General features: G+C 35.5%; 3 protein-coding genes across 6 annotated transcripts; all 3 read right to left on the reverse strand.

The window, feature by feature from the left end:
- Positions 1–279: 279 nt before the first annotated feature.
- tdrd3 (tudor domain containing 3) lies at positions 280–31,633 on the reverse strand. Of its 2 annotated transcripts, none has more exons than XM_048172070.1 (13): positions 31,440–31,633; positions 27,896–27,986; positions 27,640–27,705; positions 26,543–26,703; positions 20,597–20,738; positions 19,814–19,885; positions 19,585–19,734; positions 18,162–18,311; positions 15,500–15,671; positions 13,983–14,105; positions 8,211–9,076; positions 8,000–8,125; positions 280–1,694 (listed from the first exon to the last, which is right to left on the reverse strand). In XM_048172070.1, exons 1-13 carry the CDS (start codon positions 31,475–31,477, stop codon positions 1,662–1,664), a joined length of 2,190 nt encoding a protein of 729 aa, XP_048028027.1. In that variant the 5' UTR covers positions 31,478–31,633; the 3' UTR covers positions 280–1,661. The 2 variants fall into 2 exon arrangements, with proteins under 2 accessions (XP_048028027.1, XP_048028026.1); XM_048172069.1 differs by lacking the exon at positions 280–1,694 and adding an exon at positions 4,877–6,016.
- A 2,357-nt stretch (positions 31,634–33,990) lies between these two features.
- On the reverse strand, positions 33,991–38,607 carry LOC125256246 (GTPase IMAP family member 8-like). Of its 2 annotated transcripts, none has more exons than XM_048172072.1 (6): positions 38,427–38,607; positions 38,284–38,334; positions 37,035–37,703; positions 34,559–35,329; positions 34,360–34,464; positions 33,991–34,269 (listed from the first exon to the last, which is right to left on the reverse strand). In XM_048172072.1, exons 2-6 carry the CDS (start codon positions 38,300–38,302, stop codon positions 34,133–34,135), a joined length of 1,701 nt encoding a protein of 566 aa, XP_048028029.1. In that variant the 5' UTR covers positions 38,303–38,334; positions 38,427–38,607; the 3' UTR covers positions 33,991–34,132. The 2 variants fall into 2 exon arrangements, with proteins under 2 accessions (XP_048028029.1, XP_048028028.1); XM_048172071.1 differs by having other exon boundaries at positions 34,559–35,332; positions 38,427–38,605.
- Positions 38,608–44,277: 5,670 nt separating this feature from the next.
- Positions 44,278–54,969, reverse strand: LOC125256808 (GTPase IMAP family member 8-like). Of its 2 annotated transcripts, none has more exons than XM_048173030.1 (6): positions 54,837–54,969; positions 50,906–50,956; positions 49,617–50,279; positions 46,813–47,811; positions 46,517–46,615; positions 44,278–45,254 (listed from the first exon to the last, which is right to left on the reverse strand). In XM_048173030.1, the coding sequence occupies exons 2-6, from the start codon at positions 50,913–50,915 to the stop codon at positions 45,151–45,153; spliced, it is 1,875 nt and encodes a 624-aa protein (XP_048028987.1). In that variant the 5' UTR covers positions 50,916–50,956; positions 54,837–54,969; the 3' UTR covers positions 44,278–45,150. The 2 variants fall into 2 exon arrangements, with proteins under 2 accessions (XP_048028987.1, XP_048028986.1); XM_048173029.1 differs by having other exon boundaries at positions 46,813–47,814; positions 54,837–54,968.
- Between the last annotated feature and the right edge of the window lie 7,655 nt (positions 54,970–62,624).

The raw sequence follows: 62,624 nt of genomic DNA on the forward strand, positions 1-62,624 counted from the left end.
TACTATATTTTAGTTAGATAATGTTTTTTTAATTTAATATTTAGTATTTTTAGGGGATTTTATGGTACTAAATTATATTTATGCAGTAGTTATAATCCATTTATTTACTTTTTTTTTTTTTTTTTTTTTTTTTTTTTAATTTCCAACTTAAACTGTCATAAATCTAAAATGTTTTGGAGAACAGACTTAAGTTTGGTGTATTTTTACATAAAACACTTTATTGCTGAAGTGAAAAAACGCGGAAAAAGCGAACTTGATGAAATGAAAAATGCACCAAAATACTATTTTCAATTTTTATATGAAATATATATTTTCCAAAACATGTTTTACTCAAAATCAAAGCCATACGTCTAAACAAGTTGTGCTCCAAATTTGAGGCTGATATCTCAAAAAATGAGCTTTCAGTAAGATTTTGTTTGGCTGCAGTACCAAGCGTTTCCACAGCTCCTTATTAATTTCCAATGCACTTATTTTTGATTTCACTTATTTTTGTGACTATTATTTATTTATTCATTTATTTTTGTTCACATAGCAAAACCTTTACCAAGTTTTGTACCATTCCGATGGTACAAAATAAAAAAAAATTGAAAAAACAAAACATAATTCCAGAGGAAAAGACAAACATTTGAACAGCAGTGTAAACCAACCGTACTTTACCAGTCAGAAACAACTGCTGCGTCCCATCAGTGATGTACAAGGAAACAAAATGGCAACAACTGTTAACTTTGTGTGAATGTCAATAAAGTCTTCTAGTAAACAAACTGCAGAGTTTAAACAATTCAACAACGACTAACAGGATCATTTACCCCGTTTTACACCCCTGACTCATTGATGCGTGTCTTTTGCTAACATCTCAGTGTTTATTCCGAACAGTCATACAATGTTTGCGTGATGTCGCACACCCACAACCCAACATTCCCCAAGGTGAAAGGAAAACAGTATATAATGAATTTACTTAAGAAAAGTCTGCACTGCACGTCTAATAACTGCTGATGTCATAATGCTAACCTGTCCTATAACAAAACAGGCTAATCTATTGAGGAATTTGAACATTTCCATGCCTTCACAGCCTATAATTACATAGGCAACACGAGTCGTGCTAGTTCTTTAGTTTGTGTTTTCTAGGCCAGTTCTCATCACACGTCTAACCTAATTTGTCTGCACTAATCAGTAAAAGTGTAGAAGTACAAGCGCTCTGTCAGGCCGAGACTTCCAGCTATTCAGAGATGGTCTCTATATCACATGCTATGAATTATTTATATATGCAAATGCAGAACTTCAACATGCATATGATAAATCCCTCCCCATACTCGCTGCCATTTACAATAACAGCAAACATCAGTTTTCTTAAGCAGCGAGTCCTTTTTTCATCATTCCGGATCAGATGTTCACAGATCCGAATGTTTTCGTCGTTGTTATTCCGAGCGAGTCTTTGGCTACGGGTGAAATGTTGTTCATAGTGTCTTTTGTAATGTGAAAAATGATAGCGGCCCACCGCCGAGATCTTGGTTTCAGGCGGATGCTATCGACTTACTGTGTGTTCGCTTCGCTGGCTACAACAAATGAAGCTGGAGGGATGGCACACCGGTCCGATGTTTGCTGATAAGGGAAGACACGAGACACAATATCACTGACTTCGGTCCGCACGAACCTTCAGTGTCTTAACTCTGAGCTACTCCTGTCCTGTCTTTCCCCTATGAAATAAAAAACACACACTTCAAAATAGGTGAGCGACAGATGGCAGACGGCACATTTAAACCCTGCTAAATATTAACTAGAAGCTACTGTTTGGTGTTCGAACTGTATGCAAACTGCAGCATGTCAGATCTGATGTTTGATTAACTATCAGGCGTTTACAGTTTCATATACTTAATTGGATAGTTCACTCGAAAATAAAAGTTCACCCTCATGTCGTTCCAAACCTGTATGACTTACTTTATTCTGCGGACCACACAAGAAGTTATTCTGAAATAAGTCTCGGTGTTTTTTCCATCCATACCATGAAAGTCAATGTTTGTACAAAACCAGCTGAAATATTATTTAACATCTTTCGTTTGCATTTTGCAAAAGTCAATCAGGTTTGGAACGACATCAATTAACGATGATGAAATTTTCATTTGTGGGTGCACGGTCCCTTTAAAGCTGCTGCATACACACTTTTCAATGGTAAAATTGTTACTCATATTCCAATTAAACAGTAAATGATGACCAAGCAATTTGTAGTGGAATCAAACTTTGGGTCATTTTCACGAAACATGAAAGAACATATTTGTGAAAAGCATACGCATACGTACAGCAATACGGATGCAAGTTGTATCACTAAATTGAATATAAGAATTAATTTAGGAACAATTCACGTGGATATTTGTTACGTTTGTTTCATTAGAGAGGTCGCATGACGCAAACGCTCATTAATTACAGACGTCAATGTTGTCAAAACAATCCCTGTTCACACGGATCTGCGAAAAACAACTAAAATAGCCATATTCTGCAGCCAGGCCAGTAGATGGCGATATCACTTTGTAAAGAAACACTATAGACTAAACACATAATATGCATGACGTCACTGTTTTCACAAGTTCGCGGTTTTATAGTTTACACAGAGATGATAGTGATATAGTTTTTAAAAGCCTGCACTCTGAAACACATTTTCAGGCCCCCAAAACGCTGTTGTCGTGTAAATGAACGGCTAAAATGCATAAAATGTTTTCCATTTTTAGTTGTTGTGTAAACAGCCCCTCAAGGTGGCAGCTCATATCCAGGTCACATTTCACCCCAAGATCAAGTGAAAAAACTTTTAAAGAAAGAAAATGATGCCTATTTAAGATCATATGTATAGCAATTCATACGTAAATGGTCTCATTCACACAGATCCGCGAAGATGACTAAAATCACTGTATTCTGCTGCCAGGCCAGTAGATGGCGATGTCACTTAATATGCATGTGTATGATGTCATTGTTTTTATAGTTTACGCAGAGACGGTATCATTTTCAAACACTTGCACTTTGAAACTCCTTTTCAGGCCCCCAAAACACTGTTGTCGTTTAAATAAAAATGCATAAAAAGTTTTCCGTTTTTAGTTGTGTAAACGGCACCTCAATGTGACAGCTCATATCCAAGTCACATTTCACCCCAAGACTGAGTGAAAAAAAGTTTTAAATAAACAAAATAAAGCCTATTTAAGGATCATTAAGATCATATGTACAGCAATTCATACGTAAATTGTCGCATTGAATTGAATGTGGCAACAAATTAATTTAGGAACAATTCACACAGATATTTGATACGTTTGTGTTTTATTGCAGTGTCATTACAGACGCCGCATTGAGTGAATCTCAGGGTACGTTTACACGACAACGATGTAATAAAAACGGAAACGTTTTTTCTTTACATTTTTCGTGTACATATGACAACGTGATCTAGTAAATGTTCACATGGATCTGCGAAAATGACAAAAAAAACCCCGCTGTATTATGCTGCCCGACCAGTAGATGGCGATGTCACATTGTAAAGAAACACTACGTGCCTATAGACTGAACTCGTAATACGCATGACGTCTCCGTTTTTATAGGTTTACAAAGAGATGATAACTTCGTTTTTAAACACTTGCACTTTGAAACTCATTTTCAGGCCCCCAAAACGCCGTTGTTGTGTAAATGAACAGCCAAAATGCATAAAAAGTTCTCTTTTAGTTGTGTAAATGTCCCCTCAATGTGGCAGCTCATTCAGGTGAAATTTCACCCCAAGATCAAGTGAAAAAAGCCTATTTAAGGATCATAAAGATCAAATGTACAGCAATTCATACGTAAATTGTCACATTGAATTGAAACGTGGCAACAAATTAATTTAGGCACAATTCACGCTTGTTACATGTGTGTTTCATTACAAAAAACGAAACAGTTTTTCCTTCCGCATTTTATCTCTGACAACGTTATCTGGTAAATGTTCACACGGATACGCGAAAACGACTAAAATCGCAGTATTCTGCGGTCAGGCCAGTAGATGGCGATGTCACTTTGTAAGGGAACTATGTAATATGCATGCGCATGACGTCACCATTTTAGGTGATAACGGTATCGTTTTCAAACACTTGTACTTTGAAACTCATTTTCAGGCCCCCAAAATGCCGTTGTCATGTAAATGAATGGCCAAAATGCATAAAAAGTTTACAGTTTTTAGTTGAAAACCATTTCACCCCAAGATCAAGTGGAAAAAGTTTTAAATGAAGAAAATGAGATCATATTGAGATCATATGTACAGCAATTCATATGTAAATTGTCCCATTGAATTAAATGTGGCAAGAAATTAATTCACGCAGACATTTGTGGTTCATTACAGTGTCATTACAGACGCCGGATCGAGCGAATCTCAGGGTACGTTTACACGACAATGATGTACTAAAAATGGAAAATTTTTCCTTCGCGTTTTTCGCGTACATACATCAATGTTATTTGGTAAATGTTCACATGGATCCGCGAAAACTACTAAAAACGCTGTATTCTGCTGCCAGGCCAGTAGATGGCGATGTCACGCGTGTAAAGAAACCATGTAATACACATTCGCATGACGTCAATGTTTTTAATGGTATAATTTTCAAAAGCTTGCACTTTGAAACACGTTTTCAGGCCCCCAAAACGCTGTTGTCGTGTAAATGAACAGCCAAAATGCATAAAAAGTTTTCTGTTTTTAGCTGTGTAAACGGCCTCTCAATGTGACAGCTCATATCCAGGTCACATTTCACCCCAAGATCAAGTGAAAAAAGTTTTAATTAAAGAAAATAAAGCCTATTTAAGGATCATTAAGATCAAATGTACAACAGTTCATAACAAATAAACAAATAGCCAACAAATAAAAAAACAAAAACAAATGACGCACTTTGAACAAAAGAGCATAGCGCTTTTATAATTATTAATATCAAGTCCTTTACAAATAGTCACCGTGTACAGCAGCCGTTTGCATGGCAAGGTTCACAGAATTCATCATACATGTGCTGCAAGCCCTTACGGATCCGTCTCCCATGCCGAGACAGATCAGATATTTGAGATATGTTCTTCCGTCTCTTCCGCCAGAGATCAGATCAGTCTTAGAATTTAAAAAAACATCTTTGAGACAAAACACAAATGTATCAGTTACGGATTAGTTTCCTTTTAACTCGCATGAAGTAGTGCATATCGAGCGCAGTAATGACCTCGCACAGGCATGTAACCAAAACATTACAGATGATGAATCTTTTTTTTTTGCCAATGCTCATTGAGTGAATCTCACGACAGCGTCACATTCCACCCCAAAATCGAAGGAAAAAAAAATTTAAATGCATTGAAACCTATTAAACATTGTGACATTATCATGATGATTATGCACACAAATTCTCACCGACGAAACTTTTACTTTTGATTTTTCATTGATTCGAATTACGGTAATACAGTCACAATTATTTTATTTAAATCAAAATAAAAATTCTTAACACTGTTAATTAATTTTCATGCAAATAATGTTAATGCAAAATATGATTTCTTATTTTGGGGTGAAATATTCTGAGATTCACTCTATTAGCATTTCCTATGTATTTAGCTGTTAATATTGATGCTTCTGAAAAGGTACTACAAACCACATGTCATTTTTTTTTCCAATTAAACTTGTTTACTTGTGGATAACGAGATGATAATGACCTGCATAGGGAGAGAACATCATGTTGCATTTATACTGTTCTACAGAATCTACACAATGCTAGAAGTGTCTATTAGCAGAAGAGTAACAGCCTGTTTAAGTCCTGACCTAAATGTGTTGGTTTACCAAAAAAAAAGAGCACTAATTGTTTTTTCCAGGAGTAATGAGCAATTCAAGTGAGTTGCCTTGCTAGGGAAAGACTGTGAGGATGGGTTTGCGTGCGAGTGTGTGTCAGTCTCTTGCACGGGGCGGTTGATAATATTGTTGCGTCGGTCGAGAGCGTCGAGGTTGTCCGTCTCCTCCTCTTCGAAATTCAAGGGAATTCTCATAGTAAATGTCTTCGTCATCCTGTAAAGAAGTTACCAGGACATGAGTGACTAATGTTACTAATAAACGCAAGTGTACTGCATCAGTCATGGCAAACAGAAGACAGACTGGTCTTTAAATAAATACAACACAGCCAAAACGTAAATTTGGGAATTTGGAACATGCGTGTCTTTAATGCACAGGACTCAACATTAACTTGTCCAGGACAAGTGGGTTTTCTGAAGAGGCAAATGAAAGAGAATTTGTAGCCCGATTAAAATGTCAATAACAAAAAATAACTAGGGAATCACCAAAAAGGGAGAATGAGATTTAGTGTAAGTGGCGATCTATAGAGAATAATAATATAATGTACTGACGGTAGCAAGATTGCGCTGTTGAGGCTCGCGCAGCCTCTCGAGGAGAAATCGAAACAAATGAGCGCAGCACACACAATGAAGCTCAGTTAACGTACTAAAAATTCAAAATGTGGAGTTTTTATATTTATAACATATGATACAGGTTAAGCAACATCACACGACTTCCTGAATACCATCACGACTGAAAATGTAACACTGATTTCATAGACAGTTCAATAAACAAGTAATTAAATCACTTACATTTTAGACGCAATATTGAATGTTTTTATTCTATTTTAGCAGCGAAAATAGTTCTAAACAAAGAACCACAGCGCATCTCACAGCAACAATCAACCGTGTTTCATCAATGAATAATTCAGCGGTTGAGTGAAAGATTCAATGACCCATTCATAAACAACTGCCTCATTCTTGAATGAATGAGCCATTTGAATGAATCGTTTGAATGAATGACTCAGTCATTTAAAAAATGTAAAGGCACACTATGTAAATTTTCGCCGCTAGAGGTCGCCAATTCATAACAAAGCCGTAGCTTGATAACACTAAGACTGGGCACAGAATCACGGGAGATGTCGTCCTCACCTCACAGCTGGTGGAAAAGAATCGGGATAGGACTCCGGCAGAAATCATGGTGAAAACATGACTGAACATGTTAGATTTCTGTCTTTAAATGTATCCAAACATTTTTTCCCTTGTCTAATAAAAAATGTAATATAGTAAAGTGTCTTTGGTGTTTCCATGGTTTCTACAAAATAAAACCGGAAACTGAGGGTAATGCGGGTATGATGTCATTGATAGGCAACGCACGGACATGGTCCGAGTCCTGGTTAAAATTGCTTATTTCTCTGGATTTAAACATTCTTGGAAACATCTGGGATAATGTAAGTACACAAGTCAACAAAATATATAACACTGTTCTAGTGGTTTGTGGATATTTTAATCCAAAAATCTTACATATTGTGCCTTTAAGTCACTTACATTTTAGACGCAATATTGAATGTTCTTGTTCCATTTCAGCAGCAAAAATAGTTCCAAACAAATAACCGTAGCGCATCTCACAGCAACACTCAACCGTGTTTCATTAATGAAAGATTCAGCGTTTTGAACAAATTGGTTGAGTCAAAGACTCAATGACTCATTCATAAATAACTGCCTCATTTTTGAATGAATCGTTTGAATGAATGACTCAATGACTCACTACTTAAGACGGTCACTTGTTTAATGTTTATTTTCTTGTTTGGAAGCATAATTTTTCCCCCCCAACATTTCTTATTTGTATTTTCAATAATATTTAAAACAATTTCATAACATTATTTAATGCAGTTGTAATTTTTCAGTTTCAGGGGTTTATAAATAAAAAAACATTCCCTCAGGGTAAATATCACAAATATGCAGATTTAAATGCACAGTACATCACAACTGTGCATATTGCCACCTAGTGGACACTTCTGTCTCAACATTCACCTTGCCCATGCGCTGTTGTACACGCACCGCCCGCGCGGACACACAAATTAGGCTGCACGCGGACTGTGTGCTCGGACCGTCCCGATGACGAAAATTATGTCATGTGGACAGTGTGCAAACTGTCGCAGAACGCAGACGGCCGAATAATAATTTGGGTTTAAAGGATCTCAGGTGGTCTGATTCTTACCCAAACATCCATGTGCAGTGGTTTGATATTGTGAAGCAGAACTTCTTCGCAGTTGCCGTAGTCACTGAACACGACCACAGCCGTCGAGCCCGAGGGGTGGACGGCATCGATGCTCGCCCGATAAAACTGCCACAAATAAGCAAGATATTTCACAAAATGGAAAATGCAACAAAAGCGTATAATAATAATAATAATAATGGAAATTACTGACCTTATTGTCTTCCCAGTACAGTGCGAGACATTGGTCACCTGCTTTCCAGTTTACGTAATTATTTGTGTCGGCTGGCTCTCTCTGACCTTTGATTGGGCCGGATCTCTTTTTGGGGGCGGAGTTACGCGTGTTGGTTTGCTTTTGAGGCGGGCCTGAAGACTGCGGCTTGATTGGACCGGTCCGCCTGTGTTCTAAATCTCCATTAGGGAGCTGCGTGTTTGAAACCCCACCCACTTTGATGAACTGGCCTGATCCCACATCCTGCGAAAAGTCTTTTTTCATTGCATCTTGGGAACGCTCAAAGTAGCCCGAATTGGGTCTTTCTGGCCTGCCTTTCCTTCTGTTGTTCGCCTCATATCTTCCTTTAGGATCTGAGCCTGACGCAGCAGGATTTGAGGATTTGGGTGCCGCGGATCCGTTTGATTGGTTTTTCCTAAATGAAGCAGGATCGGACCGTCCAGTCCCATTCTGCTCTTTCCATCCACCATTGTGGGGTTCCTGCTGGAAGCCCTTTGATCCACTATGTTCCTTTCCTTGCTGTTCCCTGGACTTCCCTGTCGAGGAAGAGGAGTACGAGGAAGATGCAATTCTAGCATCTTGACTTTCATTCTTCCATCGCTCTGATCCTCCTCTTCCTGGTCGCTCTCCGTCCCTCCATTTCTGTGGCTGGGAGAAGGTGGAAGAGGCTGGGATAGGTTTAGGGAAGTCTCCGTCCTTCTGGAAACGGGGAGGCCTGTCGTTTCTCTGCGGCCTTCCCTCATTTCGTGGAGGGTGTTTGGACGGGGCGCCATCTCTGGATATTTGATCGGTGTTGGGGAAAGTCATCTTAGTTTGGTGGTCTTGTAGTGAAGACTGGTTCTTTGACTCTAGCGGGTTAATTATAAGAAAAACTTGTCAATTGCTGCACAATTTGGGGGAAAAAAAATAATTCCAAGACTTGTTTAAATGATATAAATGCATGTTTGCTGTATGCTGACAGCAGATTTAAAAGAATGGCCGCATTTACATCAGATGGTTTAAATGACCTAATTCTGATTTTTCCTCCATGTGGCACAGATCAGATATGATGCACAAATGTTTAAGCAGAAAATACACAAGGATTCTGATATTCTCAGATCAGTTTCATATGAAAGCTTGTTGCGTGAGAATTGCATGATATAAAATCGCAATTGAAAGTTATAAAGTCAGAATTGCGAGATATAAACTGACAATTCAGTAACACTTTACAATAAGGTTCATTAGTTAAACTAAACTAACATGAATTAACCATGAGCAATACAGTTGTTACTGTATTTACTAATCTTTTTTAATGTTAATGAAAATGAAAATACAGTTGTTCATTGTTTGTTCATGTTAGTTCACAGTGCATTAACTACTGTTAACAAGATTTTAATAATGTATTAATAAATGCTGAAATTAACATTAACAAAGATTAATAAATGCTGTATTAGTGCAGTTCATTATTAGTGCATGTTAACTAATGTAGTTAACTAAAAAACCTTTTTGTAAAGCGTTTCTGACAATTCTGACTTTTATTTTCTCAGAATTGTACACAAACTCGCAATTTGGAGTTTCTCGCAATTCTTTTTTTCCTTCATAATTGGACTTTATAACTCGCAATTGCGAGTTTATATGTCACAATTCTGAGAAAAGAAGTCAGAACTGTGAGAAAAAAAATCAGAATTGTGAGTTTATATCTCGCAATTCTGAATTTATATCACTCAATTCTGACTTTATATCTCACAATTCTGACTTTATATCTCTCAATTCTGACTATATTATGCAATTCTGACTTTATATCACTCAATTCTGACTTTCTCTCAAATTCTGACTTTATATCACTCAATTCTGACTTTATATCTCTCAATTCTGACTTTATATCTTGCAATTCTGACTTTATATCTCACAATTCTGACTTTATAACATGCAATTGCGACTATATTATGCAATTCTGACTTTATATCACTCAATTCTGACTTTATATCTCGCAATTCTGACTTTATATCTCGCAATTCTGACTTTATATCTCGCAATTCTGACTTTATATCTCGCAATTCTGACTTTATATCACTCAATTCTGACTTTCTCTCAAATTCTGACTTTATATCTCGCAATTCTGACTTTATATCACTCAATTCTGACTTTCTCTCAAATTCTGACTTTATATCTCACAATTCTGACTTTATATCACTCAATTCTGACTTTATATCACTCAATTCTGACTTTATATCACTCAATTCTGACTATATCACTCAATTCTGACTATATCTCACAATTCTGACTTTATAACATGCAATTGCGACTATATTATGCAATTCTGACTTTATATCACTCAATTCTGACTTTATATCACTCAATTCTGACTTTATATCTCATCAAATTCTGACTTTATATCTCAAATTCTGACTTTATATCTCACAATTCTGACTTTATAACGCAATTGCGAATTTATATCACGCAATGGTGAGGAAAAAAGTCAGAATTTACAAGATAAAAATCTCTATCCTTTATATTTTTTATTCCGTGGTGGAATCAAGCTTCCATGGTTTCAGGCTTCATTCATATGTGGAAATAAATTTGATATGAATCAGAAACGTGCATTTGTGTCTGCCATGTAATCGGACAGATCGGAAATTCCCGGGACGTAAATCATTGAGAAGCGACGGTGGCGAATGATGTCACCCACTGCGATCACATGACTCTTTTCAATGGCGCAATGGAGGATGAAGGCTCGACCCAATGCTCCACTGACCTTTAAAGATGGTGCGGAAAGCAAAAGCTTGTATGATCAAATCGCGTCATTTTTACTTCCTTTTCGGCCTAAGCTTTTCCAGGTCAGAACATCTATTTTGGGTTGTTTCGCCAAGTGAATAGTGTGATATTGTATATGGGTCACTTTTAAAAGAAGACATAAGCTGGTCATAAAAAAAAATATATAGTCACTTATTAGCAGTAAACTAATGGGAGCTCGGACGCTAAAGTGCTGGCGTTCTCAACCCCTGCTTCTGACACATCACCCGAATAAAAAAACGTATCAGTTAATGCCGATAATTAAAAAATGTCAAATATCGTCTAATTTATCAACCCACCACTAATAGAATATTTCACTATTTGCAAAGAAAAACCTCCAAAGATAAGTCAAACTGAATAGCCTGTTGTTTTGCATATCTTCAGTGTCTTGCAGAATGAGTGCCACGTCATGCATTCAAATCACTTTGTTGAGAAATGCGTCAGAAATAATAAGTGGTAATAACTAAAAGTTCATTCAAAAACCCAGATAGTCTTTTCATGGAAATATCAACTAATGAAATGCAGGACTCAGTGATGATGCAGTGCTCTTCAAAAGCACAATAACAGTGTGTTTCAGGTCATTCTGACTCAAAGCAACACACTGAATGTTAAAACATCGACACTGAAAGAGCGGACAAACGGTTTCTCCACATATTAGCCCTGTCTGTTTTCTCCTAAAGCCATATGTCAGGCAAAGCTTACCAGCCACAGAGACTTATCTAAAGCTGACTAATAGAAGCGCCTTCATTTGGGACTGGCCATCTGTTTGACGCCGCACAGTTCTGCAGCCCACTGGGATTCGAACATAAGAAGAGATTAAAAATCCTGATACAATGTTCCCATTATTAGGACATCTTCCATTGCACATCCAGTAGGAAGGAATGAAGGATCGTTTACAGTAATTATAGCAAAATAAACTCACAGGCTGATCGTGACTTCGAAACCAAGCAGGGTCTTTTATCATCCCCATTTTGCAATAATGACGAGCTAACTACATTATCCAATTTTTAACACAGATGCTTACAAAATAAATAAATGTAAATGAAATATTTATTTGAGCTGGAAAATCAGTGAAACGATGTGAAATGGGAAAGGATGCAGAGATATAGACTACTTTAACTACTTTAGAAAGTTGGCACAGAAGAAGTTTACTATCCAGTGTTACTGTTAATTAAGAGAATTTAAAATTTATAAGCTGATATAAAATATAAATAATAGATTAAAAACTATTAAGCAACTAACTTAAAAGTTGAAAGGCGTAAAATTAATAATGAAATACAATTATATTAAATCTAGTTATTAAAAAACACTAACAAAATGTATATAAAGTTACAAAATCTTAAACAATTTAACAATAAAAGCTCATTTAAAATATTAATCAGGGTTCCTACTAATTTTCCATTTCAAAATTCCAGACTCAAATAATTTCCAAACCTCTCTATAAATCTTTCAGAACATATTTAACATGAATGGTTCATTCAGCATTGTTTTCAATGTCATATCTGGTACAGGTGTACTAGATATGACATTGTATCTAGTACAGGCATCTGTAAATATTTTTATTTTCATGTTGGTTTTATCAAAGTGATATATGAAAAGAAGAAAGCTGAAATGCTTTATTGCGTGCATTTGTTCACTTTTGATACAGTAAATGTGGTTTAACGTCACACCAAACAGCAAAGTCTCAGATGACTGTTTGCTTCTTCGCTGGTTGAGTAAATATTCTTTTAGTGAAGTTCAAAAGAGTTGTGTGATGAAAATGCGCCTTGAATTCATTCAGTTGTGTTCGACAATCACTAAACTTTTGCCATGAAAACACTCTGTTTGATACATTTATTTTTAGTCTTAATTTTATATATATTTTTATATATTTACAAAAATGGTCTACTACATGTGACAAACAAATAATGTGTGATTTTTAACAGTATTTTTATTTAATTGAAATTAATTTTAATTACATAGCATATTACATTTAATTACATACTAATATTATGCATTATTATGCATTGTAAATTATGCAAAATTACAGCATTTAAATGGTTCACCTTTTCCTATGTTCTCCTTGTTGTCATATAGTGTCTCTCTCAATGAATGGGACAGATTTTACTAGTAAAATTTATAAAATTAATAATATGTGTCAAATAATGTTCTTAGTCTTTTCTTCCTGTGGGGGAGACTACAATAATTTACTATGAATTAAATGGAAATCAAATTAAATACAATTTATTGTGTAACCAAAATACCAATAATGCCCAAAAGAAAAAGAAAAAACTTAGCGTGTGACTTTTAATTATAAACAAGTCTGAAATATTTTGAAATGTCTGTACTATTGCAGGCTGATCCTTCAGATTCTTACAAACGTCTAAAACATTTTATATAAAGGCCATAAAGTAGACATTGTAATAATTCATCAACTTGAGTTCATTAGCAATCGCTTGGCATAAATCTGCGCTTTTCATTGATTGAGAATCACTTTGAAGCAGTCTGAAGCGCTGTCGCATGAGCTTGTAGAACGAGCAACAGCGCCGCCTTGTGACTTTGCAAAATGCAGCGCCCGTTTGAATGTTAGCGGGAGTAAACAGTTCTGATGAACACATAACGAGCAGGTATGAAACGACTAGTTTATCGATTGCGGATGGTTTCATTATCTTGCGCAGATATATAAGTATAAGAGGATAAAAATAATAAAAGCAAAAATGTGTCTCCAAATATACCTGGGCGGCCGTTATTATACGTGGGCGGTCCGCCCAAGTAAAGTCTATGTGTGGGAAGCACTGCTTATACAGACCTAGAAACAACTCGAATCAAATTCCATACTTTTCCAAACTGCATAAAAACCCTGTATAATAGTACATAAACAATACTAAACACTGTCACTATCTGCTTCCAATATTGGTACCAATAATTTAAAGAAGCCCTAATATTGGCCAGATTGTAAAGCACTACAAAAACATAAAAAAAGGTCAAATAAATTCAATGTACCATCAATGGAGAACGTCCCCATTTTTGACTCCAGGAAGTCAAACAGCGTGCTGGGCCCAGATGGTCTTCCTCCTGCTTCCTCATCCTCATCTTGTCTGGAGCGTCCCCTTCCACGACCCTTTCCTGTCAGAAAACAAACAAACAAACTGTCAAATTAAAAGGACATTTGAAGTATTATTAATAAATTAAACAATTAAAGCCTGGTTCAGTATTTTCTGTGCTTTCCTCCCTCCTTTGCTTCCGTATTCAGCAACGTCCCGTTTCGTAATATTTCCACTAGTGTTGTCATGCAATTACATTTTTTATCTAATTAATTACACGATATGGCAATCTAATTAATTGCATATTAAATATGGCTGGGAAATAACCCCCAAAAGATCATTTAAAGTCATTATTGTGTTAAATGAGAAGAGCATCAAACGCTTCAACGGACATGAGGGTGAATTATACATTTGGGATTTTTATTAATATGCAAATATGAAATCATTTTTTTAAATGAAATGATAATCTAAATAAGGAACTAGAACTGCCAGTAGGTGGCGGTAAATTACTAAATGAGTAAGTCGTTCATTTGATTATTTCAAACAGCTGATTGATTCAGGAATGAAGTGAATGTTTCTCTTTATGAATGGGCCATTGAATCATTGACTCACCCGATTAATTCACTCAAAACAGATTCATTCAGAAACGAAACACCGCAAAAGTTGAGAAAGCGGACAATATAGTGTCTAAAATATTTTATAAAATCAATATCACATTTGCACTTGTGCTATTCGGGACAAAAACAGCACTCGTGTGATATTGCTCAACTATATCATGATATAAATATGAGACAAAAACTCATCCTGGGGCATTTTTTGCCCTGATATCATGAATTTTAGTGAGTTGTTGTGGCTCTACTTCATGTTCGTTACCAATCAACTTCATGAAATGTAAGATGACCTACGTAGGTCTGGAGCGGGTGCATTCAATTCAGTGTTGCCAAGCACGCGGCTACTTTAACACTGTTGCCGCAAGTTGTTTTTTATGTCCACGGGTTGAAATAACATGATATTTAGCTCCTGGAATGCAAATTTTACCAAAGGAACCCTGGCAAAAATGCAGAGGAGGACCCCCCTGAAATGCGATTGGGCTAGTATTGAGTAGCAATTGGGCGGCAGCCCTTATTTCCACATAAATGACATTTTGGGAAATAATTGTAATGCAGTTTGTGTGCAAGTCCAGAACAGAGATGGAACAAAATGAAACAAAAAAACTGCAGTTTTTTCCTCTAAACACACATTCGGCAACCGGCCAGTTCCAATCGATGGCCGGTCAAGTGGTGCATCTCTATCGATGGGTTTTATTGCATTTGATTTGATTTTATTGCAGAGTGAACTGAATAAACAAGAAAAATTGACCTGCACAAGAAAGAAAAACGAATCCTACTAGTATTTAAGCAACCATCACAATCCTGCCGCCTTCTTTCACGAGCAGTTGTGCATCTAGCAACTTTTCTCAGCACCCGAAGGCTTTACCTCGAGGAGGTGGGCGGCTCTGCTCCATCTGGGCCGCTTTGGGCTGGTTTGTTCCGGTGAGCAGGAGGTTGAGGGCCACCTCCACGTTATTGTTGTTATCCAGCAGGGCCTGTCTGGCCGCCTCACGGTTAAAGCCCATCTCCATGATGTCCCTCAAAGCTCGCTCATCAACCTTGAAGAGACCGCAGCAACATGAAACAGCAGAGAAGGAATCTGATGAACTTGAGGGTCATCAAGCATTGCATTAAAATCCATCAAGCAGGGACAAAAGAACAGATGAAGAAAACATGCAGAGACCTACTCGAGTACAAAAACATGGACATTAGACGAAAAAAATCTAAAACAGAAAAGACGGGGACACAGAGGGGTCACATCTACGGATGCTTACGTCAGTCACCAATTCATCTTTCATCAAACGAAGGCATTTACTTGTGTCTCTACTGGCATTAGAGGAAAATAATGACATTTAATTATAAATAATAGTCCACCGTACAATTTTTGGGCACTTGAGGTGTTTTTAAAGACTGTTATTTAAGAAACAGCAGAATTTGAATCCATTAGCATCTTTGTGTCCTTTTTTTTTTTTTTTTTTTTTTTAAGAAATTAATACTTTTATTCAGCAAGAAAAAATTTAATTGATCAAAAGTGACATTTTTGTTAACATTAAATGTATTAAAAAACATGAACTAACAATGAGCAATACATTTTTTTTACGGTATTTATTTGTTGATGTTACTTATTAAAAATACATCTGTTCATTGTTTGTTCATGTTAATTCACTGTGATTTTAATACTGCATTGGTAAATGTTGAAATTAACAGTCATAAACACTGAATTTACTATATAATGTCACAGAACTGGTCAAATTTGATTAATAAATAATAAGTAGGTCAGTACACTTAAATCAAATCGCAATTATAGACTGCTTGTGAATATTAAACTGCAAAAATGCTGTTTAAATATGAATCCTGCATGTCCTGCGTCTCTGTGTGAATGAATGGTGCAGATGTGCGATTTCATTTACCACACACACACACACACACACACACACACACACACACACACACACACACACACACACACACACACAGAAGCATGATGCTTTCGGTGTTTTCAGCCTCTGACGCCTCACTATATGAGGACATAAATGCATGAACTTCATCTCCAGAGTCGCTCTGAGAGTCACTTCATGAGCATTTTACCATTTTGAGAAAAACTATCTTCATTTCATAAACACACAGAAACTCAACGGTCTTCATGGCAACCTGTCAAAATAAAAGTTCGGTTTAACTTGAAGATATTGTGACATATATTACTGTTGTACAGTAGAATTTAGCTATGTCTCAATGTAATAATAATACTAACACTAATAATAATAATAATAAATTATTATTAAAACTTTATTTTAGAAATAATCAATTTTTATTCCATGTTTTAATTTTAACAGTAAAGCTTTGTTGTGCAGCACTTTGTTTGACAAAAAAAAAAAGTTTAATTTCATGATTAAAAGATAATGTTTTATTCCTTCGTTTGATTGCCAGACAAATTTAAATACAAAAACAAAACATTTAATAGAAATTTAGAAATAAATGTAGTTGTTTTTATGAATTCAATTAATTAGACATGCTTTTTGATTATTAAAATTTAATTTAATTTAATAAAATTAAAACATAAAACACAGAATTTGGTAAAAAATAAATAAATAAAAAGAAAACGGAATTTGAGAAAAAAAAAAAAAAAAACGTATTTCATGGGGCCCTAAAATATGCATTTTTTTAAAACTTCTAATAAATTGTTCTTAAAGTGTATAAGTTTCATGATTTCAATTAATTAGACATGCTTTTTGATTATTATAATTTAATTTAACCATTAAAATGGAATCCAGAAAAATTAAAACAGAAAACACAGAATTTGGTAAAAATAAATAAATAAAATAAATAAATAAAATGGAATTTGAGAAAAAAATAAATAAAACGTATTTCATATGGCCCTAAAATATGTAATTTTTTTAAAACTTCTAATAAATTGTTCTTAAATTGTATAAGTTTCATGATTTCAATTCATTAGACATGCTTTTTTGATTATTAAAATTTAATTTAACCATTAAAATGGAGTGCAAAAAAATTAAAACTGAAAAAAAGAAAAATGGGCCCTAGGCGAGCAGAAGAGACTTCTTTCAAAACACTTAAAAACATTAATAAAATCTCTCTGCTCAGATTCCCAGATGATGCTGCTCATCTATGCAACACCACAGAGAGTCCAAAAACTAAATTTTTACATTTTCTGAAGAAAATAGAGTATGAGTGGAGCGTGTCTGTGTAAAACTCAACATCATGATGTATAAAAATCATACATGTCTGGAGAACAAACGATGCTGGGCGACTTATATATCTTAGCAAGCACCACTAATGAACACTGGACGTCCAAGAGGCCTGAATTACAGCTAAATTTACTGCAGAAAAACAGCAATATATTTTATTAACTGTAAGTATATTGGATCTGAAGTGATGATACTTGGAGGAAATAATGTCTTAAATAATAGTCATCTGTTCAGATCTTCACCATGTTTTATTATTCACTTCAAGAGGAAGAACTTTTCTGAATCACTTAAAAACTGCTGACAAAAACATCATTTCTTTTTCTGATGATCTTTGCATCTTACCAGATCTCTGTAAACTCCTTCTGACTTGTTCTCCGTCCACGGCTTTTCTCTCTCCTCTCTTTTTCTTTGATAGGGGTCTCGATTCTTGTAGGTGGATCCTGGATTGGCGAGGTTTCCCCCTGCGTTGCCTCCACCGCCAAACGTACGCGTCTAGAAGACAACAGAGAGCACTGTGAAAAACACAAAACACTGACGCAACTCCAGCATTTTAGGATCAGATTTCTTCCATTAATGCACACAATAGCACAATTAAAAACATCATATTTGGACATCATAAGTGCATTTTGAAAGTTCAAATCAAGCTGGGTTTTGAAACATATCCCAGGTGCTGCGGAGACAAAATGTTTAATCATTTCTCTGGTGTTCACTTATCAGGTTTCATTCGTAATTACACACTCAAAATCAAACATTTTTTAATTAAATATCGGAGAATATTAAGTTCACCCATGGCCTAAGGATACAGTCATGAGAATGAACAAATTCAATTACATATTGCTTTAATACATCAATATTTCATTATCAAAAGGTGCTACTTTGTTTCAGGGGATGAAAACGATATTTATTCTGAATTGAAATGCCAATATCTTTATGCAAGTGTTAATTATGTAAAATGCTGAAATCTGAGGTTTATATGTACACTACCGGTTAAAAGTCTCTTCTGCTCACCAAGGCTACATTTGATCAAAAAATACAGTAAAAAACCTGAAATATTATTACAATTTAAAATAACTGCTTTCTATGTGAATATATTGTAAAATGTAATTTATTCCAGTGATCAAAGCTGAATTATCAGCATCATTACTCCAGTCTTCAGTCACATGATCCTTCAAAAATTATTCTAATATGCTGATTTGATGCTCAATTATTATCAGTTATTTTTGATGCACAATTATTAATAATGGTTCTAATTATTATTTTGTTTTTGCAAACCGTGATACATTTTTTTCAGATTCTTCGATGAATAGAAAGTTCAAAAGAAGCATTTATTTGAAATAAAATGTTTTGTAACATAATAAAAGTCTTTACTGTCACTTTTTCGATCAATTTAATTCATCCCTGCTGAATAAAAGTATTAATTTCTTTTTTAAACTTTTGCAAATCTAGCAAATTCAGTATATTAGAATGCTTTCTGAAGGATCATGTGACACTGAAGACTGGAGTAATGATGCTATAAATTCAGCTTTACATCACAAAAATAAATTACAATTTACAATATATTTACACAGAAACCTGCTATTTTAAATTATAATAATATTTCACAATTTTTACTGTATTTTTGAACAAATAAAATCAGCCTTGGTGAGCAGATGAGACTTCTTTTATAAAAAAAAAATCACAATCTTCAAACATATAGTCATAGGGTGGGCTAATTGTTAATAGTATTAAACACATCTCATAATAACGGTTAGGGATGACGGCACACCTCTTTACTCTTGGCGACCTCTGCGATAGCAGCGGTTCTTTGTTTCTCAAACTCATCGTTGTCGTCAACAGATTTGACAGCGTTCGTGCTCTGAAGGGTCTTCCTCTGATCCAGAGCTCTGCTGTCCACCTGCTCCTTATGAGCACATTTCTACAGAGAGACGACAGCAGATTATATAACTGGAAAATCAAATCAACCTCATAAAGAAACAGATGTAAAGAGTCCTGACCTGTCCAAAGGGAACGAATGGAGGAGGTCCACCTTCTGCACCAACGTTTCTACGGCTGTGCTTGGCCAGGCTCTTGTGAGGAAAAAGATATGTGAATATAGTGTAACATTCAAGGGGAGAAAAATCTTTGGACTGAAGTCATTTACCCATTTAGATAAAGAAATGTGTCTTCATGCTTTCTGGCTTTGATTGATCATTAAAATAATCATCTGTTGCCAGTGTGTCATCCATCACTGAGCTAAAACATGACAGATGGCTACAGACACTCCTGTTTCTGCTTGACACAGTGGCTTCTGTTTCTTAACTTTTAATTAATGGGTCATATTTTCAATTCAATATTTTACACTTTTGCATCTCTTCATTTTCTCCCTAGAGCCCACTTATAATGTTAGTTAAGGTTTCTTGCGCTAAAAACACTTGTGATTTCATTTATTTCATGATTTTACACCCACTCTCGGAAACTCAGAATCAAAACCAATAGTTTGAGCTATAAGCGTATTTAAGAATTCTATATGCAAATGTTCTTGGTTGCGATTGGCTGACCTCCATATGCTGATGTCGTTCATCAGGGCGGGTCAAATTGAAGAATGGTGATATGTTAATTCAGTTTACAGAAAATATATTAATGAGCTCATAGTTGCGATAACTATGATCTATTAACATGAACATTAGACATGTAGAGTGAACCTTTATTTCATAGAAGCAAGAAAAAAAAAATCCACTTCTCTACAATAAACTGCATGAATACATTCATCATAACTCGAGCAAAAACATGCATCTCACCCTCTGAAACTCCCACTTCTCGATCATGTGATCAACCTCGCCTCCGAGAACGGCGATCTTGGAATCATCCAATAGCAGGATGCCGTTCTTAACCTGAACGTCCCCCAGAAGCTTCACTTTGGTTCCAGGTGGAGTGTTCAGACTGAAAGTGGAGCAGAAATCAAATTAAAGTGGATCAACAGATTGAACAACAGCAGTGATAAATCAATCACTTCTGTTTAAATGAGGTTGGTAAGATTTTTTAAATGTTTTTGAAAAGAAGCCTCTTCTGCTCACCAAATTTGCATTTATGTGATTAACCCTTGTGCGGTCTTCGTTTGGGAAGTACACTCAGGGTCTTCGGGGTCTCCACAGACCGCAGGCAACAAAATGCAATTTTGTAACAAAATACTTGTTTTAAACAAAAGTAATTTTATTCTGTTTATTAATGTTTTTACTCCATGTTTGTGCAGTTTTTGGAGGATTGATCATATTTATTAAATTTATATAAATAAATTTAAAAATATTTTTTAAAATAGGTTTTTGTACAAAAACAGCTTTTTATGTAAAATTCACTTTATAAAAGACCCACATTTCTAAATTTCATTCATGGGGATAACATGGATAATCTGACATGGTTTAGTGTAAGATTTTTGCCCATCTTTTGGAAAATGCAGTTATAAAAGTAAAAAAAATATAACTTTTACCAGTAGATGGCAGCAGAGCTCCACTATTTGCTGTTTGACTGATTGAAAGACATCTTTTCACAAGTATTTTTCAGTTGGATTCATATCTAAAAATTCTGAAATCACAATTATAACAATAAAGCCTACTTTTTGTCAAAGTTTAGTATTTTTTGTAATGAAAAAAAAAAATCAGTTTTTCAATATTGTTATATTATTATGAGACCCCACTTAGAAAATGGACAATATTCATCCTCAAAATCAACATTTTTGAAAAACTTATTTTTTTCAGTACAAAAAAAATGCTAAACTTTGACAAAAAGTCTTTTTTATTGTCTTTTATTGTCATAATTGTGATTTCATAATATTTAGATATAAATCCAACTGAAAAATACTTGTGAAAAGATGTCTTACACTAAACCATGTCAAATTATCCATGTTATGAAAGTTAGAAATGTGGGTCTTTTATAAAGTGAATTTTACATAAGCTGTTTTTGTATAAAAATATATTTATTTATTTATATAAATTTAAAAGATATGACAAATCCTCCAAAAACTGCACAAATATGAAGTAAAAACATTAATAAACAGAGTAAAATTACATTTGTTTTTTAAAAAACAATTATTTTGTTACAAAATTACATTTTGGGGTCTGTGCAGACCCCAAAGACCCTATAAGGGTTAAAAAAATACAGTAAAAAAAAGTGAAATATTATTCTAATTTAAAATAACTGTTTTCTATGTGAAAATATAGTAAAATATAATTTATATCCAGTGATCAAAGCTGAATTTTCAGCATCATTACGCCAGTCTTCAGTGTCACATGATCCTTCAGAAATCATTCTAATATGATGATTTGCTGCTCAAGAAACATTTATGATTATTATCAGTTTTGAAAACAGTTGTGCTGCTTCATATTTTTGAGAAAGGCCAAGTAGAAAGAAATCTTAGATGAATAAAGTAAAAAAAAAACAGCAATTATTTAATTTTTATGTAACAATTTTTACTGTCACTTTTGATCAATTTAATATATCCTTGTTGAATATAAGTATTAATTTCTTACAGCAACAACAAAAAATCTTTCTGACCCCACTTTCCAGATCATATTTCACCCTAAAACTGAAAGAAAAAAATAGGAAATTATATTTTAAACAAATAAAAGCAATGTCTAGTATTTTTACAACCATTAAGATCTGATAAACATTTTCCACACTTCTTAAAAATTTCTCATTACTGTATTAGATTTTTTTTTTTCTCATCAAAATAAGAATTTGGGATTAAAGTGTGCATATTTGTGATAAAGATAATAAGTCTATATTTGATAAGTACAATTTTCTTCATGAAAATATAATTTCTGTATTTGGTGACCCAGGGATTTCTTAAGAGACCCAAAAAAATGGGTCGATCTTCCTTCTTTGGCGTCTGCAATGACTTTCCAAAAAGTGGTGGCTAGAGAATTTAAAATTCATAATTGCTCTTCTCTGCTTTACTTGCTTCTATTTCCTGGTTGTCAATCAGGGTTTTTTTTCTCTGATGTGTTTCAGCTTTAGTAAGTGTGGGGCATTTGCTGTAAGTTGGGATTAAGAACTGGCTGTTTGACTTTAATTAAAGATTAAAGGGGGGAGAAGGGATGGATTGAGAGAGAGGAAGAGTCAGAAACTCTATTTTCCCCTCACAAACACTCTAATACCCAGAGGAGAGAAGTGGAGCAGTGAATTTTCCAAAACGCAGGCTTATTTCCTCAAATGTGTCCCCCTGCCTGCACCCTGATCAAATGTTAATGCAACTCTCTGCACTGCAGAAGAAGCGCCTGCTAAAAATACATCACACGCACACCTCCCTGCTCTCCTACACGCCAAAAAAACTCAGCGGTTAGAGTCGAACTTTCCCTGGACCTCTCATTAGAAGAGCCCGAGGAGTTTGACAGGACAAACGCCGCCGACGTGTGACGTGACGACTGCAATTACAGACTTTCCTGACCAGTGCGTCGGCATGAAACTCAAAGGGATGCAGGAGACGATACGAACCCCCTAGAGCCGGCAGACAAAACACAGTTTGTTCCAGTACAATGCTTCTGTTTGCTCAAACATCCCCACTTTCATTTGAAGGTGAAGTATTTATTTGAAACGAGCAACACCAAACTGAATTGAAATGTAAGCATTTAACAGAAAGATTAAATTTTAAAAAGTTAAGTACATATTTAAAAGTTTTTTCCTGTGAAAATAATTTCTTCATGCTTTAAAATAGCTTGAACGTAACTCGACACCCTTGCTTCATGAATATGCAAATAAGCCCCGCCTCCACTCAATCACAGCAGCTCGGATTACCTGATCCACTCGCTCAACTGTAATAAACGCTACATGATGCAAGTGCAAATATTGGTTTAATTCAGCCATATATGTGTGAACCAGAATCTGATCCAGAAGAAGAAGAGGAAGAGTGAATGTTTATCAGAATGATGATGCATAACGGTAATTAATATGATTAGTGTTTGGCATGACTATGTTATCAAACAGCTAATAATGTTCCCATTCGACATCTCAGAGTCAGACAGCTGCCTCTGAAAAAAATCAGCATTGAACATCATTGAAAGTCAGTGGAGAAAAGCCCCGCCCCTGTTTGTGACCGTAGGAAACGGGCGGGGTTTTTGATTCACTGCGGATTTAAAGAGAAAATACTCAGCAATGGTGCCGACTGATGAATTTGCACATGGTTTGTCTTCAGGTATATTAAAAACACCACATAGAAATATAAACAACATTAAAAAGTTGATTTGCATCACAGGAGGTTCATTATTTTTATGCATTAAGTCTTATTCGTAATGCAAATAACCAAAGCCAAACTAAACTTCACAAGTGTGCAATGCCATCATATACATGTTGCAATAATGCATGTCCATTCGGTGTTTGTAATTCTGCGACTGAATGAAGGAGGCTTTGAGTTCAAATGAACAGTGGACAGTTTCATTCTGTATGTTAGCGACAGGGATGGATGTGGAGAGAGAGCGAGCGAAGGAACAGATGAATAAAGAGCGCTCTGTTCTTCAAACGGCACGACAACACAGTCTCCACCTGTAGCTGCTGGCCCACGGCCATCGCGACGGCAGAGCGGTAATGGAGACATGGGATTGGTGGGGATTGAGCCAATTAGAAAGTCTGAAACTGGGGTTAAAGGAAGGGGAGTACAAGAAAAGGTCATTTGAATTTGAAGTGGCTTTACAAGATTACGCAGTGTCAGATTTCTTGGACTGAAAGTGTGTTCGAGTCCAAATTACACTGTAAAAAAATGATTTTTTTGAAGTTGCAAAAATTATTGGAGTATGTTTTGCAAGAAAATACTATTTCAGTCTTTCTACTTCATATTTCATTCAATGTGTTATTTGTTAAATTTGTTTTTTATGCATTTGACACGTTCATTAAAGGTACACTATGTAACTTTTCTTTGTTTAAAATTAACAAAATTTAAATAACGAGTCAATGCATCATCATTCCTTCTTCCAAAACGTGTTTTTGTCTTACCCTGATTTAATTCACTATGGTAAGCCTGTTAGAAGTGTTTATATTTTAGACCTGTCGGGATGGTTTTGTTGGGAAATTGCATACATCCGTAAAACGCTTGTGCGCGTCATGTTATATCCGTAAACAGAGAAAAGTTGCTCCGCCTACTTTTACGCATGTCTGGTGTGGGAGTGGCATATGTTAGTCATCACAATATTGACATGGAGCCACTAAATCTCCAATCTCTGGGGAATCACACGTTTTAAATGCCAAACAGAGGAGAATCTGCTGGCAAAAAGAGAACAAGACAGAGCTTGTAATAAAACAAGAATCAACATCAGCTTGGCTTTTCAGAGACTTCTCAGAGTTGTTAAAGCGACGTGGAGATGATGGTGTTTTTATTACTCAACAGGTGAGTAAAGTGTTTTATTGAACAGATAATTTGCCATGTATCTCTCTAATCCCCTGGAGCCGTGTGGATTACTTTTATGATGGATAGATACACTTTTTTTGGCCTTCAACATCTCACCCTCCATTCACTGCCATTATAAATCTTGGAAGAGCCAGGATATTTTTAAATTTATCTCCGATTGCGTTAGTTTGAAAGAAGACAGTACATCTAGGATGGTTTGAGGGTGAGTAAATCATGGGATAATTTTCATTTCTGGGTGAACTATCCCTTTAAGACTAGTATTGAATGTTTTATGATCAGAAACACAGAAAAATGTTCTTCCGCAACATGCATGCAGTTTTGTTTTTTTAACCGTTAGTGCACCTTTAAAAAAAGCATTCTAAAGCAATGCAACAAAAGTGACACATTCCTGGCATGTACAAACACTATTTTTCCGCATTTCAAAATGACATTAATGTTTTAGGTTCACTGAGTGCAAGAGAAAATGAGCCCTAAGTAACATCAAAAGCAACGCAATGACATGACCCTGAATGACTCTGTAGTACCGTGAACATCAATTCATAGTGTCTGCAGCAGAAAAGCCTTTTTTATGCAGCTCTCCACTACATCAAAACGTCTTTCGTCTGACTCGAGGCAATTACAGAACCTCTTATCATATTAAGAGCTACGTTTAATCAAACGATGGGTTTTTGGCCTCATTATGGGCCACTTCACTGTGTCTGACAGGGCGAGACATTATTTCATTAAATAATGCCTAGATGAGCTTCAATTAAATATTTGAGGTGAAATTCTGTGAAGTTTATAACGCAGCCAAATCTCGATGTTTTAATGCCATGTTTGAAATAAATAAGCTTGATCAAATATCTAACAAACTATCATAAGGTGGAAGGAATGTGCAGAACTTTCTGCAGAATTCTGTGGCCAGATTACACACTATTCAAGTATGTAGTGTGCATAGTAAGCATACTTCCTGTTTGCATTATAGCCTATTGCATTTGCCAAAATGTCAACTGGAATTAGGTGGATTACAGTATCCCACAATGCAATGCACTTGATATTGCAGTGACATCAGGTTCCAAGAGACACATTTACACAACTTTAAATAAAAAATGCAATATAACAGTATTAATTTACGAGATGATAACGACGCCACTCGCTGAATTAAACATGCAACATAATGAGGTCATGTAACAACAACGCAGCGTACTGTTTAATCGCTGCATGCCGCATACTGTTTCACACACTACTTTTAAATAATAAGCAGTATGCACTACACACTAGACGTTTAATTTCTTTTAAATACTTTTATTCAGCAAGGATTCATTAGAAAGTGACGAAAGAAAGGTGCAAAGATCCATAGACACACGGGCTTTACCTGATTTTGGACAGATGTTTAAACTCAAGGCCAGTGCACAAGGTGTGTCCGTCCGTCATCTGCACTCGCAGCATTCTGGGCGATGCCTGCGACTCCTCGTGGTCTTTGGGAGCGGCCACATTACGAATCTTCTGCACCTGAAGGACACACGGACCCTCCAACTGTGGGAGAAAGACGATTTTGTATCATAAACACACTAAACTAAAATGGATGTAATGCATCAAATGGGTTTAAATTGTTGTTAGAGGAAAAACGCAGCTCTCAGAAACCAGATCACAGTCATTATTTAGCATTAACATCATGTCCTTTTGGACAAACAAATGTTATTTTACCTTTTATTCACCTCTGCTCTAACATCTATTCTCCCACTGCGTCCTGCTAATGTTCTCTTTAATAACAGCGCCATCTTGTGGGCAGCATTAGCAAGTGCATGCATTATTTTGGATTTCAGCTTAAAGGATTAGTTCACTTCTGAATGAAATTTTCCTGATAATTTACTCACCCCCGTGTCATCCAAGATGTTCATGTCTTTCTTTCTTCAGTCAAAAAGAAATTAAGGTTTTTATGGAAAACATTCCAGGATTTTTCTCCATATAGTGGACTTCACTAGGGTTGAAGGTCCAAATGTCAGTTTCAGTGCAGCTTCAAAGAGCTCTACATGATCCCAGACGAGGAATAAGAGTCATGCGTGACCTTTCCAACATGATTACGTCATGCGTGGCGCATCACAGAGCAGTTTAAGATGAGTATATAGTATATAATGTTTATTTTCTTTAGAAAATGTCCGATGGTTTCTCTAGATAAGACTCTTATTCCTCGTCTGGGATCATGTAGAGCTCTTTGAAGCTGCACTGAAACTGACATTTTGACCTTCAACCCTCTGGGCTCCATTGAAGTCCACTATATGGAGAAAAATCCTGGAATGTTTTCCTCAAAAACCTTTTCAACTGAAGAAATGAAATGAAAGACATGACATGGGGGTGTATAAATTATCAGGAAAATTTCCATTCAGAAGTGAACTGATCCTTTAAATCCAATGGCAAAATCCTATAAATATTCTAAAGATCAACATAAGTCAAGTCAGTTAACTTTAATACCTTTTCTATTCGGCCACTGTTGATGTCCGCCGGCAGAAAGCTCTTTCCTATGGGTCTCAGATCATTCTGTGGATTATATAATAGTATTATTTGTGTTGTTAATCAAGGTGTGGCGGCTTCTATGGAGAGCCGAATCCACATGATCACAAATAGACAAAGACAGATTACATGAGTGAGAAACTGGTTTATAAATGTGATACTTTTGAATATAAATGTCAAATATAATAGGAAACGAGGTAAAGGTAAAAGCACTTACATTTAACGCTACTTGGATGATGTCAGTCAATGATGTTTTCTCCTTCTCTGAAGAACTTTTACACTCGTCTATTCCTTCATCTGTAAGGTACCTGTGAGGAGAAGTGTCGATTTAGAGCAGAAGTGTTGTTGTGCAAATGCAACGGACTCCCAAACTGTATTCTGACTAGGGTTTCAAAATTCTGGGAATTTTCTTGGGAATTATTACAATTTAAAATGATGGTTTTCTATTTTAATATGCATTATAATGTAATTTATTCCTGTGATCAAAGCTGAATTTTCAGCATCGTTACTCCAGTCTTCAGTGTCACATGATCCTTCAGAAATCATTCTAATATGATGATTTGATACTTAATTATCAATGTTGGAAACAGTTATTCTGCTTAATATTTTTTATAACCTAGGATTCTTTGATGAATAAAAAGTAAAAAATGTATTTAAAATAGAAATCTTTTGTAACAATATTCAAAGTTTTGGGGTCAGTAATTTTTCTCTCTTTCTTTTGTTTTGAAAGAAATTAATACTTTTATTCATCAAGGATGAGTGAAACTGATAAAAAGTGATATTAAAGATTTGTATTTTGAATAAATGCTGTTCTTTTTAACTTTTTATTCATCAAAGAATCCTGAAAAAAGTATCACAGATTTCAAAAAAATATTAAGCAGCACAACTGTTTCTAACATTGATAATTCAGTATCAAATCAGCATATTAGAATGATTTCTGAAGGATCATGCGACAGTGATATAAATAACAATTGCTACAATAAAAATATATTTATTTTATATATTTACTAAATTAGAATTAGCTGGATGCAAAAAATAAATAACTGTTATTTCATGTTATTATGACCAAACAAAATGTTTATATTTTTATATATGTTATATATGTTTATATTTATGTTATATATATATATATATACAGGGAGTGCAGAATTATTAGGCAAGTTGATTTTCTGATCATATTTTTTTCCCAAGCACATTTTACCAATTCCAATCCACATCAATCTTAATAACTACTATTAATATTGTTTTTAATCATTTATAAGTGTTATATAATTGTTCATGAAGGCTGGAAATGAAAAATGCCTTATATTCAGGTGTGCAGAATTATTAGGCAAGTTTTCTTTTACAGGCAAAATGAGCCAAAAAAGAGATTTAACTCAGACTGAAAAGTCAAAAATTATTAAATACTCATGAGAAGGACGCAATACTAATGCAATACTAGAAATTGCAAAGTTAAAGCATGACCAAGGGACAGCAAAATGCTCATTGGGTCAGCGGGGTCAGACAAAAACAGGTGGAAAAGAAAAGACACATGTTAACTGCAAAATAATTAAGAATTAAGGTGAAGAATTAAGTGTGAAACCATCAGGAACCCTTTAGTCTCCAGCGCCACCATTTTCCAGAACTGCAACCTACCTGGAGTCTCCAGAAGTGCAAGGTGTTAGGATCTCAGAGACTTAGGTTAGCTAAAGAATCCTAAAAAATGACCTGCACTTGATAAGAATCACAAGCTGAAGTGTTATAAAATACATGAAGACTGGGTTTTAATAGGGCTTATAGACAGACAGATTGAGAGTGACTCCTGAAGGACCAGCACCACATCCTCTTGTACCACTGTTTGAAGAATTTATCCAGAACCTGGCAGTAAGGTGTTTGAGTTCACCTTTAGTCCATCTCTTATCCTGAAATGTCTGTCTTGCAGAGATGGACTAAAATGATCTTCCAAAACTTACTGCCAGATTCTGGAAGATAAATTCTTCAAACAGTGGTACAAGAGGATGTGGTGCTGGTCCTTCAGGAGTCACTCTCAAGCTGTCTGTTTATAAGCCCTATAAAACCCAGTCTTCATGTATTTTATAACACTTCAGCTTGTGATTCTTATCAAGTGCGGGTCATTTTTTAGGATTCTTTAGCTAACCTAAGTCTCTGAGATCCTAACACCTTGCACTTCTGGAGACTCCAGGTAGGTTGCAGTTCTGGAAAATGGTGGCGCTGGAGACTAAAGGGTTCCTGATGGTTTCACACTTAATTCTTAATTATTTTGCAGTTAACGTGTCTTTTCTTTTCCACCTGTTTTTGTCTGACCCCGCTGACCCAATGAGCATTTTGCTGTCCCTTGGTCATGCTTTAACTTTGCAATTTCTAGTATTGCATTAGTATTGCGTCCTTCTCATGAGTATTTAATAATTTTTGACTTTTCAGTCTGAGTTAAATCTCTTTTTTGGCTCATTTTGCCTGTAAAAGAAAACTTGCCTAATAATTCTGCACACCTGAATATAAGGCATTTTTCATTTCCAGCCTTCATGAACAATTATATATCACTTATAAATGATTAAAAACAATATTAATAGTAGTTATTAAGATTGATGTGGATTGGAATTGGTAAAATGTGCTTGGGAAAAAAATATGATCAGAAAATCAACTTGCCTAATAATTCTGCACTCCCTGTATATATATATATATATATATATATATATATATATATATATATATATATATTTTTTTTTTTTTTTTTAATATAAATTTATATACATTTTCCAAAAATTTCCAATTAATTCCATTAAATTCCTGTTAAGTTTCCAGAAACTTTTCACCCTGTTGCAACCCTAATTCTGACAACTTTTTGATTACTTTTAAATCATAACAGAACTCGTTTTTCACTTATTAGATTTCAATGGAATTATTATATACCATATTGATATTTAAAATAAAATAAAATAAAATACAAAGAGAAAGAAAACATTTTCCATCAACAACAAGTAATCATGTAATTCATAACAGAAACGGTAATCTGATTATAAGCATTTTAAAACATAATATAATCTAATTATACAAGTACTACATTTTTGGAATAGGATTACATAATCCAGATGACATGTACATCATCATATGTCATTTTATCATATGTTATTTTATTGCACTTTATCTATTTGCATCTGTAGATTTCAATCACAATACATATCTTTGAGTTTTACCATAGTAATGTATATGCAATGAGTAAACACCAATGCATCAAAGTACCATGGTATTAGCACTGGATATCATAGACCTTCAATATAACACTCATTCACAATCAAGTGTGAGATCTAAAGGAACTAAACTCAAGATCTGAACACACATAAATGAATAAATATCAACTCTTCAAACACTGAAAGATGCTGTTAATTGTTCTTAAGTCGTTTAATTAATGGAGATTGTGAAACTTGACATGACAGTCCAGACTGATTAAAAGGGTATTAATTAGAAAACTCAGCAGCTGATTATTAAAACTTCAGACATGACATATATATAATATATTTATTAATAATCTACTGATAGCAAATGTTGAATATCGTGCTAATGATTTAATCGCTATCTGCACCCAACAGACGAAAAGCCGGAGACAAAGAAATACACTAATTAAGTGATATAAACTATACGCTGTTAAATTAACTTATAAAGCCACAATAAAAGTCAAACGGAGAGACTAAATGAATGTAAACAAGAGTTAGCATCATTAGCATGCTAAACACATTAGCCGTTAGCACTCAGTAGTGACTCACCAGCCCTCTCTAATGAGCGCTGAGCTCAGATCGCACATCTTCACATATACTGATGAGTCTGTAAGGAATCACTGTCTGGAATATCGCTGGCTTCCCATTCTGTGTTATTCGGGATTCAGTTCCACAGCGTTAGCGGCTCCTGCTGCTGGACAAAGACAGATGACGTCACGCGCAAACTTCTGACACTTCAGAGGTCAAAGTGGAGCGGCGCTGACGTAAACATTAGTGTAACACAAAAGTAACGATGCTATGATTTTTAAATTGTTCTGGTGTGATTTTGAGGTCTTTTTTAAGGAGATCTCTGGAAATTACATTAATCTGGAGGACAACAATATTTTATTTTTTTACGACAAGCCTTTAGAAAAGAAAATTTGTTTTGTTCTTAATTTGTTTATTATTTTAGGGAAATATCATATTCATAAATGTCGATGGACAAAAAATACACCTAGTTTAATACATTTTAAATTTGAGCATTGTCATTATCTTAAATCATTGGAGGGTGTAAGGAACACCAAAGCAAAAAAAGACTGCTGTAAGGCCTTGAAATTCTATCATTTTAAGAATCTTTGTGTTTATTTTGTTATTAGAGATATGCATTTGATTTCAATACACTGTGTATATATTTATTTATCCTTGTATTATCTGTCTTTATTTTTTATTTTATTTTTCAAATTTTATATATTTTTTTGTACTATTGTTATTTTTGTTTTGTAATGTATGTTTTTATTGAATTTCTGCTTTTTACTGAATAAAGCATAAAAAATAAAAAAATAAAAAATAAAAAAAAAACGATGCTATGATTTGCTGTCGGTCTTCCAGATCAAAAGCTTTAAAATCTACAGTTTACATTTTTATAACAACATTCATGTTTATGTATAATTATATTATTGTAATTAAGTAGGCTTATATTATGTTTATGTATAGGGGTGAATACAGGGAGATTGGGACACTTTTTGCCATTGAGATGACTTGTGTGTCCCAAACAACCTGTATTCACTCTACATATCTTTAATATGCCACGGACCTCCAAATATGATCATCCTCATGAAAGGGACCCCTATACTAAAACCTAAATGATACACACTGCCCTCCAAAAGTATGGAAACGCCCTAGAAAAGTGGGGTTTTGGACAATATTGGCATGAATCCTTTTTAATTTGTGATAATTTTGCACTGATAAGGGACAACACAAACTACAAAAACATATTTTATTATATAAACAGTTTATACATAGAAAAAACTTAAATTTTCGATTCCTCAAAATATCCAGCATTAGCAGCTATCTGACCTAAACTGGGTTCTGACCCAAAAATCTGTTACAAACCCATGTATATATTGCCATTATTATGTAATCAAAATAAAAATTATTATTGCTGGTCTTCAATGATAATGTCAAGTTACTTTAATGTATTTGCACCAAAAAATGATAAGGATTTATGCTGATATCGTCCAAAACCACACTTTTCCAGGGGTGTTTCCAAACTTTTGGAGGACAGTGTATTTCTAGTATAAAGACCCAAATCATACTGCGGAAAATAAATATTATAAATGTGTCAACAATGTGAGTTTTGCATTTTCTGTAGTACTGTACTGTTATATTTATTATTTAAATCAAAAGTTATTTATTTTTATATTTTACAGTTGTTATTTTATTCCAATATTTTTGTGGGCTTATTTAAATCAAACATTTTTTTCAATTTATTATTTCCCATTATTATTTTAAATGTATTTGTTTATTTCTTTAATTGGTTTAATCTTTTTTATTATTTATTTTTTACACACCAGCATGTCTTTGGACACATTAAAACAAACGTTCCAAATGCATTTGTCCTGTTGTCAGTAGTGGCACACGTCCATGTAGACATGCCTGGTGTAGACGGAGTGTAACCTTCCAGTTTACACCAATGTGACTAAAATTATTGAAATGTGAAAGATGAATAAATTTATCTTTGGAGCCACAAGGTATTTTAAAAGAAACTTTTAAATATGATTAAAAATATAATATTAAAAATTGATTAAAATCATATTAAAAATATGACAAATTAAAAAAAAAACTTTTTAATTTTTTAAAAGACCTTAACATCGCCAAAAGCCATAAGCACTGAAAATCAACAATACTATGCTTAAAAATGTTGTAAAAAAAATGTATTAAACTTATTGTCGAATAAATGTAATGAATTTTTCTTTGATGGAAATTCCGAAGTAGCTGTGGATTCTGATAAAATAAACTGAACACATGAAAGCAAATATCATTTTATTATAGCAGATGTTTCACCAGCATTCTAAAATGTATGAAACTACATAAAGTATATATAGTCTATTTTATGCTTATATATCATTCACACCCGAGTTCACAAAGTAGTTTTTTAGAAGATATTAATTACAGTGTCAGTTGTCTAATTGAGCTTCATTATTAGAAGCAGTTTCAAACAATCTGCTGCTGAAGAGTGCATATTTTATCTCCATTTTTTTAAATGAGCAGCAGACAAACTGACATTATAAAATAAGAGTACAGCTTTAATTCTGGATTGTTTATAATTAAAAGTCCCATATATGCATAAACGTTTATTCAGTGTATATGTTTATGTAAAAAAAATTAAGCAGAGTAATAAACAGAGTAAGAAATAGTTTTCTTTTTTTACTGCCATGCATCATTTTCACACTAAAGTTTTGACGTGTGTGTTGTCTCTGAAATCAGATGTCTCTGAAATCAGATGTCTCCAGAAGGTCAGAGAATTCAGAGCTTGTTTCACATCCTGATGTTTCAGATTGGCTGTAGTCCTCATATTTTTGAAACCAGCCCAACACATTTTTTGCAAGTAAATTTTCATCTGTATGGGGGATGCAGAGAATATTAATTTTACCAGGATATATATGAAATTGCTTTAAATACTGTATTTCATGTAAAGCTAATAACTCACATGATGCTTCAGGATTCTGAATGTTCAAGACGCTATCCATTATAATTGCTTCCCATCTGCTTCCTTCTCTTCTTATCTTCTCCATGATTTTCTCATCGGCAGACACTGAAAGAGGACGATGACACAGAACGAGTTAATTTAACATGTTCCTCTGCTGCTTGCAGATAAATATGAGTATTAAACAGAATCGCCAGTTTACATTCTGGAGGGCCTTCCATGCTATCAAAACTTTTGGCTTTGTCCATCCCTAGCTTCCTTTTGATCTCTTTACGCCTGTTTTTCATCTCCTGGTACATCAGTTTCAGTAACTGGTCAGTGTTCAGATTTCTTTCCTCGTCTTGTTGTGTATCCGTCTCGTGGACATTCACTTCTGCAGCACATTGACTTTTGAGACAGAACAGACTGTTTTCTGTCACCATCTCATCGATCTTCTGGAGCAGCTCTGTGACTTGAGTTCTGTTCTTGTTTGTGTTGTCAAAGACATGATATCTGTTCCTGCATTTCTCAATCAGCCACTGGAGGGCGTCACCTTCACTCTCAATGTGCTGCTCGATTGAAACATCTGGAATCCTGTCGCCCCATGTGAACAGAACTATGGTGTGTTTCCACACGTCTTTTCCAAGAATGGCCATATACTCTTTAATGATACATTTCTGTTCATTCTTGAATGCAGTATCAACAGGAATCACCAAGATTATAGCATGAGGGAATTGCATATGTTGTGATTGGCCGATGCTCTCCAGGATTGCAGCCTGCAGAAACTTTGGGTTGAATTTAGGCGAGAAATACTTCCAGCAGCCTGGAGTGTCCAGCACAGTTATTTTTCTGCCATGATTTGAATATATTGGGCACTTTTCTGTGTCTCCTTTTTCAACCTTTACATCATTAAAGATAGTGTGTATGGTTGAACTCTTCCCAGAAAGGATCCAACCAAGCAGTACAATCCTTATTTCTGAGAGAGGAGCCACAGCTTCTTGAAAAAAATATAAAAATGTCAGGATTTAATTAGGCTTAAAAGTGTACTTATTTACATGTTTTAAAAAGTTCTCATTCTTGAAATCTACTCATTCTTTATTCTGGTTATTTTCTATGTGTAAGTCCAATAATAGTAAAAAAAATATAGCTGCAAGCAGCAATTACGGGGCCAAGCACAAAAACGGCACAATAAGCGGCTGTGAGCATCAGACCAACTGCAACAGTGAGCAATTAAAGACCTGAAGATGATATGGTTCGATTTTGATGAAAATCAGAGCAACGGTGTAGGAGGAGTTCGAAAAAGTAGTTTTAAAAAAAAAAAAACAATATGGCGGACAGGAAGTTTACTACGTCAAATTTGATATCTATGTTCTCAGCACGACCCAAGGAATCTACCGAGACCAGTTTCATTACAATTGGTTAATATTGTCAAAAGTTATTAGCATTTTTGTAAATTTTGTTATAACTTGTTATAACTGCACCAAAACTTTTTGAGTATTGTAAGGACATGGTGCCAAAGACATAACGAGTTTCGTAACGATGATTTTTGGACAAAGCCATCAGAAGTTATAAGCAAAAATAGCCATTTTTCATATCTCCGCACCAGTAGGTGGCGCTGCGCCGAAACACTGCATGATGCCTCAGGTCATGCTTGTGATGACATGTACCGTCACACGTACCGTTCGCATGTTTTTCGAAAACGGTTTGAGTCGACGACTTGAATTCCATAACTTTTTGTCAGCATGGTCTGAAGATGATCTGGTTCAATTTTCATGAAAATCGAAGTAACGGCCTAGGAGGAGTTTGAAAAAGTAGGTTTTTCAGAAAATTCAAAATGGCGGAAAAATTTTCATGACGGAAAATTACGTCATAGGGTGCTTGACCCAAGGAATCAGAGGGAAAAAAATGTTGTTTCTAGCCCTTACGGTTCAAAAGTTATTAGCATAAACATAAGTGCAACTTTGGACAGCTGGTGGCGCTAGAGGGATTGAGTTAGAGACTTCAAATTTGCTATGGACAAAGGTCAGACTGTCCTCTAACTGTGTGCCAAATTTCACAACTTTCCCGCAAGCGGTTCTATGGGCTGCCATAGACTTCAAGAGCGGAAGAAGAAGAAGAAGAAGAAGAAGAAGAAGAAGAAGAAGAATCGAAAATAAAAAGAACGCCAACAGATACAATAGGTGCCTACGCACCGTTGGTGCTTGGCCCCTAATTATGATGATCAACTCTTAAATAACAAAAATGGAAGTCTGAAAATGATGTAATGACTGAACATGATACACAAATTCATTTGTATAAACTCCTACAATTTAGCTAGCAACACCAAAGTCGAGTTATTGATTCCCAGTGAATGCATGAACTGATAAAATGTACACATTGAATGCAATGCAAGTCGGTTTGGGTAAAAGCATCTGAGAAATGCGTAAACGTAATTTCAACCAACTTAAAAAAAATTATTAAATTTTTTGAAGCATCATCAAGTGCTCATCAACACACGTTCCATCTCCATTTTTTTTTTTTTTTTTTAAACTACACTTTTAAAAACAACTTTAGTTTTGTTAATAAATAGATTTGTACTCAATTAATATTTGTCTACAAAACTAATTTGAAGTTATGTCAAAATGTTCATGAGAAACATAAATCCAGTCAAATGTATTCAAACATTTAACTAGTACTGCACATTTCTATGCATTACTTACTTGATTCATTCAGCAGTTTTCTTTTGTCCTGCAACATTTTTTGTCTGGCTTTTGCATTATCTTCGTTTTCATCTCTCTTTATCTTTATCTCCAGCAGCATGTCATCATGTGTTTCAAAATGCTTGCCACTGTTGGTTGCCACAACATCATCAATCTTGTCAAGCAGGTCTTTGACTCCAACACTTTTGTTTTTGAAATCAAAGATGTGATATCTTTGTCCACATCTCTGTATGATCTGCTGCAGATCTTGATTCTTTATGTGCTGCTCAATGTTTCTGTCCTTCAGTGAATCGGCTCGTGTAAAGAGCACTATAGTGTGTCTCCAGATCCTCTCACCAAACAGACTAAAGTGCTTCTCAATGCTGAGTCTGTTTTCTTCAGTGAAAGGCAAACTGAGGTTAATGACCAGCAGAAACACATGAGGTCCCGGTGGACACTTGAAGACACTGCAAACCAGCTCCTGTTTGACGACCTCTGGAGAATCCTGCAAACCAAATATCTGCCACCAGCATGGAGTGTTAATCAGAGTTATCTTCCTTCCATTCGCTTCACCATCTCTTCTCACAGACTTCACAAAATGTTTGTCAGACTCAACTTCATCACCTAAAATGCTGTTTATCACTGAGGCTTTATCAGATTTCTGCCACCCCAGAACAACAGCTCTTAGTCCTGTCAGAAAAAAACATGAGGATGTTGAAAAGTCAACTGATTATTATTGTTATTGATTATTTTAGTAGCAACATTAAAGTATCAAAACCTCAATTTTTTTATTTTTTGAGTGCGACTCATTGCGTTTTGATGCAAGTTATGGATTCACTTTAGAAAGTGCATTGTAAACATCTTTGTTTCAAATAAATAATACACACTAAAAAAATGTTTACAAACCAACAAACTGTCCAAATGTGGTTTAAAAAGCCAATTAAATCTGATTTTGGAAATGCATTTAAACAGTAAGATCAGATTTCCTGTAGTCTTTCTTACTTTCTAGACACATTGCGCAGTCGTGTCTACAGCTTTAAATCCAGCTTGCTAAACCACAAAGTTTCCAGAGTGATATAAAAACCTGGTAACCAACTAGAAAATAAAAGCTATGAAAGAGTGTGCCTAACTCTATACATTTAGGTATGTTCGTAGATGTAGAGAACAAGGTAAAGGACTAAACAGTTTCATTTACATGCATTTAGATGGTTTATATCAATACAAAGCAAATGATAAGTTGACAGCTCAACAAACTGCCAGCAAACTTTACCTTGTTCCATCTTTTCCATACCCCTTCTGTTTTGTTTTCCAAAACAAAAACCTGGAAGGAAAGAAAATCAAACCATAGTGAGATAAAACTAATAAAATCACACAAAAGCCATTTTAAAAAGTAAATATGTACTCAATACACACAGGATGAAAACAAGACTTCAGCTCGAGATTCTTATGCGAAATGAAACAAGTTTCTATAAACTCCCTATCTATCCACATGAAACCAGAATATCAGGCTTGTCTAGTCTAAGATGGACTGGTGATCTGAATGGAAGATAACTTGACAGACCTGTAGATATCTATATGAACGTGTGCCTATATATTAATTAACTATTAAAATGACATGGAAAGGTCACTTATAGTTTTCAGAATATACAGCGCTACAGAATATACAGTGAAATGTATTTGTTTACTCTTTGAATCAGTGAAATGGTGTGATCTTTAATCTATCCATTATCCCATTAATCATTCAGTCTCAGAACATGTATACTGTAGTTCTGTATAGTTTTTCCTCATCAACTTCTGATAGAACCTTATATTTGGTTTAACTGACAACTAAATCATTTTTAGGTAATAGTTTAACCAGAAACCATGGATTAAAGGTTTCTTTTTTTATTACAATCTTCTTAAACCTAGAGTATGAGTTCACAAATCCTCCTTGAATTTTACTTACCAGCATGAGACTGTGTTTCTTTGGATCATTTACAGTCATGTTGCATATCTCAACACAGAATCACATTCCCGCTCGACTCTTCCACATGTGACGGGTTATGAATGCTGCTAAACTGCATTACAACACACAACATACGTAAAAACTTGCATTCATTTGGACACGACTTTCTAAACCCAGATGAAAATGTCCATAATTTTGCAATCTTCTTTTTAAACAGGTTGTCTTTATAGTTATCTGTTCCTCATTCTCAATTTCAGTTTGAGCTTAAAGTACTTTATTTACATTATATAGCTTAACTACAATATTAGACAAAAATAGATGATTTAATGCTTGGTAATTTTTCACTCTAAAGCTCAAAATTGTGAAAAACTGATACTTTCAGAGGCTATCAAGCCAACATTCAAACATTCTCTTGAAAATTCACACCATAAATGCCACATTTGCTTAGTAATGAACAGCACATTTCACTTATTTACTTTATATTTCAGCTTTCAATTATTAGATTAGATCTAATAATTGAATAATAGATTAAATAATAGAATAATAGATTAAATATTAAATCTAGTTTTCTTTTAAATGTCTTTAATGGAGCCCAAAAAGTCTTTTAAAAGTACGAAAAAGTGATTTGAGATCACTCAAGATGTAGAATCATGTATAAATGAAAAAAAAAGTCTTGTCTACCTGTTATTTCTTATGATTACAGTCATATCACTTTGACTTTGGCGTTGACATGGGGGTGAGTAAAGTTTGAACTAATTGTTATATACTTGCACTAGCATACTACATATTTAACACAATACACATACACAATTAAGTTCAAACTTTGACCTGTGGAGGGCAGTAATACACTTAGCATCATCTACACTGCTGAAATTCTAATAGAGAAGAAGAAGAAGAGAGCTAGTTCAAGATGAGCATTTATGGTTAAAATGTATAAAATGTAAAAAAAAAATTTAGAAAATGAGCGATGGTTTCTCTAGATAAGACTCTTATTTCTCGTCTGGGATCACTGTAAACTGTAATTTTGACCTTCAACCATTTGGGCTCCAGTGAAGTCCACTATATGGAGAAAAATCCTGGAATGTTTTCATCAAAAACCTTAATTTCTTTTCGACTGAAGAGAGAAAGACATGAACATCTTGGATGACATGGAGGTGAGTAAATTATCAGGAAATTTTAATTTGAAAGTGAACTAATCCTTTAAAACAAACACCATCTAAATGTGTAGGGTTAGGGTTAAGTTTTCTTTCCATTAGAGTAAAAGACATGGAAGCAAAAACGGACCACAATCTTAAAATTGTCCACAACATGAAAGAAGTATTCCAAATGACACCAAAATAATTAAAATGATTTATTCATTTGTGCAAAATAAACAAAATATTAGTGAAACTACAAACCCGATTCCAAAAAAGTTGGGACACTGTACAAATTGTGAATAAAAACAGAATGCAATGATGTGGAAGTTTCAAATTTCAATATTTTATTCAGAATACAACATAGATGACATATCAAATGTTTAAACTGAGAAAATGTATCATTTTAAGGGGAAAATAAGTTGATTTTAAATTTCATGGCATCAACACATCTCAAAAAAGTGGGGACATGGCCATGTTTACCACTGTGTGGCATCCCCTCTTCTTTTTATAACAGTCTGCAAACGTCTGGGGACTGAGGAGACAAGTTGCTCAAGTTTAGGAATAGGAATGTTGTTCCATTCTTGTCTAAAACAGGCTTCTAGTTGCTCAACTGTCTTAGGTCTTCTTTGTTGCATCTTCCTCTTTATGATGCGCCAAATGTTTTCTATGGGTGAAAGATCTGGACTGCAGGCTGGCCATTTCAGTACCCGGATCCTTCTTCTACGCAGCCATGATGTTGTAATTGATGCAGTATGTGGTCTGGCATTGTCATGTTGGAAAATGCAAGGTCTTCCCTGAAAGAGACAACGTCTGGATGGGAGCATATGTTGTTCTAGAACTTGGATATACCTTTCAGCATTGATGGTGCCTTTCCAGATGTGTAAGCTGCCCATGCCACACACACTCATGCAACCCCATACCATCAGAGATGCAGGCTTCTGAACTGAGCGCTGATAACAACTTGGGTTGTCCTTGTCCTCTTTAGTCCGGGTGACATGGCGTCCCAGTATTCCAAAAAGAACTTCAAATTTTGATTCGTCTGACCACAGAACAGTTTTCCACTTTGCCACAGTCCATTTTAAATGAGCCTTGGCCCAGAGAAAACGCCTGCGCTTCTGGATCATGTTTAGATATGGCTTCTTTTTTGACCTATAGAGTTTTAGCCGGCAACAGCGAATGGCACGGTGGATTGTGTTCACCAACAATGTTTTCTGGAAGTATTCCTGAGCCCATGTTGTGATTTCCATTACAGTAGCATTCCTGTATGTGATGCAGTGCCGTCTAAGGGCCCGAAGATCACGGGCATCCAGTATGGTTTTCCGGCCTTGACCCTTACGCACAGAGATTGTTCCAGATTCTCTGAATCTTTGGATGATATTATGCACTGTAGATAATAATAACTTCAAACTCTTTGCAATTTTTCTCTGAGAAACTCCTTTCTGATATTGCTCCACTATTTTTGGCCGCAGCATTGGGGGAATTGGTGATCCTCTGCCCATCTTGACTTCTGAGAGACACTGCCACTCTGAGAGGCTCTTTTTATACCCAATCATGTTGCCAATTGACCTAATAAGTTGCAAATTGGTCCTCCAGCTGTTCCTTATATGTACATTTAATTTTTCCGGCCTCTTATTGCTACCTGTCCCAACTTTTTTGGAATGTGTAGCTCTCATGAAATCCAAAATGAGCCAATATTTGGCATGACATTTCAAAATGTCTCACTTTCAACATTTGATATGTTATCTATATTCGATTGTGAATAAAATATAAGTTTATGACATTTGTAAATGATTGCATTCCTTTTTTATTCACAATTTGTACAGTGTCCCAACTTTTTTGGAATTGGGTTTGTATGTCCCTCTCCTTGGTGCAGTCATGTCTGTGCACGTCCCTGCCTATAACATATCATAATATAATATCATTTGACAGTGGTAGTGAGTGACCATGTATGGTTTTACCTGTGGTTACCAAGTCTCACTGTGATGATATTTTCATTTAAGCCTAATAATTAATAAAATAATTTTTACCAATATATATATATATATATATATATATATATATAGATCGCACATCTTCACATATACTGAGGAGTCTGTAAGGAATCACTGTCTGGAATATCGCTGGCTTCCCATTCTGTGTTATTCGGGATTCAGTTCCACAGCGTTAGCGGCTCCTGCTGCTGGACAAAGACAGATGACGTCACGCGCAAACTTCTGACACTTCAGAGGTCAAAGTGGAGCGGCGCTGACGTAAACATTAGTGTAACACAAAAGTAAAAGCTTTAAAATCTACAGTTTACATTTTTATAACAACATCCATGTTTATGTATAATTATATAATTATAATTATTTTATTGTAATTAATTCAGTGACATGCTTTTTAAATTTTTAGGCAAATACTAGTAATAATAATAATAATAATATACACCAAAATATATATTATAAATAAAATATATATACCACCAATCAAACGTTTTTTTTTAAAGAAGTTTCTTCTGCTCAAATAGACACTTTTCACGGACTGTGATGACGCGTTTTGGTTTTAACGGTCATCAATATCGTAAATCCTGCAAAGTTTTTTATGTTTTCATTTTTTAAAAAACGTATGTACATTTATAACACTATTCTTAGTATTATATTACCTTTGCATCAAATTACAAAAACCTAGTAAACGCTGCTGTGAGGGTGTTCCCAGAGCCGTTGCTCTATGCAGCCATTGACGTCACTTTCCCGCCGGAACGCGCTTCCTCAGCTGGACTGAGTGGCAAAAGAAGCTGCTCAATGACTGGATTTAATAGAGGAAACTGCGAAAACACGAGTAAAACGATTACACTAAAGGTTGGGCTCAAGTGTTTCTTATGACATGTCAAAGAAACCTAATCCATGGATATTGACATGCAGCCAGGAATCGTGTTTCCTGACATTTATATGTGCCTGATTTCGACGCTGGGGAAATACATAAAGCAAATCTGACTTCATATTTTATATAACTACAATATAGGTAGGTTTAAATCCGAGTAATCACTTATATCAATGTTATATATATCGTCGTATCGTCCAGTCCTAATAAAACTTGTATAGTTTTGTCAGTGTTTATTTTAAATGCAGAATATAAGACGGTAAATATTTAATTGATGAGTTGTCAATGCAATATATAACAATGCAATATATAGGGTATGATTTTACCTCAAAATTCAACATTTTGACACAAAAAGATAACTGCAAAACATGTCCAGCTGTTTCTGTGAATTGCAGTGATCCATTTGCTTCTTTTTTCTGTAGCTTTCAGCAGTCTGTAAAAATATACCTCAGATTTTGTGTCAAAGCTATTTGTACAGTCAACTGCAAAGCTCTTTTCCGTTTTGGATGTGTTTTGTGTGTTTTTCGCGGCATTCACGCTGAAAACTAATGCTGCCACTCAGTCTTTGTGCCACTGTGGGCGTGACCGCGGTCATAACGGTCGACGGTGACGTCACATGCATACCCTCATGACATCTCTCTCTCTTCTGAATGCCGTTATCAATCGCTCTCTATTTTTTTCCTATTTATGAAAGTTGTGAAAACACTATTGTGGAGTTTTTCTTTTGCTATGATGTCTTCCGCTTCTCAGAAACCCGGACATGTGAAAAGGGTCTATTGTAAAATATTACATGAAAATAGAGCACTTTAAGTACATTATAGAAATGTACTTTTTTCACCTGGATCATTCTAATATGATGATTTGCTGCTCAAGAAACATTTATGATTATTATTATCAGAGAGCAGATAACTCACTGTTTATTTACATTCAGTATCAGTCCTTTCAAAAGGAATTAGTTCCTGTAAAAATAAAAATGATATTCCTGTGTGCTGATTTTTTCTTATCAAACACAAAAGTAGAAATTCATGTTCAGTGACCATGACTGTTATTCTCATACAAGTAGTGCAGTAGTAGGTTATAGGTTATCCAATCTATGTAATAAGTAATAGGATGTCACTGACAACCAACATCATGATGCATGCATTAAACAGCAGTCTTTGTGAAAGCTCAACAATTTCTTTATTTTTTAACCTGATAAAATACAAGCATGTAAAACGTTAAAGACCCCCTGTGGTGAAAATCAACTTTTTAATGTTGTTTATATGTCTGTATGGTGTTTTTAATGTACTTTTAGACAAACCATGTGCAAATTCATCAGTCAACACCATTACTGAGTATTTTCTCTTTGAAACTGCAGTGATCTAAAGATCGGTTTGAAATCGCTGGTGTTTCTGACATCACAAACTACCTTGTAACCAATCACGTCAATGTGCCAGCGGGCTTTAGCATATCATTAACTAAGCAAGAGTCGTTTAACATTACCAACACATTATTAGCTGTTTGATAACACAGTCAAGCAAAAGGCTAATCATATTAATTACTGTCATGTGTCCGATGTTGTAAAGAGTGATACCATTGTGCAGCGTTTACTGCAGTAAAGTTGACCGAGTGGATCTGAGTGAGTGGGGGCGGGGCTAATTAGCATATTCATAGATCCCCATATTCTAAATAAACCATAGAGACAGCATTTAGGCCACGCCCACACCGGGGAGGGGCAATCTAACCCAAACTGTGGTGTTTATAAAGAAATAGGATGTCACAGACAACCAACATTATGTGATGTTTTTAAAGAAAGTACTATATGAACATAGACATTTCAGTAAATATCTCTGATAGAAGTTTAAGTGATTCATATTTATCAATTCAAAGATAACAGTGAAACACAAAATCAAAGGATACAGGTTGCTGCACCGGACTAAATCATAACTCTAAAAAGATTTCAAATTTCGATTACATTTATGTAAAGTATTATACATTTACAATTCTGAGTATTAATTAGAAATATTAACACACATATTTAACACATAATTACCAAATAAACTGCTGATTGTATTTACACAGCATATGTTTATCACATTTTTAAGCGTCCGTTTTACTCTGCAAACTGCAGGCATGCATCATTTTTTACTAAAGTATTGCTAATGTGAATGAATTTGAAGTTTGGATGCATTTTCTGACGTCTCTGGATTGTGCTGATCTATTGAGCTAGTTTCATATTTGATGTTTTAGATGCACTGTGTTCCTCACTTTTTTGAAGCCACATCTTCACCATTTCATTTGAACTTTGTCTCGTGTTTCCATCTGTAGGTGTTATAAAAATGACAATGTAAGAGACAGAGAATATAATTTAAACTGGTTCAGCACATATAATTTTACATTAGGCCTATGCACCGATCAGGCATAACATTATGACACCTTCCTAATATTGTGCTTGCTGCCAAAACAGCCCTGACCCGTCGAGGCATGGGCTCCTCTAGACCCCTGAAGGTGTGCTGTGGTATCTGCACCAAGATGTTAGCAGCAGATCCTTTAAGTCCTGTAAGTTGTGAGGTGGAGCCTCCATGGATCGGACTTGTTTGTTCAGCACATCCCACAGATGCTCCATTGGATTGAGATCGGGGGAATCTGGAGGCCAAGTCAACACCTCAGACTCGTTGTTGTGCTCCTCAAACCATTTTTACTTTGTGGCAGGAGCATTATCCTGCTGAAAGAGGACACAGCCACCAGGGAATACCGTTTCCATGAAAGGGTGTACATGGACTGAACAATGCTTAGGTAGGTGGTACGTGTCAAAGTAACATCCACATGGATGGCAGGACACAAGGTTTCCCAGCAGAACATTGCCCAAAGCATCACACTGCCTCCGCCGGCTTGCCTTCTTCCCATAGTGCATCCTGGTGCCATGTGTTCCCCATGTAAGCGACGCACATGCACCCGGCCATCCACTTCTTCCATTGCTCCGTGGTCCAGTTCTGATGCTCACTGTTGGCTCTTTCAGCAGTGGACAGGGGTCAGCATGGGCACCCTGACTGGTCTGCAGCTCCATACGCAACAAACTGATGCACTGTGTATTCTGACACCTTTCTATCAGAACCAGCATTAACTTCTTGAGCAGTTTGAGCTACAGTAGCTCGTCTGTTGGATCGGACCACACGGGCCAGCCTTCAATGAGCCTCGGCCGCCCATGACCCTGTCTCCGGTTCACCGTTCCTTCCTTGGAGCACTTTTGATAGATACTGACCACTGCAGACTGGGAACACCCACAAGAGCTGCAGTTTTGGAGATGCTCTGATCCAGTCGTCTAGCCATCACAATTTGGTCCTTGTCAAACTCGCTCAAATCCTTACGCTTGCCCATTTTTCCTGCTTCTAAAACATCAACACTGAGGACAAAATGTCCAATTGCTGCCTAATATATCCACCCACTAACAGGTGCCGTGATGAAGAGATCATCAGTTATTCACTTCACCTGTCAGTGCTCATAATGTTATGCCCGATCGGTTTATATAAATTAAGAAAAATATTTGCTTTAAGTTATTTTTTATGTAAAGCTAAATAACTCACCAGGATTCTGCAGAATGTTCGAGAGTCCATCCATTATAATTGTTTCCCATCTGCTTCCTTCTCTCCTTATCAGCTCCTTGAGTTTTTCATCAGCTGACACTGAAAGAGGAAAATGGCACAGAAAGAGTGCTCAAAACTTATGATATTAAGTGACCGTTTTAAGATGTCTTCTGACGTCATTTATGTTTTTAAAGTAATGAGCTCATTGTAAAGAAGGTGTATTGTGCTTAGCCCTCTAATTGCTGCATGCAGCTTTATATTATGGGTATTGAAATCAGATAGAAGTGCCAACTTACAATCTGGAGTGTCTAACATGCTACTGTCACTTTCCACTTCTATGCCAGCGTCTGACTCTTCATCTCTACATCCAGGGAAATTCATCCCTAATAACTCTAACTTTAACTTCTTTTTGATCGCATTACACCTGTTGTTCAGCTCCTGGTTTATTAATTTCTCAACATGATCAGCGTTCAGAATTATTTCCTTGTCAGGTACAGGAACTTCTGCAGCACATTGTGTGTGGAGACTGAACAGACTGATTTGTGCCGCCATCTCATCGATCTTCTGGAGCAGCTCTGTGATTTGAGCTTGAACGTTATCTGGATTTTTTATTGTTCCTTGTTTATCCTTCTTTTTTCTCTTGTGTTTTCTTGTGTGTTCAGCTCTCTGAAGGCTTTTCTCTGGATCACTGTATTTTGGTATGTTGAAACGAAACAGACTGTTTTCTGCTGCCATCTCATCGATCTTCTGGAGCAGCTCTGTGACTTGATCTCTGTTCTTCTTGTCTGTGTTGTCAAAGATGTGATATCTGTTCCTGCATTTCTCAATCAGCCACTGGAGGGCGTCACCTTCACTCTCAATGTGCTGCTCGATTGATATGTCTGTAAACCTGTCACCCCATGTGAACAGAACTATGGTGTGTCTCCAGACCTCTTCTCCAAGAATGGCCATATACTCTTCAATAATTTTTTTCTGTTCAATGTTGAATGCAGTATCAATAGGAATCACCAAGATCATGGCGTGAGGGAATTGCATATGTTGTGATTGGCTGATGCTCTCCAGGATTGCGGCCTGAGCAAACTTTGGGTTGAATTTACACGAGAAATATTTCCACCAGCCTGGGGTGTCCAACACAGTTATTTTTCTGTCATTTACTTTACTTGAATATTTTGGGCACTTTTCTGTCCCTTCTGTTTTAACTTTTTCATTATTGAAGATAGTGTGTATGGTTGAACTCTTCCCAGAAAGGATCCAACCAAGCAGTACAATTCTTGTTTCTGAGAACAGAGCCCCAGCTTCTTGAAGAAAACATGAAAATGTCAGGATTTCATTATACTTTTTTTTAAAAAATAGTACTTATTTGCATGTTTGAAACGTGCACTATACCAGTTCAAACTTAGGACACATATTTCCAATGTGTAAGACCAATAATAGTAAAATGATAATAATCAACTCTTAAATAACAAAAATGTAAAACTGAAAATGATGTAATGACCAAAACATGCTATAACAGATTCATTTGTGAAAACTCTTATGTTATTGATTGCCAGTGAAAATTTGGTTAAACAATTTAATTAAAAACATTTATTAAAATTAATTAAAAGGTTAGTCCGCCCAAAAATGAAAATTCTGTCATTTATTACTCACCCTCATGCTGTTCCACACCTGTAAGACCTTCATTCATCTTCAGAACACACATTAAGATATTTTTGATGAAATGTGACGGCTCAGTGAGGCAGCAGAAACAGTTCATTTGACTACAGAGTAGGCATGTGACGGCATCAAATTTTCATGTTGCGATTAATTGCTGAAGCTTTTATCATGGTATATGGTGTTATCACAATATTGAAATAAGTTGCAAAAAAAGTGTTGTCATAGTATAACAGGTTTAAGAACTCTTTTTGTAATAAGAACTCTGAATGTTTAAATACAATAATGCAATACACCAAAAATATATAAAGTAAAATGTTCAAACAGGTTAAAGTGCAAAAGAATTAGGCTATAAAGAACAACAGGTAATAGCTGCATTTGTCACAGAAAGTATTATTTTTGTTAATGTTAAGAAATACAACTGATCATTGTTAGTTTTATCTCAGGTCCATTAAATAGGTTCTTTTGATTTTAGTAATGTTATTAAACAGTAACTAAGAAATTAACATTAACTAAGAATAATTAATGCTTTATAAGTATTTTTCATTGTCAGTTTGGTAATAATGAATTGACATGTAAACTAATGAAGCTTTATGTCTCAAAGTTTTACTGAACAATAACAAATAATCAGAACATTTCTAATCATTAGGGCATGTAGTCCAAATTAAAATATAAAAATGTTTAAGTTTGAAAATAAATAGCCTATTAAGTCTTTAAGTATTTGGTGCTGTGATGAACAACATTGAGATTACAAAGAAATGAATGGCTGTTTGAAGCATTTTAAAAACTTCACTAGTGCAGTTGCTTTGTTTGCGGGGTTTCCGGGGTAACCGCTGCATTTCTGCTGTTCCATCAGCGCCCTCTGCAGTCAAGAGAGTGAACGCGCACTTTCATTCAGCGTGTCTCCGTCACTCATTCAGCCATGTGCTTCTCATGCACGTTGGGCTTGTTTACATCTGAGCGCGCGTCCCTTTGACGCAGAATACAGCGGTGTTGTGCATTTTATATGGTTGACAGGAAAGTATTCTTAATGCATTATAAAAATTTTAATAATTGGTAATAAATTATTATTTACTGTATTTTGAAGTGCCCACGATAACTATATTGTGCATATTCATTATCGTGATATATCACATTACCAAATATCGGCACATGTCTAGTACAGAGGTTTAGCTTTAATAATATAAAGTGACGAGAATACTTTTTGTGTCTCGTTTACTGAAATCACGTGATTTTGGCGCTCCGAACTTGAATGAAGTGGAACGACATGACGGTGAGTAATAAATGACAGAATTTTCATTTTTGGGTGAACTAACTCTTTAATCAAAACTAAATCCATAAAATGATCCCATGATTGGACCCTAAAAGGTTCTATATAAGAAGCGACTGTATTTAAATGTCGTAAAAATGTATTTAAACATTTGACTGCACGTTTCTGTGAATTACTTACTTAATTCTTTCAGCAGTTTTCTTTTGTCCTGCAACATTTTTTGTCTGGCTTTTGCTTTATCTTCGTTTTCATCTCTCTTTCTCTTTATCTCCAGCAGCATGTCATCATGTGTTTCAAAATGCTTGCCATTATTTGCTGCCACAACATTATCAATCTTGTCAAGCAGTTCTTGAACTGCAGCACTTTTATTTTCATTCTCAAAGATGTGATATCTTTGTCCACATCTCTGTATGATCTGCTGCAGATCTTGATTCTTTATGTGCTGCTCAATGTTTTTGTCCTTCAGTGAATCGGCTCGTGTAACTATAGTGTGTCTCCAGATCCTCTCACCAAACAGACTAAAGTGCTTCTCAATGCTGAGTCTATTTTCTTCAGTGAAAGGCAAACTGAGGTTAATGACCAGGAGAAAGACATGAGGTCCCGGTGGACACTTGAAGACACTGCAAACCAGCTCCTGTTTGACAACCTCTGGAGAATCCTGCAAACCAAATATCTGCCACCAGCATGGAGTGTTAATCAGGGTTATCTTCCTTCCATTCACGTCACCATCTCTTCTCACAGACTTCACAAAATGTTTGTCAGACTCAACTTCATCACCTAAAAGCCTGTTTATCACTGAGGCTTTATCAGATTTCTGCCACCCCAGAACAACAGCTCTTAGTCCTGTCAGAAAAAAACATGAGGACGTTGAAAAGTCAAACTGAAATTCCTTTTTACATTTTATTATTTTAATTAAAAAAACATTAAAGTATCCAAACCTCAATAGTGATTCACACTGAAAAGTTATTTTTAGTAGTAAAATAAACTTTAACAAATAAACTTTTTGATTTTTGCGTGCGACTCATTGCGTTTTGATGCAAGTTATGGATTTACTTTAGAAAGTGCATTGTAAACATATTTGTTTCAAATAAATAATACACACTAAAAAAAAAAATTACGAACCATCAAACTGTCCAAATGTGGTTTAAAAAGCCAATTAAATCGGATTTTGGAAATGCATTTAAACAGTAAGATCAGATTTCCTGTAGTCTTTCTTACTTTCTGGACACATTGCGCAGTCGTGTCTACAGCTTTAAATCCAGCATGCTAAACCACAAAGTTTCCAGAGTGATATAAAAACCTGGTAACCACTAGAAAATAAAAGCTCTGGAAGAGTGTGCCTAACTCTATACATTTAGGTATGTTCGTAGACTAAACAGTTTCATTTACATTTAATGCATTTAGATGGTTTATATCAATACAAAGCAAATGATAAGTTGACAGCTCAACAAACTTCCAGCAAACTTTACCTTGTTCCATCTTTTCCACACCCCTTCTGTTTTGTTTTCCAAAACAAAAACCTGGAAGGAAGGAAAATCAAACCGTAGCATAACTAATAAAATCACATAAAAAGCCATTTTAAAAACTAAATATGTACTCAATACACACCCAGGATAAATAAAAGTACACTTCAGCTTGAGATTCTAATGCTCAGAAATTAAACAAGTGAGTTTCTATCCTAAACCCCCTATCTATCCACATGAAACCAGAATATCAGGCTTGTCTAATAATAATAATAAAAATATGTTTAATTTATATAGTGCCTTTCCCAAGCTCAAGGACGCTTTACAAAAGCAGTAACATAATAGACAGTCAATTCACAAATCATAAACAGTCATTTCACAATCAATTAATCAGTTAAGTGGACAGTAGACATTTCCCTAGTCCAGGGATAGAAATGATTGCAGGTGCATATCATGGTACAATTACGTACAGAAAACAGAGATACATAAAATAGTATAAATAGCAACAGGAATAGTGTCAATAAGTAACAAACAAGAATAGTAGATGCAACATAAAATACATAGAACAAAAATACACAGAGAGAATTACAGCTGGTAGTATAAGATGAGGAGAGTGTCTAAAGAACATGTTATGACTGATAGTATTGGATAAGCAAGTAGGTTTTAAGTTGTGATTTAAATACAGAGAGTGAGATTATTGTCCTTAGTGCCAGTGGTAGAGAGATCCATTGTTTCAGTGCAACGACGGAAAATGACCTGCCGCCCATTGAAGCTAGCCGAAATCTAGGTACAGTAAGAAGTTCACTCCCTGAAGATCGAAGTGATCGAGATGGAACATAAGGAGACAGTAGATCAGAGAGATAAGGAGCAGCAAGGCCATTTAGTGATTTAAAAGTAAGCATGCAGGATTTTGTAAGTAATGCGAGATGATACAGGGAGCCGATGGAGTTTAAATAAGATAGGGGTAATATGAGCAGATCGTTTGGTGTGGGTTAATATTCTTGCAGCAGAATTTTGAATGTATTGTAAAAGAGAGATAGAGTGCAATGGTAATCCAGAAAAAAAAAGAATTACAGTAGTCGAGGTGTGATGTAATAAAAGCATGCACTAATGATTCAGCATCTTTTGGGGAAACATATGAACAAAGTTGGGCTAAATGGCGAAGCTGGAAAAGGCAGCTTTAGAAAGTTTACTAATGTAAACATCCAAGGATCAAGAGTAATGCCTACATTTCTGACAGTATCAGATGAAAAAATTGCTGTAGCATCAAGATTGAAAACTAGGAACATTTATTATATTTTTTGTTAGTGATGGGGAGCCAGTAATTAAAATTTCTGTTTTGCTCAAATTCAGACTTAGAAAATTAGCCTTTAGCTCAGTAACACAGGTAGACAGTGATGTGGTCTGGTGAAGAGAATCTGGTCGGCAAGCATATCTGAATATCATCAGCATAACAGAAAAAAAACTCCGTAGTTTTAAAAATGCAGAAAAACTTACAGTATAAAACTGTAATTACAAGAAAATTTGAATGTAAACCAATAAATCCAACAATGCACACTACTACTAAAATCTGTTTTGTACCTTTAACATATACTGACAACCACCATAATAATGCAGGTGGTAAAAGAGAAAGCCACATGAAGAATCAGAGTTCATCACAAGTAGCTTTTCTACGAGCTGAAGTATATACTAATATATAGAAGGTGCACAGAGTCATTCACGCAAACACAAAACACCATCATGGTAACCCACAACACTTACATAATGCAATAAACATTCATTAAACAACAGAAGATGTAACATAAAACCCTAATGTACATAACTGATAACAAAAACTATGAAGAAACATGATTATTTAAACAAAATACTTTCAAATCGGGAGTGTCTCAAAGGGGATTGTGGGAATATCAGTTCACAGTTTTTGTCTGTAAATTATACATTGATTTGTTCTTTTTTACTTCTAAAAATTGTAAAAAATTAACAGCATTTTACTGTCAAATTACATGAAAATGTCTGGTTAGAGGTTTTACAGTTTTTCCCTGTATATAGTACAGGAACTTACTGTTAACCTATTAACACTGTAGCGTTTTTACAACATTTTACAGTTAAAATCGCATTCATTTTTTACAGCGAGTGATAATGAAAACCATGACGACGGATAATATGTCCAAGAGGCAAGATATACCAGTCAAAAGTTTGGACATGGTAAGATTTTTAATGTCTTTAAAAGAAGTTTCGTCTGCTCACCAAGGCTGCACTTATTTAATTAAAAATACAGTAAAAACAGCAATATTGTGAAATATTATTACAATTTAAAATAACTGTTTTCAGTTTGAATATATTTTATAAAGTAATTTATTCCTGTGATCAAATCTGAATTTTCAGCATCATTACTCCAGTCTTCAGTGTCACATGATCCTTCAGAAATCATTCTGATAGGATGATTTGATGCTCAGGAAACATTTATTGTGTACAATTGTACAAAATATTTGTGTACAATATTTGTTTTTTCAGGATTATTTGATGAATAGAAAGTTCAAAAGAACAGCATTTATAATCTTTTGTAACATTATAAATGTCTTTGCTGTCACTTTTGATCGATTTAACGCATCCTTGCTGAATAAACGTTTCTTGCACCCCAAAAAAATAAAAATAAATGCGGCGCCAGTTTCGTTTTTTTCCGTAAGTAGAATAAGGAAGGCGTAGGACATTCAGCGTAAACGTTTTGAAGAATGCGGAAACGGGAAGTACGTTCAAGGCGATATTTTGTGTTTATAAAGCATATACAGTTGTATTTTTTTAAAGAAAATGAGCGATGGTTTCTCTAGATAAGACTCTTATTCCTCGTCTGGGATCATGTAGAGCTCTTTGAAGCTGCACTGAAACTGACATTTGGACCCCAGTGAAGTCCACTATATGGAGAAAATACTGGAATGTTTTCCTCAAAAACCCTCATTTCTTTTTGACTGACGAAAGAAAGACATGGACATCTTGAATGACATGGAGGTGAGTAAATTATCATGAAAATTTTATTTAAAAGTGGACTAATCATTTAATGCACAAGTGATTGTAGTACATAAAACAATAATAAAATTGTCATAAAAATATAGGGGAAAATATTAGATATTGGTTATTTTAAATTGATTTCAAATTAAAAGCAAGAGATGAGATTTTAAAAAATATATCAATTAGACAAAGGTCATATAAAAACTGTTATTAGGCTACACCCAACATTTCTGTCCCCCTCACTTCTGAAATGATGGCTAAGCCCCTGGCGGGCCCCCGCGTGTTGGGGGGAGATAACCCGGGTTGCGTCAACAGAAGATGGTCATGCATCGACGATAGCCAGAGATATGTCAAAAGCATCAAATATTGGCAATATTAAGAGGATTAGGTATTTCCAATTAATGTAGGCCTGTTACATTCTTCTAGTTTATTATTATTACTATTAGGTTAGGCTACATTCATTATTATAGTAGTATCTATTATCTATATATTATATAGGCCTACATTCATTATTAAATTAATATAATAAATTTGCCCCGCAATAATTTCATATAAAAGATTAGGCTGTAAGCTCATCGGTGAAAATGTTTTAAACATTTTTAGGTCTATTATACAATTAATTATAGCCCTATAATTAAAATTATTAACAGTCTATAATATTTCCTAACACTGTAGTCATCAATGGAAATTAAGAGCAGCTTCACTTCAAGCACCGACTTTAAAAAACAAGCTGTTTAACACGAAATACTATTCTTCTCATTTGTTTCACTATATGTACAGGCCACAAGAGAAATAATGGAATAAATTAAGCATATTATGTTGAAATTCGTCTCTGAGAGAATCGGTAATGGAGCGTCAGACATCTCAGTCACTTTTTACTTTCACTTTGATAACCACTGCTATGTGTTTTTGGTTGTGAGGGAAAGATTACCTTTTTCAGCTTCCCAAAGAACCCAGCGTTAAGGGAACAGAGGATGAAGTTTGTTTTTCCGAGGCAGCAACGGAGTTGTGCACGTATGTTTATTTGTTCCCGGGATTTCGGTAATGATGGCAATCTTCAGCTCCGCCCCAGTGGGGTGCACGGGGGATGGGGGGGTTTGAGCCCTTGCCCCTTTGATCGCGAAAGTGAAAGTGCCCCCTTTCAGAACACAAATTAAGATATTTTTTGTTGAAATCCGATGGCTCAGTGAGTCCTGCAGTCAGCAATGGCATTTCCTCTCTCAAGATCCATTAATGTACTAAAAACATATTTAAATCAGTTCATGTGAGTACAGTGGTTCAATATTAATATTATAAAGCCACGAGAATATTTTTGGTGCGCCAAAAAAACAAAATAACGACTTATATAGTGATGGTCGATTTCAAAACACTGCTTCAGGAAGCTTCAGAGCGTTATGAATCAGCGTGTCGAATCAGCGTGTTGAATCAGCGGTTCGGAGCGCCAAAGTCACGTGATTTCAGCCGTTTGGCGGTTTGACACACGATCCGAATCATGATTCGACACAAAAGATTCATAACGCTCCGAAGCTTCCTGAAGCAGTGTTTTGAAATTGGCCATCACTATATAAGTCGTTATTTTGTTTTGTTTTTTGGTGCACCAAAAATATTCTCGTGGCTTTATAATATTAATATTGAACCACTGTACTCACATGAACTGATTTAAATATGTTTTTAGTACATTAATGGATCTTGAGAGAGGAAATGTCACTGCTGGCTGCAGGACTCACTGAGCCAATGGATTTCAACAAAAATATCTTAATTTGTGTTCTGAAGATTAATGAAGGTCTTATGGGTGTGGAACGACATGAGGGAGAGTAATAAATGAAAGCATTTTCATTTTTGGGTGAACTAACCCTTTAAAGGTGCTAAAGAGGATGTTTTGTTTTATACATTTTTGCAATATTACTTGAAACTGTCTTTACTAACTGATAAAAGACTATTTATTAGGTGCACTGAAAGGAATAATATTAATATCTGTGCAAGAGGTAGGGCCTTAAAAACATCAGCCGATTGGCCCTCTGGCTTGTCAATCACTGCCGTGACGTTCCTTGTGAGAGACGAGCGCGGCTGCGCGCTCCAGTAACTTTCCACACTCCACAGGCGCCGCATGCAATGTTTTTGTCAGGAGACAGGGGTAACAACTGCAGATTATGAGTTACCTGCGGTGAGTCCGATATAATGAATCCACTAACACAACACAGTGAATGCAGGTGGTAAACACTCGTGTTCCAATACTCGTGCACGAGTTTTGGGAGGCGTTCCCTCAGTAACAGCCTTTGGTTTCTCAGTCGACGAAAAGATCCTCTGTAGCACCTTTAAAGACAATATAATTGAGCCTGTGAAATTCTCAGAGTGTTAAAACCAGATGGAGCAGTGAGACTGTGTGGAGACTACAGGGTAACTATTAACAGAGAGTCGTCACTTGAGCAGTATCCCATTGCTCGAGAAAAATACAGTAAATTAGATATGAGTCACACATATCAACAGATTCTGTTAGATGAGACGACAAAGCAATATGTGACAGTGAATACACATAAAGGATTGTTCACGTACACCCGATTACCTTTTGGGGTCAGTTCCAGTCCAGCAATCTTCCAGAGGACTATGGAAGGGGTCCCGAAAGGCATTTCAAAGGTGACTGTATATCTGGACGATATCTTGCTGACAGGACGAGATGATCAGGAGCATTTGAGAACATTGGATCAAGTGTTGCAACGGTTGGAGGAAAGAGGATGGTGTAAGTCTTTGAAAAGGAACTCATTTTCCTAGGACATAAAGTGGATGCCACTGGTATTCATCCCGTTCCTGAAAAAGTCCAAGCAGTACAAGATGCACCAACACCGACATCAGTAACGGAGTTTAAAGCATATCTGGGACTGGTTCCTGCCAAATCTTTCAACACTGCTTGCTCCCTCACGCAGACTTTTGAAAAAGAACGTCCCCTGGTCTTGGAAAGAAGAACAAGAAAAGGCCTTTAAAAATTCAAAGAGTTACTTGAGTCTAACCGTGTCTTAGTACACTATGATGGAAAAAAGACTTGGTACTCTCCTGTGATGCTTCAGCGTACGGTGTGGGAACCGTGCTGGCAGACGGAAATGAGAGACCCATCGGGTTTGTATCACGCACACTCTCAGTAGCAGAAAAAAACTACTCACAGCTTGAAAAGGAAGGTTTAGCAGTAGTGTTCGGTGTAAAAAAAATTCCATAAATGCCTCTATGGCCATAAATTTGTGATTTGTACAGACCATAAACCTTTACTCAGATTATTAATTGAAATGAAAGCTGTGCCACAGATGGCCTCTCAAAGAATCATAAGATGGGCAGTGATGTTGAGGGCATATGAATATGTCATTTCTTACAGAGCAGGCAAGGAAAATGGAAATGCCGATGCCTTCAGTCGTTTCCCTGTTCCAGAGATTCCTGAGAAAGAACTGAAGGAGGAGCATGCCTTGATGGTGGACAGCGTTATTAGTCCTTTGATGACATCAGAGCAAATTAAGCACTGGACCACCCAAGATCCTGTTCTCTCTAGAGTGCGTGAGTATGTGCTTAAAGGTTGGCCTGATCACAGTAATTTAAATGCATTTGCACCTTATAAACAGAGACAGCATGATTGTTGTCGACCTTCCAGATCGAAAGCTTTAAAATCTAGTTTACATTTTTATAACATTCATGTTTATGTATTATATACACTAGTTATGTGTTTGTGATTTAGTTAAATAAAACTTTTGAGCACATGCTCTGAGTCGTACTGTACCCAGAAAGAGTTATTTTTCTGTGGCCACGAAAAATCCCTTTCTGAGAGTTGATGATGCATGTTCACTGGACGAACAGGGTTAATTTATTCTAATATTAATTCTGCTACATCAAGTTAATTCTATTAACTGATCCAAATATGTATAATTAATTATAATGAGTTATAGCTAATTATTCATATTTATTTTGAGATAATTTGCCACAACAATAATAAAAACAATATATAACTTATCAAAACATGAACAAAACTCTCTGTCTCCCTCTTCTGGTGCTGTTCAATAACCCTTAAATGCATACCTCGGGTCTTTAGTGACCCGGGACGCCATTCACTACCCTCCTCCTCGTTCATTTTTTAAAGTTAGACATCAACCTTCTTGGTATTCCTCAATCAATTCATTATAAAGAATATAACAAGAAAAAAATCATAAAATTATAAAAGAATCCCTATTTTTGTATTCATTTTTTGTAAAAATTGTATAGGGTCGCAAACGACCCGAGGTGTGTATGAGTGTACATATATTTTTTCTGCACAACGATAATTGAATCTTAGATGACGGAATAAGTGCAGTTCACCTTTATTCCACAAGGTGGCAATGTCTGATACACAATGCTGAAGTGACGACTCATTTAGACAGAAAACGAAATAATAAGAGAAACATGAAATGGCTCAGCGATTTACTGCAGAGCGAGTACTGAACGCAATCAAATATGACTGTAACTGTTACTGGATGGATCTGGTGAAGCTGTTAGCGATCGAAATATTGATTTTGAAGATGTTGAAAATTATATAGTTCTGAGAATATGTTTGAGATCGCGAATGGGCTCATATTTGTGACCTCAAACATAAAACTAGCCCATTATTTGCTGAATTTACTGGGAAATGAGCTCTGACGAGGACAGTGATGATGGCATAAAACATCTGCTCAAACCGAGCCCTTTCAAGCTCCAAAAGGTAACAAAATACAATTTATTTTGTTCTTCTGTAATTGTTACTCTAATATCAGAGGAGATTTATATTATCGCGACAGGTAGAGATCCTTCCGTGTTAGATATACAGTACAGTCCAAAAGTTTGGAACCACTAAGATTTTTAATGTTTTTAAAAGAAGTTTCGTCTGCTCACCAAGGATACATTTATTTAATTAAAAATACAGTAAAAAACAGTAATATTGTGAAATATTATTACAATTTAAAATAACTGTGTACTATTTAAATATATTTGACAAAGTAATTTATTCCTGTGATGCAAAGCTGAATTTTCAGCATCATTACTCCAGACTTCAGTGTCACATGATCCTTTAGAAATCATTCTAATATGCTGATTTGCTGCTCAATAAACATTTTTTATTATTTTCAATGTTGAAAACAGTTGTGTACTTTTTTTTTCAGGATTCCTTGATGAATAGAAAGTTCAAAAGAACAGCATTTATCTGAAATACAAAGCTTCTGTAGCATTATAAACTACCGTTCAAAAGTTTGGGGTCAGTAAGAATTTTTATTTTTATTTTTTTGAAAAGAAATTAAAGAAATGAATACTTTTATTCAGCAAGGATGCATTAAATCAATCAAAAGTGGCAGTAAAGACATTTATAATGTTACAAAAGATTAGATTTCAGATAAACACTGTTCTTTTGAACTTTCTATTCATCAAATAATCCTGAAAAAAAATATTGTACACAAATATTTTGTACAATTGTACACATTAAATGTTTCTTGAGCAGCAGATCAGCATATTAGAATGATTTCTGAAGGATCATGTGACACTGAAGACTGGAGTAATGATGCTGAAAATTCAGCTTTGCATCACAGGAATAAATTACTTTGTGAAATATATTCAAATAGAAAACAGTTATTTTAAATTGTAATAATATTTCACAATATTACTATTTTTTACTGTATTTTTAATTAAATAAATGTAGCCTTGGTGAGCAGACGAAACTTCTTTTAAAAGCATTAAAAATCTTAGTGGTTCCAAACTTTTGGACTGTACTGTAGATCCGGGTCGATAAAGACCCGAATATGTAAGAATGATTGGCGAAACAGTCATGCATTTAAGGGTTAAAGGTGCAGTAAGTGATTTCTGAGAAACCGACTGACCACCAAAACACACTCGTAGCCAATCAGCAGTAAGGGGCGTGTCCACTTATTAGGGGGGAGGTGCCTGTGTTGCATAGTGTTTTCATGAATTTGGGGGAGGAGCTATCAAGATCCTTTTAGCTAGGGGCATGTTTGTTTTTGGTGATTTCAAATATCAGCAGCGTTTCTCATAAATTGCTTACTGCATCTTTAATTAATTGACATGTGTTGGGATAATTAGTGAAGACTTTAAAATCCTCAGTTTGTCCTTCTTCTAGAAAAGAGATTGTGTGAGAGTGAAATATTGTTTATTGTTCAATTATTGTGATTATTGGGTGAGTTTGTATTTGGGGATTTATGAGTTAAGAAAAGAAAGACAAAGAGGAGATCTAATGGATTTGGGGTTGTTTTCATTCCAGTCAAGGAGGGAGAAAGTCTTGCCCCTTTTCTTTTACTGGATTTTGGTTTGTTTTTCTTTTTTTGTTGAAACATTAGACTTTGTGACTTGATTATGTTCCTACATTTCTCAGATAGCCACTGGAGGGCGTCACATGTACTCCTCAAAACCACTTCAGTTTAGTCCTCATTGGTCTATCTCTCTTATTGCTTGAATAATGAGCAGAAAGTGTTTCCAAATTCTGTGATCAAAGGGACACTGGTGTTTCTCAAAGCTGTGCTCTTGAGTAAAAGGCAAAGATTAAAAAAATAAATGAATGACTAGTAAAATTACATGATTCCCTGGTGGACGCATTATTTGTTTCTCAAATAATCATAAAGTGACTGATGTCGATTCATTCACTTCTCTTCAAACTAAATATCTGTTAATGAAATCCTGCCAGATGTCTTTTCAGCTTTATTTCCAGCTTTCAATTAATTTTGAATTCCATCTGAAATCATCTATTAGTTTTCTTTTAAATGTGTCAGATAACTGAGCACTTCAGACTGATTTAAGCACATGCTTTTCTTGTTTCTTTTTCAAGAAATATACTAATTGAGTTTCCTCTACCTTTGACCAGCTGTATATTGCTTCATTTTGACCTTCCTCCTTGTACTTGAACTTTTTGCTTGCTCTTCACAGTCCGTTTAAAAAAATGCTGGCCTCAGTTTGTGGACACAATAATGTTCGGGAACCTGCAGAGAGAATCTGACTAGTTTCAGGTTAAGAGTTGAAAATATAAAGCAATTATTGTGATTATTGAATGAATTTGTATTTGGGGATTTATGAGTTAAGAAAAGAAAGAGTTCTAATGGATTTGGGGATGTTTTCATTCCAGTCAAGGAGGGAGAAAGTCTTTCCCTTTCTTTTTTAACTGGATTTTGTTTTTCTTTTTTTGTTGAGAACATGGGTGCGTTCACACTTGTCATGTTTGGTTCGATTAAAACGAACCCTGGTGCGATTGCTCGGTTAGTGCGGTTCATTTGAACATATGTGAACACTGCCATCCGAACCCTGGTGCGCACCAAACAAGCGGACTGAGACCGCTGAAAAGATGGGTCTCGGTCCGCTTCCAAACGAACTCTGGTGCGGTTCGAATGATATATGAACGCAACACGGACCAAAGACATGTAAACGAACCAAAAACAGGAAGACGAAACCCTAAAATGGACAGAATCCTCACGCATGTCGGGTTTTCTCGTCATAGACGCGAGTTTGCCCATGACAGGCATCAGACGCGCGTCTCCACGCAGCAGATCATTTGTGTATGACAGATTGATTCCCGCCGCTGTTTTGACTACTTTGCACATTTTATAAGCTCTTCACGAGTTCCCAGCTGGCCAAAATACCATGACATGCAGGCTACGCACCGCTACACACACACCACGAGCGCATTTATCTCAGCACACAGCATTGTTTTGGATGTTCAGTAAGTTCCGTCTCAAAATAGGCAATACGTCATAAATCAGACCAATCACGTTGTGAATGTATCCTTATGCCTTAAGGTTCGGTATCTTTTGGTTCGGTGATAAAATTGCCAATCTGAACGCTAATCGGACCAAGACTAAATGTTTTTTTTTTTTTTCTTCTTTGGTCCGGACCAAATGAACCAAACGAACCGAACTACAAGTGTGAACGCACCCAAGTCAGACGCTTCAGACGCGCGTCAAATTCGCTCTATTCGCGCGTCTAAACAAAGTGTGTTCAGACGCGAATTGGTGTCATGGGAGGGGCTTCCATCTCTTTCTGCACAGATCCTCTGAATAAACGCATCATCTCGTCAGTTGGAAACTAGTAGCGGCAATTTAAATTAACATAATTTAATGCTGGCCGGCTTTTGATAGCTAGCAGGTGGGCTAGTATCAACGGCTAAAATCATGCAAAGCGTTTTACAACTAACCAGACTACCCTATTTCTTCGCTTATCCTCTTCCAGGCAAGGTCCTTTTTATTCCTGTCTCGATAAAAATATGATGATACATCATAGAGCTCAGGGTGGCCACACACAGCGACTATTAGTTTGTCCTCCATCTTTGTTCTGGTCTCCACCGCTTATCACGTCATAAACACATTAAAGGTGCCCTAGATTCAAAAATTTAATTTACCTCGGCATAGTTGAATAACAAGAGTTCAGTACATGGAAATGACATACAGTGAGTCTCAAACTCCATTGTTTCCTCCTTCTTATATAAATCTCATTTGTTTAAAAGACCTCCGAAGAACAGGCGAATCTCAACATAACACTGACTGTTACGTAACAGTCGGGATCATTAATATGTACGCCCCCAATATTTGCATATGCCAGCTCATGTTCAAGGCATTAGACAAGGGCAGCCAGTATTAACGTCTGGATCTGTGCACAGCTGAATCATCAGACTAGGTAAGCAAGCAAGAACAACAGTGAAAAATGGCAGATGGAGCAATAATAACTGACATGATCCATGATAACATGA

This window comes from Megalobrama amblycephala, linkage group LG21, assembly GCF_018812025.1.
Source record: "Megalobrama amblycephala isolate DHTTF-2021 linkage group LG21, ASM1881202v1, whole genome shotgun sequence".
In the NCBI taxonomy this organism is placed as follows: domain Eukaryota; kingdom Metazoa; phylum Chordata; class Actinopteri; order Cypriniformes; family Xenocyprididae; genus Megalobrama; species Megalobrama amblycephala.

Coding starts and splice junctions, on each gene's coding strand:
- tdrd3 (XM_048172069.1), bottom strand. CDS start 31,477: ATGTGCGATCTGAGCTCAGCGCTCATTAGAGAGGGCTG. Junction 20,739..26,542: donor AAACATCTGTCCAAAATCAG/GTAAAGCCCGTG, acceptor CTCCACTTTCAG/TCTGAACACTCCACCTGGAA. Junction 19,735..19,813: donor CATTCGTTCCCTTTGGACAG/GTCAGGACTCTT, acceptor GTCTCTCTGTAG/AAATGTGCTCATAAGGAGCA.
- LOC125256246 (XM_048172071.1), bottom strand. Junction 34,465..34,558: donor CATGGAAGGCCCTCCAGAAT/GTAAACTGGCGA, acceptor GTCCTCTTTCAG/TGTCTGCCGATGAGAAAATC. Junction 34,270..34,359: donor TCAGAATCCTGAAGCATCAT/GTGAGTTATTAG, acceptor TCCCCCATACAG/ATGAAAATTTACTTGCAAAA.
- LOC125256808 (XM_048173029.1), bottom strand. Junction 47,815..49,616: donor AAAACTGCTGAAAGAATTAA/GTAAGTAATTCA, acceptor GTTTTCTTCAAG/AAGCTGGGGCTCTGTTCTCA. Junction 45,255..46,516: donor GAACATTCTGCAGAATCCTG/GTGAGTTATTTA, acceptor TAACACCTACAG/ATGGAAACACGAGACAAAGT.